Genomic DNA, 72,089 nt, shown 5'->3' on the forward strand with positions numbered 1-72,089 from the left:
TCGTCATCTATCAGCTCGCTAAGCTACGTATCCTTCAATTATATTATGATTGCATGAGACCCCATTCCCATCACTCATCGAACCCGACCCCAATTGATCATTTCAACGAGCATAAGTAGGAATGGCTCCCGAGGGATGATAGCGAGAAGAATGCGGATTTCGATCGAAGAACCCCTGGTTTGTTCAAGGAGGAGTATTGTGGTAATGCTATGATTAGTTTATCGAGCAAAACCGACGTCTGCTACGTCCCTGGTAATGAGTGTAAGGTTGAAAAGGATAAGTGGGTCATCGATGGAAAGGTATATTTCAAACTATCCGCTAAGGGCATTCAAAGATCGCAAAATATTAAGGAACTAACCCCTGATAAGTTTAAATCCGTTATGAAGGACCGCATATCGATTCAAGGAACCAACACTCAATGATGACGTATAGTCAAACGAAAACAGCTATGAACTATTATTACGATAAGCTACAGGTAGGCCCTGATGGCATATCTACGTCGCCTCTTTCGATTTAAGATCAGCTTAGGAGAACGTTGAGATCTTTTCATATTGAGCAAAACTATGGAAGATCTACTGAAAGAACTATATTGTGATCCTGAAACAGGTTTCATCTCACCTAAGGCCCTCTTATAAGAAAGAAGGCTAAGGAAAAGACTCGTCGATTCGATTAAAAGACATTCAGGAGTGGTATAATGATAAACAGGACATACAGGTCATGTACATACCGAGTCATGTAGCTCAAAGGGATAACTACGATAATTTAGAATGGCTTCTCACGATCCAAACTCATGGCAAATGGGTCTTACCTTCTGGAAGAAGGCGACTATCTAAGCAGCTATCAATATCAACGCTCGCTTATGTTTCGCGAAGATCCTTCAAAACAAGGAGACAGTCGCTGTTTTAGGTGGAATCAAACAATTCGTCAAAGATGACACAGGAGACCACGATACGATGGGTAAGATTGAGCGTTTCGACTGAACGATGAAAATGCGACTACTTCGCATGAATCGACCCTTGACAGAAAGGGTTTTCGCAAGCTTAATATCTAACTACAACAACATTTATCACACCGCCATCAAGATGACACTTATTCAAGTCAAAAGTACAGTCAGATGCAAAGATCTGGACCATGATCGAGAATTAGCCGAACGTATGGAGAATGATAGAAGAGTAGGTACTACAGTACTATATCGTCTCTCTAAAGGTGTATTTGATAAGATAACACGCGATGGAGCGAAACCGGCTATGAGATCGTCGGTCTCGATGGTTATAGAATCAGAATCGATGGAAAACGGCCATGCGCTCTACAAGAGTCCGAATGAGATCAAACTATTCAATACTCAGAAGACTGACGCACCATTCGAAAGCGGACAGACCTGTGATGCTGAGCGAATCTTAGAGCACAATAAAATATCATCACGCAAGCTGAAATATCGTGCGTGTCAAGTGGACGTGATACGACGAGCCTACATGGGAGAGTCAAGACAATCTCAGATTCAGATTCGATGGAAAACGGCCATGCGCTCTACAAGAGTCCGAATGAGATCAAACTATTCAATACTCAGAAGACTGACGCACCATTCGAAAGCGGACAGACCTGTGATGCTGAGCGAATCTTAGAGCACAATAAAATATCATCACGCAAGCTGAAATATCGTGCGTGTCAAGTGGACGTGATACGACGAGCCTACATGGGAGAGTCAAGACAATCTCAGATTCATCAACAAGGCCTACATGGGAGTCAAGACAATCTAATGTTGAGCGCAGCCAGCTTGAGGAAGACTATTTCTCAGAGGGTAATAGAATCAGCCAAGCTTACCACCTGCCTTGGCTTAGGCAGTTCAAATAACTCTATGGTCTATTTTTCTTGGACTGCTGTTTTCTAAGCTTATCAGCCTCTTCATCGACCTTGCTATTGTCATATACGTGAGCGAACATGTTTCGACGATCAATTCAGCTGGAATACGCTTTGTAGCACACACAAAACATGAAAATAGGGATATTGCGAAATTCTTGTCCACTTCCTCTGCCCAGTTCATCATGGCGGCCACGCTTTCTACTGCAAACTTCGTAAGCAGCATATCAAGGATGAAGCGTATGCTCGCGTACGAGGTTTTCGGCAGCGCTATGGAATGAAGTCAATCAAGGACCTGTTCATTTGGTACAATAACCTAGACGTCGTTCCATTCACCAAGGCGGGCTATCAAGGCACAACGTGAGCTATTCGAGCGTTTCGATCTCGATATGTTCCTTGACGGTGTGTGTGTCTACCAGGTTTGAGTGAAAAGGTTATGTATGAGATGATCAAGCTCATTTTCCAGGCTAAGAAGCCAGCTGAAGCATTCAACCTCCTGAACATCGATACTTAGGCTATATCAAGCAAGACGAGGAAAAGGAACGTGAAGGCTTTCATATACAAGAAGCTGATCGAATTCAATGCAATCGATTAGTATTCTCAATGAGCAGTCCGATATCTATCGTAAGATGAAAGTCCATATCGCCAGTGGTCCATCAGTCATCTTCAATGGCTACGCGAAGCGCAACAAGACGGCCATTCGCGATGGCAAGCTTTGTAAGAAAATCACCGGCTACGATGTTAATGCCCTCTGTCTGTCGTGTCTTGGCAATGAGATGCCTTGTGGGCGACTAACCACTATCGAAGTTTATGATGGTATCATAGATGACATCAATAACGATAAGATCTTTGGTTTCCTCGAAGGTAGTATCGAGACTCCAAAGCACCTGAAAGAGTATTTCAGTGAAATGACCCCATTTCAAGAATGTTGAGATCAAACCCACAGCTGAGATAATTGGTCAGAATATGTAAGACCTCGATGGGTCGCGTGGGAAATACAAGGCTAAGGTTGGGCGAAAGCTCATTGGAAGCTACTTTGGTGAGAAACTTTTAATCTAACCACCTCTACTCAAGTGGTATCTAAATCATGGCTTACAAAATGTATATAGCTTCATCAAGGCTCATAGTCATCGTCCGTTCAAATGATTCATGGAGCAAGTTTCTGATGTGCGTAGAGGGATGATGGTGATAAAAGCAACGCTATGATCGCTGATATGATGAAGTTGGTTGGAAAACGCAGCTTTCGTCCTCTGGAATCGATATGAGTAAACATATGGAAGTAAGCTATGAATCTGATCCAAAAGTTATTAACAAGGCGATCGAGCACTTCACTCATAACAACCTGACTGAGTTCACGGATGGAACGGTTGGACTCAGCGAGGACAAACGTCGCCTTAAGCTCAAAAGGCCGATACATCTATCTATCGTCATCTATCAGCTCGCTAAGCTACGTATCCTTCAATTATATTATGATTGCATGAGACCCCATTCCCATCACTCATCGAACCCGACCCCATTGATCATTTCAACGAGCATAAGTAGGAATGGCTCCCGAGGGATGATAGCGAGAAGAATGCGGATTTCGATCGAAGAACCCCTGGTTTGTTCAAGGAGGAGTATTGTGGTAATGCTATGATTAGTTTATCGAGCAAAACCGACGTCTGCTACGTCCCTGGTAATGAGTGTAAGGTTGAAAAGGATAAGTGGGTCATCGATGGAAAGGTATATTTCAAACTATCCGCTAAGGGCATTCAAAGATCGCAAAATATTAAGGAACTAACCCTGATAAGTTTAAATCCGTTATGAAGGACCGCATATCGATTCAAGGAACTAACACTCAATGATGACGTATAGTCAAACGAAAACAGCTATGAACTATTATTACGATAAGCTACAGGTAGGCCCTGATGGCATATCTACGTCGCCTCTTTCGATTTAAGATCAGCTTAGGAGAACGTTGAGATCTTTTCATATTGAGCAAAACTATGGAAGATCTACTGAAAGAACTATATTGTGATCCTGAAACAGGTTTCATCTCACCTAAGGCCCTCTTATAAGAAAGAAGGCTAAGGAAAAGACTCGTCGATTCGATTAAAAGACATTCACGAGTGGTATAATGATAAACAGGACATACAGGTCATGTACATACCGAGTCATGTAGCTCAAAGGGATAACTACGATAATTTAGAATGGCTTCTCACGATCCAAACTCATGGCAAATGGGTCTTACCTTCTGGAAGAAGGCGACTATCTAAGCAGCTATCAATATCAACGCTCGCTTATGTTTCGCGAAGATCCTTCAAAACAAGGAGACAGTCGCTGTTTTAGGTGGAATCAAACAATTCGTCAAAGATGACACAGGAGACCACGATACGATGGGTAAGATTGAGCGTTTCGACTGAACGATGAAAATGCGACTACTTCGCATGAATCGACCCTTGACAGAAAGGGTTTTCGCAAGCTTAATATCTAACTACAACAACATTTATCACACCGCCATCAAGATGACACTTATTCAAGTCAAAAGTACAGTCAGATGCAAAGATCTGGACCATGATCGAGAATTAGCCGAACGTATGGAGAATGATAGAAGAGTAGGTAACAGTACTATATCGTCTCTCTAAAGGTGTATTTGATAAGATAACACGCGATGGAGCGAAACCGGCTATGAGATCGTCGGTCTCGATGGTTATAGAATTCAGATTCGATGGAAAACGGCCATGCGCTCTACAAGAGTCCGAATGAGATCAAACTATTCAATACTCAGAAGACTGACGCACCATTCGAAAGCGGACAGACCTGTGATGCTGAGCGAATCTTAGAGCACAATAAAATATCATCACGCAAGCTGAAATATCGTGCGTGTCAAGTGGACGTGATACGACGAGCCTACATGGGAGAGTCAAGACAATCTCAGATTCATCAACAAGGCCTACATGGGAGTCAAGACAATCTAATGTTGAGCGCAGCCAGCTTGAGGAAGACTATTTCAGAGGGTAATAGAATCAGCCAAGCTTACCACCTGCCTTGGCTTAGGCAGTTCAAATAACTCTATGGTCTATTTTTCTTGGACTGCTGTTTTCTAAGCTTATCAGCCTCTTCATCGACCTTGCTATTGTCATATACGTGAGCGAACATGTTTCGACGATCAATTCAGCTGGAATACGCTTTGTAGCACACACAAACATGAAAATAGGGATATTGCGAAATTCTTGTCCACTTCCTCTGCCCAGTTCATCATGGCGGCCACGCTTTCTACTGCAAACTTCGTAAGCAGCATATCAAGGATGAAGCGTATGCTCGCGTACGAGGTTTTCGGCAGCGCTATGGAATGAAGTCAATCAAGGACCTGTTCATTTGGTACAATAACCTAGACGTCGTTCCATTCACCAAGGCGGGCTATCAAGGCACAACGTGAGCTATTCGAGCGTTTCGATCTCGATATGTTCCTTGACGGTGTGTGTGTCTACCAGGTTTGAGTGAAAAGGTTATGTATGAGATGATCAAGCTCATTTTCCAGGCTAAGAAGCCAGCTGAAGCATTCAACCTCCCTGAACATCGATACTTAGGCTATATCAAGCAAGACGAGGAAAAGGAACGTGAAGGCTTTCATATACAAGAAGCTGATCGAATTCAATGCAATCGATTAGTATTCTCAATGAGCAGTCCGATATCTATCGTAAGATGAAAGTCCATATCGCCAGTGGTCCATCAGTCATCTTCAATGGCTACGCGAAGCGCAACAAGACGGCCATTCGCGATGGCAAGCTTTGTAAGAAAATCACCGGCTACGATGTTAATGCCCTCTGTCTGTCGTGTCTTGGCAATGAGATGCCTTGTGGGCGACTAACCACTATCGAAGTTTATGATGGTATCATAGATGACATCAATAACGATAAGATCTTTGGTTTCCTCGAAGGTAGTATCGAGACTCCAAAGCACCTGAAAGAGTATTTCAGTGAAATGACCCCCATTTCAAGAATGTTGAGATCAAACCCACAGCTGAGATAATTGGTCAGAATATGTAAGACCTCGATGGGTCGCGTGGGAAATACAAGGCTAAGGTTGGGCGAAAGCTCATTGGAAGCTACTTTGGTGAGAAACTTTTAATCTAACCACCTCTACTCAAGTGGTATCTAAATCATGGCTTACAAAATGTATATAGCTTCATCAAGGCTCATAGTCATCGTCCGTTCAAATGATTCATGGAGCAAGTTTCTGATGTGCGTAGAGGGGATGATGGTGATAAAAGCAACGCTATGATCGCTGATATGATGAAGTTGGTTGGAAAACGCAGCTTTCGTCCTCTGGAATCGATATGAGTAAACATATGGAAGTAAGCTATGAATCTGATCCAAAAGTTATTAACAAGGCGATCGAGCACTTCACTCATAACAACCTGACTGAGTTCACGGATGGAACGGTTGGACTCAGCGAGGACAAACGTCGCCTTAAGCTCAAAAGGCCGATACATCTATCTATCGTCATCTATCAGCTCGCTAAGCTACGTATCCTTCAATTATATTATGATTGCATGAGACCCCATTCCCATCACTCATCGAACCCGACCCCATTGATCATTTCAACGAGCATAAGTAGGAATGGCTCCCGAGGGATGATAGCGAGAAGAATGCGGATTTCGATCGAAGAACCCCTGGTTTGTTCAAGGAGGAGTATTGTGGTAATGCTATGATTAGTTTATCGAGCAAAACCGACGTCTGCTACGTCCCTGGTAATGAGTGTAAGGTTGAAAAGGATAAGTGGGTCATCGATGGAAAGGTATATTTCAAACTATCCGCTAAGGGCATTCAAAGATCGCAAAATATTAAGGAACTAACCCCTGATAAGTTTAAATCCGTTATGAAGGACCGCATATCGATTCAAGGAACCAACACTCAATGATGACGTATAGTCAAACGAAAACAGCTATGAACTATTATTACGATAAGCTACAGGTAGGCCCTGATGGCATATCTACGTCGCCTCTTTCGATTTAAGATCAGCTTAGGAGAACGTTGAGATCTTTTCATATTGAGCAAAACTATGGAAGATCTACTGAAAGAACTATATTGTGATCCTGAAACAGGTTTCATCTCACCTAAGGCCCTCTTATAAGAAAGAAGGCTAAGGAAAAGACTCGTCGATTCGATTAAAAGACATTCACGAGTGGTATAATGATAAACAGGACATACAGGTCATGTACATACCGAGTCATGTAGCTCAAAGGGATAACTACGATAATTTAGAATGGCTTCTCACGATCCAAACTCATGGCAAATGGGTCTTACCTTCTGGAAGAAGGCGACTATCTAAGCAGCTATCAATATCAACGCTCGCTTATGTTTCGCGAAGATCCTTCAAAACAAGGAGACAGTCGCTGTTTTAGGTGGAATCAAACAATTCGTCAAAGATGACACAGGAGACCACGATACGATGGGTAAGATTGAGCGTTTCGACTGAACGATGAAAATGCGACTACTTCGCATGAATCGACCCTTGACAGAAAGGGTTTTCGCAAGCTTAATATCTAACTACAACAACATTTATCACACCGCCATCAAGATGACACTTATTCAAGTCAAAAGTACAGTCAGATGCAAAGATCTGGACCATGATCGAGAATTAGCCGAACGTATGGAGAATGATAGAAGAGTAGGTACTACAGTACTATATCGTCTCTCTAAAGGTGTATTTGATAAGATAACACGCGATGGAGCGAAACCGGCTATGAGATCGTCGGTCTCGATGGTTATAGAATTCAGATTCGATGGAAAACGGCCATGCGCTCTACAAGAGTCCGAATGAGATCAAACTATTCAATACTCAGAAGACTGACGCACCATTCGAAAGCGGACAGACCTGTGATGCTGAGCGAATCTTAGAGCACAATAAAATATCATCACGCAAGCTGAAATATCGTGCGTGTCAAGTGGACGTGATACGACGAGCCTACATGGGAGAGTCAAGACAATCTCAGATTCATCAACAAGGCCTACATGGGAGTCAAGACAATCTAATGTTGAGCGCAGCCAGCTTGAGGAAGACTATTTCTCAGAGGGTAATAGAATCAGCCAAGCTTACCACCTGCCTTGGCTTAGGCAGTTCAAATAACTCTATGGTCTATTTTTCTTGGACTGCTGTTTTCGAAGCTTATCAGCCTCTTCATCGACCTTGCTATTGTCATATACGTGAGCGAACATGTTTCGACGATCAATTCAGCTGGAATACGCTTTGTAGCACACACAAAACATGAAAATAGGGATATTGCGAAATTCTTGTCCACTTCCTCTGCCCAGTTCATCATGGCGGCCACGCTTTCTACTGCAAACTTCGTAAGCAGCATATCAAGGATGAAGCGTATGCTCGCGTACGAGGTTTTCGGCAGCGCTATGGAATGAAGTCAATCAAGGACCTGTTCATTTGGTACAATAACCTAGACGTCGTTCCATTCACCAAGGCGGGCTATCAAGGCACAACGTGAGCTATTCGAGCGTTTCGATCTCGATATGTTCCTTGACGGTGTGTGTGTCTACCAGGTTTGAGTGAAAAGGTTATGTATGAGATGATCAAGCTCATTTTCCAGGCTAAGAAGCCAGCTGAAGCATTCAACCTCCCTGAACATCGATACTTAGGCTATATCAAGCAAGACGAGGAAAAGGAACGTGAAGGCTTTCATATACAAGAAGCTGATCGAATTCAATGCAATCGATTAGTATTCTCAATGAGCAGTCCGATATCTATCGTAAGATGAAAGTCCATATCGCCAGTGGTCCATCAGTCATCTTCAATGGCTACGCGAAGCGCAACAAGACGGCCATTCGCGATGGCAAGCTTTGTAAGAAAATCACCGGCTACGATGTTAATGCCCTCTGTCTGTCGTGTCTTGGCAATGAGATGCCTTGTGGGCGACTAACCACTATCGAAGTTTATGATGGTATCATAGATGACATCAATAACGATAAGATCTTTGGTTTCCTCGAAGGTAGTATCGAGACTCCAAAGCACCTGAAAGAGTATTTCAGTGAAATGACCCCCATTTCAAGAATGTTGAGATCAAACCCACAGCTGAGATAATTGGTCAGAATATGTAAGACCTCGATGGGTCGCGTGGGAAATACAAGGCTAAGGTTGGGCGAAAGCTCATTGGAAGCTACTTTGGTGAGAAACTTTTAATCTAACCACCTCTACTCAAGTGGTATCTAAATCATGGCTTACAAAATGTATATAGCTTCATCAAGGCTCATAGTCATCGTCCGTTCAAATGATTCATGGAGCAAGTTTCTGATGTGCGTAGAGGGGATGATGGTGATAAAAGCAACGCTATGATCGCTGATATGATGAAGTTGGTTGGAAAACGCAGCTTTCGTCCTCTGGAATCGATATGAGTAAACATATGGAAGTAAGCTATGAATCTGATCCAAAAGTTATTAACAAGGCGATCGAGCACTTCACTCATAACAACCTGACTGAGTTCACGGATGGAACGGTTGGACTCAGCGAGGACAAACGTCGCCTTAAGCTCAAAAGGCCGATACATCTATCTATCGTCATCTATCAGCTCGCTAAGCTACGTATCCTTCAATTATATTATGATTGCATGAGACCCCATTCCCATCACTCATCGAACCCGACCCCATTGATCATTTCAACGAGCATAAGTAGGAATGGCTCCCGAGGGATGATAGCGAGAAGAATGCGGATTTCGATCGAAGAACCCCTGGTTTGTTCAAGGAGGAGTATTGTGGTAATGCTATGATTAGTTTATCGAGCAAAACCGACGTCTGCTACGTCCCTGGTAATGAGTGTAAGGTTGAAAAGGATAAGTGGGTCATCGATGGAAAGGTATATTTCAAACTATCCGCTAAGGGCATTCAAAGATCGCAAAATATTAAGGAACTAACCCCTGATAAGTTTAAATCCGTTATGAAGGACCGCATATCGATTCAAGGAACCAACACTCAATGATGACGTGTAGTCAAACGAAAACAGCTATGAACTATTATTACGATAAGCTACAGGTAGGCCCTGATGGCATATCTACGTCGCCTCTTTCGATTTAAGATCAGCTTAGGAGAACGTTGAGATCTTTTCATATTGAGCAAAACTATGGAAGATCTACTGAAAGAACTATATTGTGATCCTGAAACAGGTTTCATCTCACCTAAGGCCCTCTTATAAGAAAGAAGGCTAAGGAAAAGACTCGTCGATTCGATTAAAAGACATTCACGAGTGGTATAATGATAAACAGGACATACAGGTCATGTACATACCGAGTCATGTAGCTCAAAGGGATAACTACGATAATTTAGAATGGCTTCTCACGATCCAAACTCATGGCAAATGGGTCTTACCTTCTGGAAGAAGGCGACTATCTAAGCAGCTATCAATATCAACGCTCGCTTATGTTTCGCGAAGATCCTTCAAAACAAGGAGACAGTCGCTGTTTTAGGTGGAATCAAACAATTCGTCAAAGATGACACAGGAGACCACGATACGATGGGTAAGATTGAGCGTTTCGACTGAACGATGAAAATGCGACTACTTCGCATGAATCGACCCTTGACAGAAAGGGTTTTCGCAAGCTTAATATCTAACTACAACAACATTTATCACACCGCCATCAAGATGACACTTATTCAAGTCAAAAGTACAGTCAGATGCAAAGATCTGGACCATGATCGAGAATTAGCCGAACGTATGGAGAATGATAGAAGAGTAGGTACTACAGTACTATATCGTCTCTCTAAAGGTGTATTTGATAAGATAACACGCGATGGAGCGAAACCGGCTATGAGATCGTCGGTCTCGATGGTTATAGAATTCAGATTCGATGGAAAACGGCCATGCGCTCTACAAGAGTCCGAATGAGATCAAACTATTCAATACTCAGAAGACTGACGCACCATTCGAAAGCGGACAGACCTGTGATGCTGAGCGAATCTTAGAGCACAATAAAATATCATCACGCAAGCTGAAATATCGTGCGTGTCAAGTGGACGTGATACGACGAGCCTACATGGGAGAGTCAAGACAATCTCAGATTCATCAACAAGGCCTACATGGGAGTCAAGACAATCTAATGTTGAGCGCAGCCAGCTTGAGGAAGACTATTTCTCAGAGGGTAATAGAATCAGCCAAGCTTACCACCTGCCTTGGCTTAGGCAGTTCAAATAACTCTATGGTCTATTTTTCTTGGACTGCTGTTTTCTAAGCTTATCAGCCTCTTCATCGACCTTGCTATTGTCATATACGTGAGCGAACATGTTTCGACGATCAATTCAGCTGGAATACGCTTTGTAGCACACACAAAACATGAAAATAGGGATATTGCGAAATTCTTGTCCACTTCCTCTGCCCAGTTCATCATGGCGGCCACGCTTTCTACTGCAAACTTCGTAAGCAGCATATCAAGGATGAAGCGTATGCTCGCGTACGAGGTTTTCGGCAGCGCTATGGAATGAAGTCAATCAAGGACCTGTTCATTTGGTACAATAACCTAGACGTCGTTCCATTCACCAAGGCGGGCTATCAAGGCACAACGTGAGCTATTCGAGCGTTTCGATCTCGATATGTTCCTTGACGGTGTGTGTGTCTACCAGGTTTGAGTGAAAAGGTTATGTATGAGATGATCAAGCTCATTTTCCAGGCTAAGAAGCCAGCTGAAGCATTCAACCTCCCTGAACATCGATACTTAGGCTATATCAAGCAAGACGAGGAAAAGGAACGTGAAGGCTTTCATATACAAGAAGCTGATCGAATTCAATGCAATCGATTAGTATTCTCAATGAGCAGTCCGATATCTATCGTAAGATGAAAGTCCATATCGCCAGTGGTCCATCAGTCATCTTCAATGGCTACGCGAAGCGCAACAAGACGGCCATTCGCGATGGCAAGCTTTGTAAGAAAATCACCGGCTACGATGTTAATGCCCTCTGTCTGTCGTGTCTTGGCAATGAGATGCCTTGTGGGCGACTAACCACTATCGAAGTTTATGATGGTATCATAGATGACATCAATAACGATAAGATCTTTGGTTTCCTCGAAGGTAGTATCGAGACTCCAAAGCACCTGAAAGAGTATTTCAGTGAAATGACCCCCATTTCAAGAATGTTGAGATCAAACCCACAGCTGAGATAATTGGTCAGAATATGTAAGACCTCGATGGGTCGCGTGGGAAATACAAGGCTAAGGTTGGGCGAAAGCTCATTGGAAGCTACTTTGGTGAGAAACTTTTAATCTAACCACCTCTACTCAAGTGGTATCTAAATCATGGCTTACAAAATGTATATAGCTTCATCAAGGCTCATAGTCATCGTCCGTTCAAATGATTCATGGAGCAAGTTTCTGATGTGCGTAGAGGGGATGATGGTGATAAAAGCAACGCTATGATCGCTGATATGATGAAGTTGGTTGGAAAACGCAGCTTTCGTCCTCTGGAATCGATATGAGTAAACATATGGAAGTAAGCTATGAATCTGATCCAAAAGTTATTAACAAGGCGATCGAGCACTTCACTCATAACAACCTGACTGAGTTCACGGATGGAACGGTTGGACTCAGCGAGGACAAACGTCGCCTTAAGCTCAAAAGGCCGATACATCTATCTATCGTCATCTATCAGCTCGCTAAGCTACGTATCCTTCAATTATATTATGATTGCATGAGACCCCATTCCCATCACTCATCGAACCCGACCCCATTGATCATTTCAACGAGCATAAGTAGGAATGGCTCCCGAGGGATGATAGCGAGAAGAATGCGGATTTCGATCGAAGAACCCTGGTTTGTTCAAGGAGGAGTATTGTGGTAATGCTATGATTAGTTTATCGAGCAAAACCGACGTCTGCTACGTCCCTGGTAATGAGTGTAAGGTTGAGAAGGATAAGTGGATCATCGATGGAAAGGTATATTTCAAACTATCCGCTAAGGGCATTCAAAGATCGCAAAATATTAAGGAACTAACCCCTGATAAGTTTAAATCCGTTATGAAGGACCGCATATCGATTCAAGGAACCAACACTCAATGATGACGTATAGTCAAACGAAAACAGCTATGAACTATTATTACGATAAGCTACAGGTAGGCCCTGATGGCATATCTACGTCGCCTCTTTCGATTTAAGATCAGCTTAGGAGAACGTTGAGATCTTTTCATATTGAGCAAAACTATGGAAGATCTACTGAAAGAACTATATTGTGATCCTGAAACAGGTTTCATCTCACCTAAGGCCCTCTTATAAGAAAGAAGGCTAAGGAAAAGACTCGTCGATTCGATTAAAAGACATTCACGAGTGGTATAATGATAAACAGGACATACAGGTCATGTACATACCGAGTCATGTAGCTCAAAGGGATAACTACGATAATTTAGAATGGCTTCTCACGATCCAAACTCATGGCAAATGGGTCTTACCTTCTGGAAGAAGGCGACTATCTAAGCAGCTATCAATATCAACGCTCGCTTATGTTTCGCGAAGATCCTTCAAAACAAGGAGACAGTCGCTGTTTTAGGTGGAATCAAACAATTCGTCAAAGATGACACAGGAGACCACGATACGATGGGTAAGATTGAGCGTTTCGACTGAACGATGAAAATGCGACTACTTCGCATGAATCGACCCTTGACAGAAAGGGTTTTCGCAAGCTTAATATCTAACTACAACAACATTTATCACACCGCCATCAAGATGACACTTATTCAAGTCAAAAGTACAGTCAGATGCAAAGATCTGGACCATGATCGAGAATTAGCCGAACGTATGGAGAATGATAGAAGAGTAGGTACTACAGTACTATATCGTCTCTAAAGGTGTATTTGATAAGATAACACGCGATGGAGCGAAACCGGCTATGAGATCGTCGGTCTCGATGGTTATAGAATTCAGATTCGATGGAAAACGGCCATGCGCTCTACAAGAGTCCGAATGAGATCAAACTATTCAATACTCAGAAGACTGACGCACCATTCGAAAGCGGACAGACCTGTGATGCTGAGCGAATCTTAGAGCACAATAAAATATCATCACGCAAGCTGAAATATCGTGCGTGTCAAGTGGACGTGATACGACGAGCCTACATGGGAGAGTCAAGACAATCTCAGATTCATCAACAAGGCCTACATGGGAGTCAAGACAATCTAATGTTGAGCGCAGCCAGCTTGAGGAAGACTATTTCTCAGAGGGTAATAGAATCAGCCAAGCTTACCACCTGCCTTGGCTTAGGCAGTTCAAATAACTCTATGGTCTATTTTTCTTGGACTGCTGTTTTCTAAGCTTATCAGCCTCTTCATCGACCTTGCTATTGTCATATACGTGAGCGAACATGTTTCGACGATCAATTCAGCTGGAATACGCTTTGTAGCACACACAAAACATGAAAATAGGGATATTGCGAAATTCTTGTCCACTTCCTCTGCCCAGTTCATCATGGCGGCCACGCTTTCTACTGCAAACTTCGTAAGCAGCATATCAAGGATGAAGCGTATGCTCGCGTACGAGGTTTTCGGCAGCGCTATGGAATGAAGTCAATCAAGGACCTGTTCATTTGGTACAATAACCTAGACGTCGTTCCATTCACCAAGGCGGGCTATCAAGGCACAACGTGAGCTATTCGAGCGTTTCGATCTCGATATGTTCCTTGACGGTGTGTGTGTCTACCAGGTTTGAGTGAAAAGGTTATGTATGAGATGATCAAGCTCATTTTCCAGGCTAAGAAGCCAGCTGAAGCATTCAACCTCCCTGAACATCGATACTTAGGCTATATCAAGCAAGACGAGGAAAAGGAACGTGAAGGCTTTCATATACAAGAAGCTGATCGAATTCAATGCAATCGATTAGTATTCTCAATGAGCAGTCCGATATCTATCGTAAGATGAAAGTCCATATCGCCAGTGGTCCATCAGTCATCTTCAATGGCTACGCGAAGCGCAACAAGACGGCCATTCGCGATGGCAAGCTTTGTAAGAAAATCACCGGCTACGATGTTAATGCCCTCTGTCTGTCGTGTCTTGGCAATGAGATGCCTTGTGGGCGACTAACCACTATCGAAGTTTATGATGGTATCATAGATGACATCAATAACGATAAGATCTTTGGTTTCCTCGAAGGTAGTATCGAGACTCCAAAGCACCTGAAAGAGTATTTCAGTGAAATGACCCCCATTTCAAGAATGTTGAGATCAAACCCACAGCTGAGATAATTGGTCAGAATATGTAAGACCTCGATGGGTCGCGTGGGAAATACAAGGCTAAGGTTGGGCGAAAGCTCATTGGAAGCTACTTTGGTGAGAAACTTTTAATCTAACCACCTCTACTCAAGTGGTATCTAAATCATGGCTTACAAAATGTATATAGCTTCATCAAGGCTCATAGTCATCGTCCGTTCAAATGATTCATGGAGCAAGTTTCTGATGTGCGTAGAGGGATGATGGTGATAAAAGCAACGCTATGATCGCTGATATGATGAAGTTGGTTGGAAAACGCAGCTTTCGTCCTCTGGAATCGATATGAGTAAACATATGGAAGTAAGCTATGAATCTGATCCAAAAGTTATTAACAAGGCGATCGAGCACTTCACTCATAACAACCTGACTGAGTTCACGGATGGACTCAGCGAGGACAAACGTCGCCTTAAGCTCAAAAGGCCGATACATCTATCTATCGTCATCTATCAGCTCGCTAAGCTACGTATCCTTCAATTATATTATGATTGCATGAGACCCCATTCCCATCACTCATCGAACCCGACCCCATTGATCATTTCAACGAGCATAAGTAGGAATGGCTCCCGAGGGATGATAGCGAGAAGAATGCGGATTTCGATCGAAGAACCCCTGGTTTGTTCAAGGAGGAGTATTGTGGTAATGCTATGATTAGTTTATCGAGCAAAACCGACGTCTGCTACGTCCCTGGTAATGAGTGTAAGGTTGAAAAGGATAAGTGGGTCATCGATGGAAAGGTATATTTCAAACTATCCGCTAAGGGCATTCAAAGATCGCAAAATATTAAGGAACTAACCCCTGATAAGTTTAAATCCGTTATGAAGGACCGCATATCGATTCAAGGAACCAACACTCAATGATGACGTATAGTCAAACGAAAACAGCTATGAACTATTATTACGATAAGCTACAGGTAGGCCCTGATGGCATATCTACGTCGCCTCTTTCGATTTAAGATCAGCTTAGGAGAACGTTGAGATCTTTTCATATTGAGCAAAACTATGGAAGATCTACTGAAAGAACTATATTGTGATCCTGAAACAGGTTTCATCTCACCTAAGGCCCTCTTATAAGAAAGAAGGCTAAGGAAAAGACTCGTCGATTCGATTAAAAGACATTCACGAGTGGTATAATGATAAACAGGACATACAGGTCATGTACATACCGAGTCATGTAGCTCAAAGGGATAACTACGATAATTTAGAATGGCTTCTCACGATCCAAACTCATGGCAAATGGGTCTTACCTTCTGGAAGAAGGCGACTATCTAAGCAGCTATCAATATCAACGCTCGCTTATGTTTCGCGAAGATCCTTCAAAACAAGGAGACAGTCGCTGTTTTAGGTGGAATCAAACAATTCGTCAAAGATGACACAGGAGACCACGATACGATGGGTAAGATTGAGCGTTTCGACTGAACGATGAAAATGCGACTACTTCGCATGAATCGACCCTTGACAGAAAGGGTTTTCGCAAGCTTAATATCTAACTACAACAACATTTATCACACCGCCATCAAGATGACACTTATTCAAGTCAAAAGTACAGTCAGATGCAAAGATCTGGACCATGATCGAGAATTAGCCGAACGTATGGAGAATGATAGAAGAGTAGGTACTACAGTACTATATCGTCTCTCTAAAGGTGTATTTGATAAGATAACACGCGATGGAGCGAAACCGGCTATGAGATCGTCGGTCTCGATGGTTATAGAATTCAGATTCGATGGAAAACGGCCATGCGCTCTACAAGAGTCCGAATGAGATCAAACTATTCAATACTCAGAAGACTGACGCACCATTCGAAAGCGGACAGACCTGTGATGCTGAGCGAATCTTAGAGCACAATAAAATATCATCACGCAAGCTGAAATATCGTGCGTGTCAAGTGGACGTGATACGACGAGCCTACATGGGAGAGTCAAGACAATCTCAGATTCATCAACAAGGCCTACATGGGAGTCAAGACAATCTAATGTTGAGCGCAGCCAGCTTGAGGAAGACTATTTCTCAGAGGGTAATAGAATCAGCCAAGCTTACCACCTGCCTTGGCTTAGGCAGTTCAAATAACTCTATGGTCTATTTTTCTTGGACTGCTGTTTTCGAAGCTTATCAGCCTCTTCATCGACCTTGCTATTGTCATATACGTGAGCGAACATGTTTCGACGATCAATTCAGCTGGAATACGCTTTGTAGCACACACAAAACATGAAAATAGGGATATTGCGAAATTCTTGTCCACTTCCTCTGCCCAGTTCATCATGGCGGCCACGCTTTCTACTGCAAACTTCGTAAGCAGCATATCAAGGATGAAGCGTATGCTCGCGTACGAGGTTTTCGGCAGCGCTATGGAATGAAGTCAATCAAGGACCTGTTCATTTGGTACAATAACCTAGACGTCGTTCCATTCACCAAGGCGGGCTATCAAGGCACAACGTGAGCTATTCGAGCGTTTCGATCTCGATATGTTCCTTGACGGTGTGTGTGTCTACCAGGTTTGAGTGAAAAGGTTATGTATGAGATGATCAAGCTCATTTTCCAGGCTAAGAAGCCAGCTGAAGCATTCAACCTCCTGAACATCGATACTTAGGCTATATCAAGCAAGACGAGGAAAAGGAACGTGAAGGCTTTCATATACAAGAAGCTGATCGAATTCAATGCAATCGATTAGTATTCTCAATGAGCAGTCCGATATCTATCGTAAGATGAAAGTCCATATCGCCAGTGGTCCATCAGTCATCTTCAATGGCTACGCGAAGCGCAACAAGACGGCCATTCGCGATGGCAAGCTTTGTAAGAAAATCACCGGCTACGATGTTAATGCCCTCTGTCTGTCGTGTCTTGGCAATGAGATGCCTTGTGGGCGACTAACCACTATCGAAGTTTATGATGGTATCATAGATGACATCAATAACGATAAGATCTTTGGTTTCCTCGAAGGTAGTATCGAGACTCCAAAGCACCTGAAAGAGTATTTCAGTGAAATGACCCCCATTTCAAGAATGTTGAGATCAAACCCACAGCTGAGATAATTGGTCAGAATATGTAAGACCTCGATGGGTCGCGTGGGAAATACAAGGCTAAGGTTGGGCGAAAGCTCATTGGAAGCTACTTTGGTGAGAAACTTTTAATCTAACCACCTCTACTCAAGTGGTATCTAAATCATGGCTTACAAAATGTATATAGCTTCATCAAGGCTCATAGTCATCGTCCGTTCAAATGATTCATGGAGCAAGTTTCTGATGTGCGTAGAGGGGATGATGGTGATAAAAGCAACGCTATGATCGCTGATATGATGAAGTTGGTTGGAAAACGCAGCTTTCGTCCTCTGGAATCGATATGAGTAAACATATGGAAGTAAGCTATGAATCTGATCCAAAAGTTATTAACAAGGCGATCGAGCACTTCACTCATAACAACCTGACTGAGTTCACGGATGGACTCAGCGAGGACAAACGTCGCCTTAAGCTCAAAAGGCCGATACATCTATCTATCGTCATCTATCAGCTCGCTAAGCTACGTATCCTTCAATTATATTATGATTGCATGAGACCCCATTCCCATCACTCATCGAACCCGACCCCATTGATCATTTCAACGAGCATAAGTAGGAATGGCTCCCGAGGGATGATAGCGAGAAGAATGCGGATTTCGATCGAAGAACCCCTGGTTTGTTCAAGGAAGAGTATTGTGGTAATGCTATGATTAGTTTATCGAGCAAAACCGACGTCTGCTACGTCCCTGGTAATGAGTGTAAGGTTGAAAAGGATAAGTGGGTCATCGATGGAAAGGTATATTTCAAACTATCCGCTAAGGGCATTCAAAGATCGCAAAATATTAAGGAACTAACCCTGATAATTTTAAATCCGTTATGAAGGACCGCATATCGATTCAAGGAACCAACACTCAATGATGACGCATAGTCAAACGAAAACAGCTATGAACTATTATTACGATAAGCTACAGGTAGGCCCTGATGGCATATCTACGTCGCCTCTTTCGATTTAAGATCAGCTTAGGAGAACGTTGAGATCTTTTCATATTGAGCAAAACTATGGAAGATCTACTGAAAGAACTATATTGTGATCCTGAAACAGGTTTCATCTCACCTAAGGCCCTCTTATAAGAAAGAAGGCTAAGGAAAAGACTCGTCGATTCGATTAAAAGACATTCACGAGTGGTATAATGATAAACAGGACATACAGGTCATGTACATACCGAGTCATGTAGCTCAAAGGGATAACTACGATAATTTAGAATGGCTTCTCACGATCCAAACTCATGGCAAATGGGTCTTACCTTCTGGAAGAAGGCGACTATCTAAGCAGCTATCAATATCAACGCTCGCTTATGTTTCGCGAAGATCCTTCAAAACAAGGAGACAGTCGCTGTTTTAGGTGGAATCAAACAATTCGTCAAAGATGACACAGGAGACCACGATACGATGGGTAAGATTGAGCGTTTCGACTGAACGATGAAAATGCGACTACTTCGCATGAATCGACCCTTGATAGAAAGGGTTTTCGCAAGCTTAATATCTAACTACAACAACATTTATCACACCGCCATCAAGATGACACTTATTCAAGTCAAAAGTACAGTCAGATGCAAAGATCTGGACCATGATCGAGAATTAGCCGAACGTATGGAGAATGATAGAAGAGTAGGTACTACAGTACTATATCGTCTCTCTAAAGGTGTATTTGATAAGATAACACGCGATGGAGCGAAACCGGCTATGAGATCGTCGGTCTCGATGGTTATAGAATTCAGATTCGATGGAAAACGGCCATGCGCTCTACAAGAGTCCGAATGAGATCAAACTATTCAATACTCAGAAGACTGACGCACCATTCGAAAGCGGACAGACCTGTGATGCTGAGCGAATCTTAGAGCACAATAAAATATCATCACGCAAGCTGAAATATCGTGCGTGTCAAGTGGACGTGATACGACGAGCCTACATGGGAGAGTCAAGACAATCTCAGATTCATCAACAAGGCCTACATGGGAGTCAAGACAATCTAATGTTGAGCGCAGCCAGCTTGAGGAAGACTATTTCTCAGAGGGTAATAGAATCAGCCAAGCTTACCACCTGCCTTGGCTTAGGCAGTTCAAATAACTCTATGGTCTATTTTTCTTGGACTGCTGTTTTCGAAGCTTATCAGCCTCTTCATCGACCTTGCTATTGTCATATACGTGAGCGAACATGTTTCGACGATCAATTCAGCTGGAATACGCTTTGTAGCACACACAAAACATGAAAATAGGGATATTGCGAAATTCTTGTCCACTTCCTCTGCCCAGTTCATCATGGCGGCCACGCTTTCTACTGCAAACTTCGTAAGCAGCATATCAAGGATGAAGCGTATGCTCGCGTACGAGGTTTTCGGCAGCGCTATGGAATGAAGTCAATCAAGGACCTGTTCATTTGGTACAATAACCTAGACGTCGTTCCATTCACCAAGGCGGGCTATCAAGGCACAACGTGAGCTATTCGAGCGTTTCGATCTCGATATGTTCCTTGACGGTGTGTGTGTCTACCAGGTTTGAGTGAAAAGGTTATGTATGAGATGATCAAGCTCATTTTCCAGGCTAAGAAGCCAGCTGAAGCATTCAACCTCCCTGAACATCGATGCTTAGGCTATATCTGTTGTCAAGGGATCGCCTCGACCAGCTGCGGTGTACCAGTAAGGTACCGGTGTGACCTTCACTCAGTGGTGCCGCCATCATTCGTGTGATGATGGGACGAGGATTACGGGACGCTGATCATGGGACGAGGATTACGGGACGCTGATGATGGGACGCGTGGGTACAAGATTGTGGGTACAGGATGGGCATCTACGTGGCACTCGCTGATTGGCTGAAGGACCTTCTATCCAGTTAGGAATCCAGTAGAGTGTATCCAGCAGGAATATCCAGTAGGCTTAGAGGTAGCAAGCAGTTCGCGAACTAAGGACCTAAATCAATCACTTTGCATTCTGACATCAAGTGCTCAAACGACCTTCCTTTTGGTTATGAGCCCAAGCCCCGTTTTCCCTGCTGAAGACTCCGACTACGCTTTCGCCATGGACGCCGCCTCGACCACGACCTCTCGCATCAACAAGTTCGACGGAACCAACTTCCACACGTGGAAGTTCAAGATGGCGATGGTGCTCGAGGAACGAGACCTGTGGGAAGTGACAAGTGGAGAGATCAAGCTGGAGCACTGCGCCACTACGCTGGACCAAACGACGTTCAAGAGGAAGTCTCGCAAGGCGCTGGCGATCATCTGTCTCGCGATGGAGGACTCGCAGCTGCCGCTGGTCCGGTCGGCGAAGGATGCGTACGATGCATGGTCAAGACTGGAAGGACACTTCGAGAAGAAGAGTTTGGCCAACAAGCTCTTCCTTCGTCGACGTTTCTTCACGACGATGATGGCGGAAGGTGATGATGTGCTGGAGCACATCAACAAGATCAAGACTCTGGCGGAGCAGCTCGACGCAGTGGGCGCTCCGGTCAGCGAGGATGACTTGGTGATCACGCTTCTTGGGAGTCTCAGCGAGTCGTACCAGTTCCTCATCACGGCGTTGGAGTCGAGAGCCGACTCGCTGTCGTGGGAACTCGTGACGGCTCGGCTGCTGCATGAGGACATGAAGCGCAAGGAGCAAGGTGGCGGCGTCGACGGAGCCGCGCACGGTCAAGGCCAAGCGTTCATGACAAGCGACAACGGCAAGCGCAAGGGACGGCAGGCGACCGCCAACAAGGCCAGCGCCTGCCACTACTGTGGGGAGCAAGGACATTGGATCGCCAAGTGTCCTGTGCGAATCCGCGAGAACGCGGAGCGGCAGAGGCCGCAGCGAGCGAACGTCGCGCAGAGTGAGGACGACTCTGGCGACTTCCTCTTCTCGGTTGGTGGTGGGAGCAACACCACCAAGTCGAATGAGGTGTGGCTGGTCGACTCGGGTGCGACGCAGCACATGACCAGTTCCAAGAAGTTCATGAGGAACTACAAGAAGATCTCGCCGGTGGACGTGCATCTCGCGGACGACGGTGTGGTGCAAGCGATCGGGAGAGGCGACATCGTGATGAAGATGCAGACCCCGCGCGGCGTCAAGAAGGGTGTGCTCACGAATGTGTGGCACATTCCCAAGTTGTCGCGCAACCTGTTCTCCGTCGGCAGATTCACCAAGGACGTCGGGCCTGTGACGTTCGAGAGCGACGGGTGCTTCACGGAGACGAAGGGTCTCAAGTGGAAGCTCGGCGCTCGCGAAGGCAAAGGGCTGTTCAAGCTGAGCATGACACCGGTGATGCCTGACGAGGCCAATGTGGCAAGCTCGAAGGATCGCAAAGGGGACACCACGTCGTACCTCTGGCACCTTCGACTTGGTCACATTGGCCATGGCGGTCTAGACGCCATCGTCAAGAAGGGCTACGGCTCTGGCATCAACATGACGTCGGTAAAGCAGTGGGAGCTGTGCGACGGATGCTCACTCGGCAAACAAACGCGAGTGAGCTACATGAAGTCGTCTCCAAACCGTGCGAAGCAAGTGCTGGAAGTGGTTCACAGCGATGTGTGCGGCCCCATGCAGACGTCTACGTTTGGTGGCAAGCGCTACTTCGTCACGTTCATCGACGACAAGTCGCACTTCTGTGTGGTGTACTTGATGCGGAACAAGTCGGAGGTGGCCGCCAAGTTCGCTGAGTTCGTTGCGTTGGCTGAAACGCAGACCGGCAAGCGTGTGAAAACGCTCCGGAGCGACAACGGTGGCGAGTACACTTCGCGCGAGATGGCCAAGTTCTGCAGCGACCGTGGTATCGTGCAGAAGTTCACGCCGCCGTACACGCCACAGCTGAACGGCGTGGCGGAACGGATGAACCGGACGTTGGTGGAGTGTGCGCGCTGCATGTTGGAGCATGCCGGGTTGTCGAAGGGTTACTGGGGTGAAGCGGTGGTGACAGCCACGTTCCTCCGGAACCGGTGTCCGACACGCGCCATTAGCCACGACAAGTCGCCGCACCAAGTTTGGACGGGAAAGAAGCCACTGCTGGCGAACCTCAAGGTGTTTGGTTGCCACGCGTACGTGCTGGTCCCGAAGGCGAAGCGGTCCAAGTTTGACGCCCGGTCGGTGCGTTGCCGGTTCCTGGGGTACTCGGAGCACGAGAAAGCGTATCGGTTTGAAGAGATCGAGAGCGGTCGCGTGTTGGTGAGTCGCGACGCGCAGTTCATGGAAGACGTCTTCGACGGTGGGAGACGCAAGTATGCTACGAAGGAGGTGGTAATTGGTCTTCCAGATGAAGATAATGAAGATGCCACGGATGAAGAGACTCCGTCCGAATCGGATGAGGACGGCAGTGAGGATGAGGCTGCGCGGAATGAAGACTTCGAACCCGGCAGCAAGCGACACCCGCGGACGCAGTCACTAGAAGAAGCCGTGGAGGTGCCGAGGGCCAAGCGATATGCGCCGCAGAATGGACGTTCGACGCTGGATGAGATGTCTGCGGCGGCCCAAGAGAGTCAAGATTTTGAGGCTGCGTACGTCGTGGATTCAGTGGGAGAGATGCCGACTACGTTCAAGTCGGCGATGGAATCCAGCGACGCAGCCAAGTGGAAGGAAGCATGCGACTCGGAGTACGACTCGCTGCTCAAGAACAAGACGTGGGAAGTGGTGCCACTGCCTGTTGCAGGGTACTGAACCTTGGTACACTGTACCAGGTCCGAGGTACCCGAACCGGTTAACCGAACCGGTCCAATACGACCACACGTTGATTAGACGAGTAGGTTGATTGGACGAACAGTGTAGAATGATGGTTGATTAGACGCACTAGTTGATAGGACGCACGGCCGCGTGTCTTTAGCACTAGCCTAGGGTGTAAGCTCCAACAATCCAATCACTTCTGAATTTCGATTCAACCCCCCCAAGTGACCTTCCTCGCCTCGCCCCAAGCCTCGGCGGTGTCAACGACCAAGACCAACAAGTGCAAGTTCCCAGTACGACCTTCTTCAGGTTATGAGCCCAAGCACCATGTCCTCTGTCCAAGACACCAAGATCTCCATCGACAAGTTCAACGGCGATAACTACGCCACGTGGAACCGCTACATGCGTGGCGTGTTCCTGACCAAGTCGGTGTGGAGCGTCGTGAACCGCGAGACGAAACCAAGCTTCGCGGACACGAGGGCCAAGGACGACTACGTCAAGTCGAGCAACATCGCGTTCGGCCTGATGTTGCTCCACATGGATGCTGACTACCATCATGTGGTCGACGACTGCGAGGAAGCGTGGGTGGCCTGGACGCGACTGCGTTCGCTCTACGGGGGGTCGCAGAAGGCTGGACGCATCTACCTGAAGCGCCAGCTCTTCAGCATGGAGATGGCAGAAGGCGGCAATGTGCTTCATCATTGCAATGAAGTCCTCAACATCAGCGCCAAGCTCAGCAACATCGGCGCCAAGATGGAGGATGAAGACGTGGCGATCTGCTTGCTCAGGAGTCTGCCCAAGAGTTTCGAGAACGTCGTTCTCAACTTGGAGATGAGCAACGCAGAGCTGCGCACTCAAGATGTGATCAAGGTGCTCACGAATGAGCACATCAAGCGGCAGGGCGAGAAGACGGCTCAGGTGAAGATTGAAGACGCTGCGAGGGCCTTCAATGCCGAGCGTGAAAGTCGCCACTGCACGTACTGCGGAAAATCGGGGCACGTCGTGGAAAAGTGCTGGACCAAGCAGAAGGAAGAGAATCGAGGTGCACGACGTGGCCGGTCTGGTCGCGGTGCGAACAACGTCCAGTGGCGTGACGACAGCGATGACGACTGCGTCGCGTTCGCGGTCTCTATGGAGTGTGGAGTCTCCAGGACCAACAAGTTTCAAGGCTCATGGGCGATCGACAGTGGTGCCACGCACCACATCTGCAACGACAAGGCCAAGTTTGTCGACATCAAGGTGTGCGACGAAGGTGAACTCACGGTCGCCAACGGCAACACGGCCAAGATCATGGGAGTCGGGACGGTGGTGCAGCGGGTCACTTTGCCCAACGGCAAGGAGCGCGACATCCGCATTCAAGATGCACTTTACGTGCCAAGCATGAACAAGAACCTGCTTTCGGTGCCGCAGATCAACCGAAGCGGACTGTTCAAGGTGGTGTTTGATGGTGCTGAAATGCACATCGCACAGAAGAAGTCGAAGAAAATCGTGGCTTCCGCGGACCTGATCGACGGCCTCTACTGGCTCCGAGTCCCAAGCTGCGCTGCGAATTCGGTGTCCAAGGCGTCGGTCAACGCGGTGGATCTTCATGCGCGTTTGGGTCACGCGCCGAATGACGTTCTTCGGAAGATGGTCTCAAGTGGCATGGTGACGGGTGCGAAAATGCCGACATCGTCGAAGAAGTCAAGCCAATGTCGTGGGTGCCAACAAGGGAAAATGGTGCAAAAGCCCTTCCCAAGCAACCCGAACAAGCGCAAGTACATGCCGTTCGAGTTCCTCCACTTCGACATCTGCGGGCCCATGGAGGAAGAGTCGCTGGGTGGCAGCCGCTACCTGTTGCTGATCACGGACGAAGCCAGTGGCTGCATGTCGGGATTCTGTCTGCGAGCCAGGTCGGAGAGCGAAGGCTGCTTGCGCCGATTCATCACCAAGGTGGAGAAGCAATTCGATGCCAGGGTGAAGTTCGTGCGCCATGACGGAGCCAAGGAGTTCGCGACCAATTCGCTCTTGGCGTACTACGAAGACCACGGCATCGAAGTGCAGCCCACGGTTCGGTATGCGCACCAAACGAACGCGACGGCTGAACGCGCCAACCGAACCATCGTGACCATCGGCCGCAGCATGCTGCACTACGCTGGGTTGGACAAGACGTTCTGGGCGGAAGCAGCGATGACGGCGATCTACATCAAGAATCGTCTGCCGTCACCCAAGTCGCCCGACAAAACTCCGTTCGAGATCGTCTACAAGTCCAAGCCCAACGTCAAGCACATGCGGATCTTCGGGTGCAAGGCCTACGTTTTGACGCCGAAGGAGAAGCGACTCAAGTGGGACCCGAAAGCTCGTGAAGGAATTTTCATGGGTTACGAGGAGCGTTCCAAGGCGTATCGAGTTTATGACATCGAGGCGGGGCAGGTGGTCATCTCTCGCGATGTCACATTCGATGAGTCAAGCTTCGACGACTCCAAGGCTGCTGAGGGTGAAGAAGTCAACCGACTTACCGACGTTTTCGACGACATGCAAGTCTCCGACGACTCCGGCACAAGGGTGTTCACGCAGGCGGGGAAGCGCAAATCGCGTCCGGACAACCAAGATCGCGACAATGTTCGGCGTCCTCGTCGCAGTGCTGGACTCGAAGAAGCAAGTGCGCCTGGACGCTCGGAAGATGAAGACCAACGTGAATCTACGGCGACGCAAGAAGAAAAATCGGAAGAAGACGATGAAGACGGCTCGACCCCACCCATGTTCTGGCGTGCAAGTGCGAATGCTGTGGAAGCAAGTGACAGCGCGGAGCCGAAGACGTTTCAAGAAGCTGTGAACGGACCAGACCAAGTCCAGTGGCGCAAGGCAATTCGCGCCGAACTCAAGTCGATGCGGCTGCGAGGTGTTTTCCGCGCCGCCAAACTGCCCAACAACCAGCGCGCAGTCGGTACCAAGTGGGTGTTCAAGATCAAGCGCAACGCGGACGGATCGATCGAGAAGTTCAAGGCTCGGCTCGTCGCGAAAGGCTTCGTGCAGAAGTACGGCATCGACTACACCGAGACGTTTTCGCCCGTGGTCAAGTACGTCACACTGCGAATGATCATTGCGGTGGCCAAGTACTTCGGATGGCCGATGGACCAGCTCGACGTGGTGACTGCGTTCCTGTACGGCTTGATGAAGGAGAAGGTGTTCTGCAGCGTGCCTGAAGGCGTGGAACTGGACGACGGTTTCGACTGCGTGGAACTGCTCAAGGCGATTTACGGGCTCAAGCAAGCTTCGCGCGTATGGAACGAGACCTTCGATGAGTACGTGCGCTCCATTGGTTTTCGCGTCTCAAGCTACGACCCATGTCTCTACATCAAGGTCGTCGACGGCGAATGCGTTCTGCTGCTGGTCTACGTGGACGACGTCTTGGTGACCGGAAGTTCAGCTGATCTGATCGCGGAAGCCAAGCGCCAACTCAAGTCGCGGTTCGAGATGACCGACAGTGGCAAGTGTTCCTTCATCCTCGGGATCGAGGTGGTCGACAACGCGGATGGCAGTGTTACGCTCAGCCAAGCTCGCTACATCAACGACATCCTGGAGCGCTTCGGCATGCAAGACTGCAAACCCGCTGCAAGTCCGGTCGACATCAGCATGAAGCTGGTCTCAAGCGACGCCATGACCAAGTTGGACGCGCCATTTCGCGAGGCTGTCGGTGCACTCATGCACTTGATGACATCGACTCGCCCGGACATTGCGTTCGCTGTCGGCTACGTGTCACGCTTCATGGAGAACCCGCAAGTCGAGCACTGGATTGCGGTCAAGCGCATCTTCCGCTACCTTCAAGGGACCAAGTCGCACGGACTCCGCTTCTCGCCGGGCAAGGACATCGACTTTCAAGGTTACTCGGATGCCGACTGGGCTGGTGATCTTAGTGATCGCAAGTCTACGTCGGGCTACCTGTTCCAAGTCGCCGGTGGACCGATCTCGTGGGGTTCGAAGAAGCAGTCAAGTGTGTCACTCTCGACAAGCGAGGCCGAGTACATCGCACTGAGTTTGGCGATTCAAGAAGGCAAGTGGGTGCACAAGCTGCTGTGCGAGATCCTGGTTGCTGCAGGCGGAGTCACGCCCGAATTGAAGTTTTTCGAAGACAACCAGTCGTGCATCAAGATGACCAAGAACCCCGTCAACCATGGTCGCGCCAAGCACATCGACATCAAGTACCATCACATTCGCGACGAAGTCAAGCGCGGCGAAGTGATCGTCGAGTACTGCGAGACTGCCACCATGCTGGCCGACATCATGACCAAGGGACTTGCCGGACCACGCCACAAGGACTTGACGGCTGCGCTCGGCGTTCACGCGTGTTCGCATTGAGGGGGCGTGTTGCAGGGTACTGAACCTTGGTACACTGTACCAGTTCCGAGGTACCCGAACCGGTTAACCGAACCGGTCCAATACGACCACACGTTGATTAGACGAGTAGGTTGATTGGACGAGTAGTGTAGAATGATGGTTGATTAGACGCACTAGTTGATAGGACGCACGGCCGCGTGTCTTTAGCACTAGCCTAGGGTGTAAGCTCCAACAATCCAATCACTTCTGAATTTCGATTCAACCCCCCAAGTGACCTTCCTCGCCTCGCCCCAAGCCTCGGCGGTGTCAACGACCAAGACCAACAAGTGCAAGTTCCCAGTACGACCTTCTTCACTGCCGAAGGGACGCAAGGCCATCGGCAACAGATGGGTGTTTCGCGTGAAGGAGAACCAGGCTGGAGAGGTCGAACGGTTCAAGGCGCGTCTGGTGGCCAAGGGGTTCTCGCAGAAGTACGGCATCGACTACGACGAGACCTTCGCTCCAGTGGCCAAGTTCACGTCGATCCGGGCCGTGCTGAGTTTGGCCGCCAAGTATGGTCTCAAGCTGCATCAGATGGATGTGAAGACGGCGTTCCTGAATGGCGGCTTGGACGAAGAGATCTACATGGTGCAACCGGACGGCTACGTCGATGAAGACCACCCGGACTACGTGTGCAAGCTGAAGCAGTCATTGTACGGGTTGAAGCAGTCGCCGCGCATGTGGAACAAGACCATCGACGAGTTCATGCTGAAGCTGGGGTTCACCAAGTGCGAGTCCGACCATTGCGTCTACGTGAAACGCGACGGACACAGCATGATCTTCGTGGTCATCTACGTGGACGACCTGATCCTGGCCAGCAACGACGACGAGCTGATGGAGTCGACCAAGCGCGCACTCAGCAAACGGTTCGAAATGACAGACCTCGGCGAGCTTACGTACTTCCTCGGCATGGAGATCAAGAACGACTTGGAGTCCGGCAAGGTGACGATGCGGCAGACCAAGTTTCTCAAGTCGATCCTGAGCAAGTTCGGCATGCAGGACAGCAAACCCGTGAAGACGCCGCAGGATCCAGGACTTAAGTTGACCAAGAACATGTGCGAGGGTGGCTGCAAGCATGAAGACACGATGAAGAACGTGCCGTATCGGAGTGCTGTCGGCGCGTTGATGTACCTGATGGTGGCGACGCGTCCGGACCTGGCTGCTGCAGTAGGCGTGCTAAGTCAGTTCGCCGCCGACCCGTGTCCCACGCACTGGCAAGCCCTCAAGCGTGTGCTCCGGTATCTGCAAGCCACGCCCACGCATGGCATCGAGTTCTCGAAGGGTGACGGCTGCGGAGTTGTGTGTGGCTACTCGGACGCAGACTGGGCTGGTGACATCGAATCGAGAAGAAGTACAAGCGGCTACGCGTTCATGATGAACGGCGGGTGCATCAGCTGGAGGAGCAAGAAGCAGCGGACGGTGGCGCTGTCATCTACAGAGGCGGAGTACATGGCGCTGTCAGAGGCGACGCAGGAGGCGGTGTGGCTCAAGGTGTTTCTGCGCGAGCTCGGCGAAATGGCAAGCGATGAAGCAATCAAGATCTACGAGGACAACCAAGGCTCCATCGCGTTGGCCAAGAACCCGGAGTTCCACAAGCGCACCAAGCACATCGACATTCGCTACCACTTCGTGCGTGAGAAGGTGGAAGACGGTCAGGTGGTGTTGAAGTACTGCTCGACGAAGGACATGCTGGCCGACATCATGACGAAGGCAATCACTTCTGTGCAGTTCGAAGTTCTGCGACACCAGCTGGGGATCCAAGGCGCAGCCGACGTCGAGTCGCGTGGGAATGTTGTCAAGGGATCGCCTCGACCAGCTGCGGTGTACCAGTAAGGTACCGGTGTGACCTTCACTCAGTGGTGCCGCCATCATTCGTGTGATGATGGGACGAGGATTACAGGACGCTGATGATGGGACGCGTGGGTACAAGATTGTGGGTACAGGATGGGCATCTACGTGGCACTCGCTGATTGGCTGAAGACCTTCTATCCAGTTAGGAATCCAGTAGAGTGTATTCAACAGGAATATCCAGTAGGCTTAGAGGTAGCAAGCAGTTCGCGAACTAAGGACCTAAATCAATCACTTTGCATTCTGACATCAAGTGCTCAAACGACCTTTACTTTTAAAAGTACAGTCAGATGCAAAGATCTGGATCGAGAATTAGCCGAACGTATGGAGAATGATAGAAGAGTAGGTACTACAGTACTATATCGTCTCTCTAAAGGTGTATTTGATAAGATAACACGCGATGGAGCAAAACCGGCTATGAGGTCGTCGGTCTCGATGGTTATAGAATTCAGATTCGATGGAAAACGGCCATGCGCTCTACAAGAGTCCGAATGAGATCAAACTATTCAATACTCAGAAGACTGACGCACCATTCGAAAGCGGACAGACCTGTGATGCTGAGCGAATCTTAGAGCACAATAAAATATCATCACGCAAGCTGAAATATCGTGCGTGTCAAGTGGACGTGATACGACGAGCCTACATGGGAGAGTCAAGACAATCTCAGATTCATCAACAAGGGCTACATGGGAGTCAAGACAATCTAATGTTAAGCGCAGCCAGCTTGAGGAAGACTATTTCTCAGAGGGTGATAGAATCAGCCAAGCTTACCACCTGCCTTGGCTTAGGCAGTTCAAATAACTCTATGGTCTATTTTTCTTGGACTGCTGTTTTCTAAGCTTATCAGCCTCTTCATCGACCTTGCTATTGTCATATACGTGAGCGAACATGTTTCGACGATCAATTCAGCTGGAATACGCTTTGTAGCACACACAAAACATGAAAATAGGGATATTGCGAAATTCTTGTCCACTTCCTCTGCCCAGTTCATCATGGCGGCCACGCTTTCTACTGCAAACTTCGTAAGCAGCATATCAAGGATGAAGCGTATGCTCGCGTACGAGGTTTTCGGCAGCGCTATGGAATGAAGTCAATCAAGGACCTGTTCATTTGGTACAATAACCTAGACGTCGTTCCATTCACCAAGGCGGGCTATCAAGGCACAACGTGAGCTATTCGAGCGTTTCGATCTCGATATGTTCCTTGACGGTGTGTGTGTCTACCAGGTTTGAGTGAAAAGGTTATGTATGAGATGATCAAGCTCATTTTCCAGGCTAAGGAGCCAGCTGAAGCATTCAACCTCCCTGAACATCGATACTTAGGCTATGTCAAGCAAGACGAGGAAACGGAACGTGAAGGCTTTCATATACAAGAAGCTGATCGAATTCAATGCAATCGATTAGTATTCTCAATGAGCAGTCCGATATCTATCGTAAGATGAAAGTCCATATCGCCAGTGGTCCATCAGTCATCTTCAATGGCTACGCGAAGCGCAACAAGACGGCCATTCGCGATGGCAAGCTTTGTAAGAAAATCACCGGCTACGATGTTAATGCCCTCTGTCTGTCGTGTCTTGGCAATGAGATGCCTTGTGGGCGACTAACCACTATCGAAGTTTATGATGGTATCATAGATGACATCAATAACGATAAGATCTTTGGTTTCCTCGAAGGTAGTATCGAGACTCCAAAGCACCTGAAAGAGTATTTCAGTGAAATGACCCCCATTTCAAGAATGTTGAGATCAAACCCACAGCTGAGATAATTGGTCAGAATATGTAAGACCTCGATGGGTCGCGTGGGAAATACAAGGCTAAGGTTGGGCGAAAGCTCATTGGAAGCTACTTTGGTGAGAAACTTTTAATCTAACCACCTCTACTCAAGTGGTATCTAAATCATGGCTTACAAAATGTATATAGCTTCATCAAGGCTCATAGTCATCGTCCGTTCAAATGATTCATGGAGCAAGTTTCTGATGTGCGTAGAGGGGATGATGGTGATAAAAGCAACGCTATGATCGCTGATATGATGAAGTTGGTTGGAAAACGCAGCTTTCGTCCTCTGGAATCGATATGAGTAAACATATGGAAGTAAGCTATGAATCTGATCCAAAAGTTATTAACAAGGCGATCGAGCACTTCACTCATAACAACCTGACTGAGTTCACGGATGGAACGGTTGGACTCAGCGAGGACAAACGTCGCCTTAAGCTCAAAAGGCCGATACATCTATCTATCGTCATCTATCAGCTCGCTAAGCTACGTATCCTTCAATTATATTATGATTGCATGAGACCCCATTCCCATCACTCATCGAACCCGACCCCATTGATCATTTCAACGAGCATAAGTAGGAATGGCTCCCGAGGGATGATAGCGAGAAGAATGCGGATTTCGATCGAAGAACCCCTGGTTTGTTCAAGGAGGAGTATTGTGGTAATGCTATGATTAGTTTATCGAGCAAAACCGACGTCTGCTACGTCCCTGGTAATGAGTGTAAGGTTGAAAGGATAAGTGGGTCATCGATGGAAAGGTATATTTCAAACTATCCGCTAAGGGCATTCAAAGATCGCAAAATATTAAGGAACTAACCCCTGATAAGTTTAAATCCGTTATGAAGGACCGCATATCGATTCAAGGAACTAACACTCAATGATGACGTGTAGTCAAACGAAAACAGCTATGAACTATTATTACGATAAGCTACAGGTAGGCCCTGATGGCATATCTACGTCGCCTCTTTCGATTTAAGATCAGCTTAGGAGAACGTTGAGATCTTTTCATATTGAGCAAAACTATGGAAGATCTACTGAAAGAACTATATTGTGATCCTGAAACAGGTTTCATCTCACCTAAGGCCCTCTTATAAGAAAGAAGGCTAAGGAAAAGACTCGTCGATTCGATTAAAAGACATTCACGAGTGGTATAATGATAAACAGGACATACAAGTCATGTACATACCGAGTCATGTAGCTCAAAGGGATAACTACGATAATTTAGAATGGCTTCTCACGATCCAAACTCATGGCAAATGGGTCTTACCTTCTGGAAGAAGGCGACTATCTAAGCAGCTATCAATATCAACGCTCGCTTATGTTTCGCGAAGATCCTTCAAAACAAGGAGACAGTCGCTGTTTTAGGTGGAATCAAACAATTCGTCAAAGATGACACAGGAGACCACGATACGATGGGTAAGATTGAGCGTTTCGACTGAACGATGAAAATGCGACTACTTCGTGAAGAAGGTCGTAGTTGGATCTTGCACTGGTTGACTTGGTCGTTGACACCGCCGAGGCTTGGGGCGAGGCGAGGAAGGTCACTTGGGGGGTTGAATCGAAATTCAGAAGTGATTGGATTGTTGGAGCTTACACCCTAGGCTAGTGCTAAAGACACGCGGCCATGCGTCCTATCAACTAGTGCGTCTAATCAACCATCATTCTACACTGCTCGTCCAATCAACCTACTCGTCTAATCAACGTGTGGTCGTATTGGACCGGTTCGGTTAAACGGTTCGGGTACCTCGGAACTGGTACAGTGTACCAAGGTTCAGTACCCTGCAACACGCCCCCTCAATGCGAACACGCGTGGACGCCGAGCGCAGCCGTCAAGTCCTTGTGGCGTGGTCCGGCAAGTCCCTTGGTCATGATGTCGGCCAGCATGGTGGCAGTCTCGCAGTACTCGACGATCACTTCGCCGCGCTTGACTTCGTCGCGGATGGGATGGTACTTGATGTCGATGTGCTTGGCGCGGCCATGCTTGACGGGGTTCTTGGTCATCTTGATGCACGACTGGTTGTCTTCGAAAAACTTCAATTCGGGCGTGACTCCGCCTGCAGCAACCAGGATCTCGCACAGCAGCTTGTGCACCCACTTGCCTTCTTGAATCGCCAAACTCAGTGCGATGTACTCAGCCTCGCTTGTCGAGAGCGACACACTTGACTGCTTCTTGGAACCCCACGAGATCGGTCCGCCGGCGACTTGGAACAGGTAGCCCGACATAGACTTGCGATCACTAAGATCACCAGCCCAGTCGGCATCCGAGTAACCTTGAAAGTCGATGTCCTTGCCCGGCGAAAAGCAGATTCCGTGCGACTTGGTCCCTTGAAGGTAGCGGAAGATGCGCTTGACCGCGATCCAGTGCTCGACTTGCGGGTTCTCCATGAAGCGTGACACGTAGCCAACTGCGAACGCAATGTCCGGGCGAGTCGATGTCATCAAGTGCATGAGTGCACCGACAGCCTCGCGAAATGGCGCGTCCAACTTGGTCATGGCGTCGCTTGAAACTAGCTTCATGCTGATGTCGACTGGACTTGCAGCGGGTTTGCAGTCTTGCATGCCGAAGCGCTCCAGGATGTCGTTGATGTAGCGAGCTTGGCTCAGCGTAACACTGCCATCCACGTTGTCGACCACCTCGATCCCAAGGATGAAGGAACACTTGCCACTGTCGGTCATCTCGAACCGCGACTTGAGTTGGCGCTTGGCTTCCGCGATCATATCAGCTGAACTTCCGGTCACCAAGACGTCGTCCACGTAAACCAGCAGCAGAACGCATTCGCCGTCGACGACCTTGATGTAGAGGCATGGGTCGTAGCTTGACACGCGAAAACCGATGGAGCGCACGTACTCGTCGAAGGTCTCGTTCCAAACCCGCGAAGCTTGCTTGAGTCCGTAAATCGCCTTGAGCAGTTCCACGCAGTCGAAACCGTCGTCCAGTTCCACGCCTTCAGGCACGCTGCAGAACACCTTCTCCTTCATCAAGCCGTACAGGAACGCAGTCACCACGTCGAGCTGGTCCATCGGCCATCCGAAGTACTTGGCAACCGCAATGATCATTCGCAGCGTGACGTACTTGACCACGGGCGAAAACGTCTCGGTGTAGTCGATGCCATACTTCTGCACGAAGCCTTTCGCGACGAGCCGAGCCTTGAACTTCTCGATCGATCCGTCCGCGTTGCGCTTGATCTTGAACACCCACTTGGTACCGACTGCGCGCTGGTTGTTGGGCAGTTTGGCGGCGCGGAAAACACCTCGCAGCCGCATTGACTTGAGTTCGGCGCGAATTGCCTTGCGCCACTGGACTTGGTCTGGTCCGTTCACAGCTTCTTGAAACGTCTTCGGCTCCGCGCTGTCACTTGCTTCCACAGCATTCGCACTTGCACGCCCGAACATGGGTGGGGTCGAGCCGTCTTCATCGTTTTCTTCCGATTTTCTTCTTGTGCCGCCGTAGATTCACGTTGCTCTTCTTCTTCCGTGCGTCCAGGCGCACTTGCTTCTTCGAGTCCAGCACTGCGACGAGGACGCCGAACATTGTCGCGATCTTGGTTGTCCGGACGCGATTTGCGCTTCCCCGCCTGCGTGAATACTCTTGTGCCGGAGTCGTCGGAGACTTGCATGTCGTCGAAAACGTCGGTGAGTCGGTTGACTTCTTCACCATCCGCAGCCTTGGAGTCGTCGAAGCTGGACTCATCGAATGTGACATCGCGAGAAATCACCACCTGCCCCGCCTCGATGTCATAAACTCGATACGCCTTGGAACGCTCCTCGTAACCCATGAAAATTCCTTCACGAGCTTTCGGGTCCCACTTGAGTCGCTTCTCCTTCGGCGTCAAAACGTAGGCCTTGCACCCGAAGATCCGCATGTGCTTGACGTTGGGCTTGGACTTGTAGACGATCTCGAACGGCGTTTTGTCGGGCGACTTGGGTGACGGCAGACGATTCTTGATGTAGATCGCCGTCATCGCTGCTTCCGCCCAGAAGGTCTTGTCCAATCCAGCGTAGTGCAGCATGCTGCGGCCGATGGTCACGATGGTTCGGTTGGCACGTTCAGCCGTCGCGTTCGTTTGGTGCGCATACCGAACCGTGGGCTGCACTTCGATGCCGTGGTCTTCGTAGTACGCCAAGAGCGAATTGGTCGCGAACTCCTTGGCCCCATCATGGCGCACGAACTCCACCCTGGCATCGAATTGCTTCTCCACCTTGGTGATGAATCGACGCAAGCAGCCTTCGCTCTCCGACCTGGCTCGCAGACAGAATCCCGACATGCAGCCGCTGGCTTCGTCCGTGATGAGCAGCAGGTAACGGCTGCCACCCAGCGACTCTTCTTCCATGGGCCCGCAGATGTCGAAGTGGAGGAACTCGAACGGCTTGTACTTGCGCTTGTTCGGGTTGCTTGGGAAGGGCTTTTGCACCATTTTCCCTTGTTGGCACCCACGACATTGGCTTGACTTCTTCGACGACGTCGGCATTTTCGCACCCGTCACCATGCCACTTGAGACCATCTTCCGAAGAACGTCATTCGGCGCGTGACCCAAACGCGCATGAAGATCCACCGCGTTGACCGACGCCTTGGACACCGAATTCGCAGCGCAGCTTGGGACTCGGAGCCAGAAGAGCCCGTCGATCAGGTCCGCGGAAGCCACGATTTTCTTCGACTTCTTCTGTGCGGTGTGCATTTCAGCACCATCAAACACCACCTTGAACTGTCCGCTTCGGTTGATCTGCGGTACCGAGAGCAGGTTCTTGTTCATGCTTGGCACGTACAGTGCATCTTGAATGCGGATGTCACGCTCCTTGCCGTTGGGCAAAGTGACCCGCTGCATGACCGTCCCGACTCCCATGATCTTGGCCGTGTTGCCGTTGGCGACCGTGAGTTCACCTTCGTCGCACACCTTGATGTCGACAAACTTGGCCTTGTCGTTGCAGATGTGGTGCGTGGCACCACTGTCGATCGCCCATGAGCCTTGAAACTTGTTGGTCCTGGAGACTCCACACTCCATAGAGACCGCGAACGCGACGCAGTCGTCATCGCTGTCGTCACGCCACTGGACGTTGTTCGCACCGCGACCAGACCGGCCACGTCGTGCACCTCGATTCTCCTCCTTCTGCTTGGTCCAGCACTTTTCCATGACGTGCCCCGATTTTCCGCAGTACGTGCAGTGGCGACTTTCACGCTCGGCATTGAAGGCCCTCGCAGCATCTTCAATCTTCACCTGAGCCGTCTTCTCGCCCTGCCGCTTGATGTGCTCATTCGTGAGCACCTTGATCACATCTTGAGTGCGCAGCTCTGCGTTGCTCATCTCCAAGTTGAGAACGACGTTCTCGAAACTCTTGGGCAGACTCCTGAGCAAGCAGATCGCCACGTCTTCATCCTCCATCTTGGCGCCGATGTTGCTGAGCTTGGCGCTGATGTTGAGGACTTCATTGCAATGATGAAGCACATTGCCGCCTTCTGCCATCTCCATGCTGAAGAGCTGGCGCTTCGGGTAGATGCGTCCAGCCTTCTGCGACCCCCCGGACAGCGAACGCAGTCGCGTCCAGGCCACCCACGCTTCCTCGCAGTCGTCGACCACATGATGATAGTCAGCATCCATGTGGAGCAACATCAGGCCGAACGCGATGTTGCTCGACTTGACGTAGTCGTCCTTGGCCCTCGTGTCCACGAAGCTTGGTTTCGTCTCGCGGTTCACGACGCTCCACACCGACTTGGTCAGGAACACGCCACGCATGTAGCGGTTCCACGTGGCGTAGTTGTCGCCGTTGAACTTGTCGATGGAGATCTTGGTGTCTTGGACAGACGACATGGTGCTTGGGCTCATAACCTGAAGAAGGTCGTAGTTGGGTCTTACACTTGGAGACTTGGTCGTTGACACCGCCGAGGCTTGGGGCGAGGCGAGGAAGGTCACTTGGGGGGTTGAATCGAAATTCAGAAGTGATTGGATTGGTGGAGCTTACACCCTAGGCTAGTGCTAAAGACACGCGGCCATGCGTCCTATCAACTAGTGCGTCTAATCAACCATCATTCTACACTACTCGTTCAATCAATCTACTCGTCTAATCAACGTGTGGTCGTATTAGACCGGTTCGGTTAAACGGTTCGGGTACCTCGGAACTGGTACAGTGTACCAAGGTTCAGTACCCTGCAACATCTTTTAATGCAAATAACCCAGCTCCAGAGGAGGGCGCCGGTCACTACTATACAAGGCGGGCGATCGATCCTTATCTGAGAACTATCGGTCGTTAACGCCCCCCCGAGAAGCCACGCCAAGACGCCGCTCTCCACAGCGCCATCTGCGACTTGTTCCTGATGATCTTCGCGCCTGGAGTGTACATCGACCCGGTCAAAATCCAAGTCGTGTTGCCTCAACGTTTTTCTCCGAAACGCGTCCGCCACACGCCGTTCCTGCTCTGGAGCGATCCCACCTTGATGTGTGTCGCGCGAAGTGCGGTCTGCAGTCCGTCAGCATGGCTATTGCATCGCAGCTCGTTCGTTTCATTCGCATCGACCGCCATGGATCCGACACCCCGAGACCATGCGCCTCCTAGGCAGGCCCCGCAGCATCCCGCTAACCGCAGGAAGCCGCTGTAACGAGGTTACACACACAAGTGACAACAGTCACTTGTGCATGACAACGGTCACAAGTGACAACTGTCACTTGTGCATGGCAATTGCCGCTTATGGTTTAACAGACATATCTGTTAAAGGTTTTAGATACTTCCTCACATTGGTGTAAGACACGCCAATGGATACATTGAAGTGGGCCACCACAATGAGTGGTCCACACATACCAAAAGATCCTATTGGTAGAAAGCAGCATCTTTCTACCAATCAGGTATACATATTAGCGGGGCTCTGACAGCCAGCCGCTGCCAACCCTTTCATAGATGATAAACAGTTTTTAGCAGATTTTAGAGGAAGATCAATTTACAAACAATACAGTTCTCATTTTACCTAATCTAAGTCACTTGGTGTAGTGGGTCTAACTTGACTCACTACTTTAGCTTACACGTTGCGCAACGTGTATGAGGAAGCGTAAGTACTTAGTAATTACTTAGGTTAATTATATTTGAATACACAAATATAAGTTAACTTAGACAAGACTCCAAGTAGCTAGTTTAAGGTAAAATGAGAACTGTATTGTTTGTAAATTGATCTTCCTCTGTTTATCATCTATAAGGTTGAACAGCTATATCATGTCTGATGAAAGATGCTGCTTTCTACCAATAGGATCTTTAGTATGTGTGGACCACTCACTGTGATGGTCCACTTCAATATCCATCGGTATGTCTTACACCAATGTGATATCCAAAACGTTTAACAGATAACCTATCTGTTAAATTCACAAGTGGCTTGCAGCCACTTGTACGTGTAACCCCGTTACACCATCCCCCCATAAGGTTAGACGCGCGGGGTCCCCGCACGTCAATCTTTGGAATTGACCATTCGTCAATTCTCCGCGTTTGGAGAAGAAATCCGCGCTCATTCAACGATGAGCGCGCCTCGAAAGTCCGCAAAGTCGATGGGAGTCATCTCTCCATCGACGACTACTCGAACGCCAGAAGGCGAAGTACGGTGACGTCGTCGACTTCGACGACGACGATGAAGACATGGAGGGCGAGGAGGACTCGCCCTCAAAGCGTAAAGACTCAGTGTCGAGCGAATCGCTCGACCCTCACGCCAAGAACGTTCGCCCGCGTGAAGGGGACGAATCGGACGCTTCGAGTTCGAAGCGTTCGCGTACTGAGAGCGATACCCCTACTCGCTTCCGCTGGGGCTCTCAGTACTCCGCGCGCTGCTGCTGCAGCGCGTGATGTCAAAGCTCAAGGCTCTCCGCGCGCTGCGCCTGCAGCGCGTGATCCATGGATGCCGTCCGCGTCCGAGATCGCGGGCCGGTTTGGGAACTCGGTACCTCCGAATGAGGTGCCGCTGTACGTGTGCAGCGCCATCAAAGATGACGCTGTGGCTGCCGAGCTGCACTTTGATGCGGAAACGCATCAAAGGCGCGATTACTACATCGGACTCTTTCATGAGCTCCGATGGTTTCAAAGCAGACATCTTCTCGCAGCAAAGTGCCCGAATGGCAGGCACTTTGTCAAAGCTGGAACGCCTTTGTTGAGAACTTCAACAAGAGGCCGAGTGCTTACCGTGATCGGATTAAGCAAGCGCGTGATCGCTTCGAGATGTACTCGAAGCGTGGAAAGTTGGAGCAACTCCACATTGCTGCAGAGGAGGCTAACGTGCCGTGCGCTGTGCCCGAGGGTTTTCAGTGCACGAAGTGCTTCCCAGGCGCGGTTCGCTTGAGCGACCGCGACCTGAACGGGTACACGTCGTTCCGTGTGCCCGAGAGTCTCAAAGAGCTCCGTGCTAAGTTCTTAGCACGTGAGGGTTCGGGCGCTGGCGATGATCGCAGCGCTCGTGTTACTCCGCTGCGCCAGCGCGTACTGCTCTCGTACGCCCTCACCATTTCCGGAACGTCCTCCAGCAAGACGTTCCGCGGCTCTATGTATCTCGATAGGAGGAAATCCTCTCCAACGAATACGAAAACGAGCCCCTTGAGGGTTCGTTTTCGGGATACTATAGTCAACAATCCGCTCAACAATCCAGCGGGTTGAGCCGCGGGCGTCACGGATCGGCGGTGGCGGGGGTGGGAACACGCCCCGGGTATGATCAGCCCCGGGCTGATCAGTATGCGCCTCTCCACGACCAGGTGACCGCCGTGGAGCGTCTGCAGGGCGCTGAGTTCGCCGCCCTGAAACAGGAGCTGGCGAACCAGAAGGCCCAAGTCGCGGCGGTCTCGCAGACCGCCTCGAATATCCAGGTCGAGCTGGGGACCCAGATGAAGGGGTTGCTCCAGCGCGTCCGCGCGCTGGAGGAGAGGTTGCTCGTCGCCGAGGCCAAGTCTTCGCTTCTGCCTCGGCTCCTGCCGAGCTTCGGGTCAGCCGAGCTAGATGGCTCGTGCTGCAGGTATGGCTTCAGCCGTCCGACGTAAAAGGTCGGATGGAGGCGCATGCTAGACGGTATGTCTAGCGTGTATGCGTTGCCGTGCCGTGCCAACACAGTGAACGGCCCGATGAAGCGCGGAGCAAGCTTGCTTGCTCCGAAATCAAACTGCATGTCTAGGCAGGTTTTGTGTAGCTAACAAAACTAATGAACCAACTTTAAATTCATTTGTGTTGCCTCTGCCCGCATTGTCTGCGTTCAGCTTCTGTTGATCAACAGAAGCTGCTATATGTCTTGGACAAACCGAATCACGGCTTGTCTTTTGGTGATGAAACTGATTGCATCCGAGCTGAAGTCATTCAGCTCGCTCTCCATAGAGGCCCGGCCTCTGCGTGGTTCTTGCGGTGTCTGCGCCCTGCGCAGACCCGTGGTCGTTAACCATGTTGTTGGGGAGTCTGCGCCCTGCGCAACTCGTAATGTTGTCCATTGTTGCAGCTGACACTGTGCAAGTGTCAGCGGTTTCTACGGCTGCTGTATTGCAGTCGTAGATCCTCCAGCAAAGTGGGAGCCATCACTCCGAGTAAACTCGGTAGGCGTGGATGCCGCATGGCATTCACGTAGAACGGTGTATGCCCGGTCGAGGCATGCACTGAGTTATTGATGGCAAACTCTGCCATCGGTAAGCACTCGCTCCAGTATTGGAACGAGTGAGCGTAGCTCTTCAGCATATCGACGAGCACGCGATTCACGCGCTCGGTTTGACCGTCCGTCTGCGGATGATCCGCAGTCGACATGGAAAGCTGGCTCCCAAGAAGTGTAAACACTTCTTGCCACAGGTGCGCTGTGAAGCGCGGGTCTCTGTCCGACACGATGTCGGACGGCATGCCATGGTGTTTGAACACCATGTCGACGAGCAGACGGGCCGTCTGCTTCGCGGTCACCTCTGCTGGCACCGCAGCAAGATGTACCATCTTGCTGAAACGGTCTACAAAGACCACAACACCGGTGTTCCCTCCGCTGTCCGGGGAAGACCAAAGATGAAGTCCAAGACATGGACTTCCAACACTCCGACAGGTCGGTAGTGATTATAACGGAGCCTGCGCGAATGGCGCAGGCTTTACGCGTTAGCATACCTCGCAAGCACGGATGTACTTGCGCACCCACTATACTGGTGGTGCCGGTAGAAGTCGCGCGTGAAGGACGTAAGTCTTCTCACGTCCGAGATATCCCGCAGTCGGGGCATCATGATACTCGTACATGATCCTGAGTCGCAGGTCATGGTCATTTGGCACGACAACGCGATCCGCGTTGTCGTCGACTACATTGAGTAGCAGTCCGTCGTGCACACGAAAGCGGTGTGCACGCGCTCGAAGTGCTTGGGCAGCTTCTGACGGGACTTGTCAGAAGGCGCTGTGCCATAGGCCAGCAAGAGCTTCGCGTCCGCGTCGTGCGCGTACGCGGCCTTCACATCATCCAACAGAGATGATGTGGGTTTGCTCGATCGCATGGCGTCAATGGCATTGACGTCAACAGCTTCTGCATAGTCCGGCCGACGTGATAACGCGTCGGCCACCACGTTCAATCTTCCGGGTTTGTATTCGACCCGGAAGTTATACTCCGCAAAGAATGAGAGCCATCTCGCCATTCTTTGTGAAATGTGGCGACTTCACTGCGGTGCGCAGTGAAGCATGGTCGGTGTAGACCACAAATGGTCTACTCCAAGCAAATACACTCGGAACTTTGCGAGTGCATACTTCATGGCAAGGAGTTCCTTGTCATGCACGGATAGTTGCGCTCAGCTGGCTTCAGCTGACGCGATTAGTAGACGACACGATCACGGCCCTCGTGATCGTGCTGCATAACGCGCATCCGATCGCGAAATCGGATGCGTCACACTACGTGAAATGGGCGATCTTGGTCGGCCACTGCCAAGATCGGCGCCTCAGTCAAGCCCGCTTGACTGCATCAGCTCTGCTGGCAATCGGGTGTCCAATTCCACACAGCTTCTTTCTTAAGAAGCTGTGACAGCGAGCGGATCTTGCCCGCATAGTCTCCACGTACTTGCACAAGTACGTGGCCAAGCTCAAGGAACTGCCTCAGTTCCTTGACATGAAGGCGTTGGCCATTCATTGATCACTCTGACCTTTTCCGGGTCAGGGCGAACACCATTCTTCCCTACGAGACACCCGAGGACGGGTATCTCGCTCGCCCCGAAGATACACTTCTTCAGGTTCGCGTAGAGCTTATGCTTTCGCATAAGCTCAAGTAACTCGGAGATGCACCCTGTGCATCTCTACGTCGTCTTCCGTCCACAGCCCGGCTGTGGATGAATACATCATCGAAGTAGCTCGGTGCGAAGTCGCGCACCGAGCGCAACAAGCGTCACGCACCTGTTGAAAGTCGCAGGGGCATTCTTAAGCCCCTGTGGCATTACTAGCCATTCCAGAGCATGCCGCTTGGCGTGCTCACTGCCGTGAGAGGATATCGCTCTCACGCATTAGAATTTGATAAAATCCATCTCGCAAGTCGAGAGCACTGTAAACGGTGCTCCCGGCCATCGAATCGATGATAACATCTTTTCGCGGTATCGGCGTCTGCGCCGGTACCGTCGCATCATTCAGCTTGTTGTAGGCATGAACGATGCGCCATCCTGTGGCTTCTTGACACAGAACGTCGGAGCACTGTGCGGGGACTTTGATTCCCGCACTTGTCCTACTTTACGACGACTTTCAAAGAAGTCGTCGATCGCTTTCACTTGCTCTCGCGGCGGTGGCCACTGCCGCGTGACACAATACTTCGTGCCCGGCACGAGATCAATCTCGTGCTGAATGCCCTTATCCTGCGGAAGCTCCGCGAAATCTCTTCCAGGGTACGTCTTTGTACTCCCTCAACAATTCGTAATAGGGACTCGACTTCAGCGAGTCCCAACCTTATTCCTCGAAGCGCTCTCGCTTCGTCTTCGCACTGAGAGTGTCTTCACTCTCAGTGGTACTTATGAAGAGCTGCCTCAGCTCTTCGCTCTCACTCGCCGTTCTTTCGCTGTCCGAAGAACGCAGACTTCTCGATGCGTCCATCGTGCAAGTCGCGCGTAACGCTTCAGCTCATGGCTGGAAGCGAAGTCAACACCGACGCCGTCGTCGGAGGACTAGCGAGTTCCATGTCACGATACTGGAATCCAGTATCGGTGCGCGTCAAGACGCTTAGCGTCTTGACATTCGGCGTCACCGCCGCAGTCTGCCAACAGACTGCTCTTATTACGTCGGTCCCGGACCGAGACTTGCGCAACGTTTTCCGCTTGCGCCGTCTTCTTGTTGTGCGGGCCCGGCTCCGCACAGTTATTCTTCTGTCCAGGCCCGGCCGTGGACGGTCGTTCGCCGGCGGACCCTGTCCGCGGGCGTATCAAGCCCGGCTTGACCGCATTTCCTTCGTGCAGCCCGGCTGCACGGTAATGTCCCTTCGCCGGCAGACCCTGTCTGCGGGCGCGCGATATCAAGCCCGGCTTGATCGCATGGCGCTGTCGGCAGCCCGCTGCGACAGCTCTAAATTGCGTCAGTGCGCTACGTTTGCAACCGTCCGCACTGTTTGCAGCGTCAACTCCCGGTGTTGACACGCCGTCATCACCTCGACGCCATTCATTGGCGGAGCCCCTCATGACCGAGGGTGCGGCGGCTCCCGGAGCCGACGCGTCGTTATCGACCTGACCGCTTCGGGTCGGGGACTGTCCACCACGCTTGAACGTGGGTGTTGGTTCCCGGAACCAACACATCTTTCTTCCGACGTCGGCAGCATTGCCGACGTGGTCCTCGCAATGCGCGCCCTCGCGCACTAGCTCCGGGACAGCGGCATAAAGCGCTGTCTCGACTGGTGAAACCGCGCGCACCTGCTGGTGCGTGCGCTGCGTGGGGCCATCGCTCTCTGTTCCGCTGTCGTCCGAAGCGCACGAGCGTGCGCTTCTTGATCTATCACCGGATCATGCCGTGCAAGCCGGCATGCCCATACGTCGAACTTATCGTCCAGGTCCAGGACGATAAAGTGTTCGACAAACACTCGTTGTTTGTACGAGAAGCGCACGTTCACGACGCGCTTCTCGGTCTTCTGATGGCACCTGTTGCCAGTCGTACCTCAAGACTTCGAGGTGTATCTACCTCCTCGAAGTCAAGTCTCGGCTGAGCTTCGTAGTCGAACAAAGTTGTTCGACGCGCCTGAATCTACCAAAGCTCGAAGAGTCACTCGCTCTCTTCGAGTAAACCTCAAGATGACTAGGTTCGGCCTGTCATCTTGTTTCTTGAGCTGAGTCTCACTGGGGCTGCAGTCCTCAGTGTCGCGTGCCCGATGTCGGCACGCGCGACTGCAATACCAGTAGGGCGCCCGCGCCTACTGGATATTCGCGTTTTGTTGGTCCGCGGTAGCATCGCCACGACCACCTCCAGGGGGCATGGGGCTGTGCACTCCCGTGCAAAGTGACCGATCCTTCCGCAACGGAAGCATCGCACGTTACCTCCCTGCTGCTGGTAACCAGCAGTTGTTGCATTCGAGAGGTCCATTGGTTCTGGACCTCCCGGCCTCGCTACCGGGCGCGGTTGCGGCCTCGGCACGTTCATGAGTTTAGCCTGCCGCAGGCTAAACTCTTCTTGCATGGCAAGAGTGATCGCAGCTTCGAGTACTCGGGTACTCTCGGAAGAATAGGTCTTCACAGGCCCATCTCTAAGCCCTTTCATGAACGTGACGACCTTGGTCGCCTCGTCAATCGGGTTAGTCACGATATTTGATGCCAAATATCGTGCGCGCTGCGTAGCATGGACGTCATGCTTACCCTGCTGAAGGTCGAGAACTCCGCCCTCGACCGGAACTCGTTTGCGGGGGCTCAAACGCTTGTTTGAGCTCCTCTTTAACACTTCGTGCTGAAGCACGTAGGATCGGAGAGTCGGCGTCCATACGCCCAACTCCTTGCGCGTCCGCCAAGGCGGGACATGGCGAACGCGACCTTCGACAGCGGGTCGACGATGCGTCGAGCCGCTATGGCTGTGTCGAGTTCGACAAGCCATCGGAGAGCTCGCCCTCTCTTCCCACGTAATTGCTTACGCTCAACTTTAATGGTTGAGCACGCGGTGTCGTCCCTGACGACGCCGTCACTGAAGCAGCATCACGCTGCTCCTTCATGATGAACCCAGAGCAACACCATGTTGCTCCGTCGGCGATAGCGTACGCAGCATTGTAGCTATCGCCGCTATAATGACTGTTGACGGTCGTTGGAGGCCTCCATCTGGGTCAGACAGGTGGGGGCAGTCAGCGCGTGCAACATGCGTTGCAGGCGTGTTGGAACTCTCCATGGGCACCTCCGTGCTCATGTGGTTCTCAGCTCCGCGTTCGTACACCGCGTACGAACGTCAAGCAATCGGTCGTTGGACGGACTACAAAGTGCTACCAGGTGTAGTGGGTCTAACTTGACTCACTACTTTAGCTTACGTTGCGCAACGTGTATGAGGAAGCGTAAGTACTTAGTAATTACTTGGGTTAATTATATTTGAATACACAAATATAAGTTAACTTAGACAAGACTCAAGTAGCTAGTTTAAGGTAAAATGAGAACTGTATTGTTTGTAAATTGATCTTCCTCTAAAATCTGCTAAAAACTGTTTATCATCTATGAAGGGTTGGCGGCGGCTGGCTGTCAGAGCCCATAATATGCATGTCTGATTGGTGAAAGATGCTGCTTTCTACCAATAGGATCTTTAGTGTGTGGACCACTCACTGTGGTGGTCCACTTCAATGTATCCATCGGTGTGTCTTACACCAATGTGAGGAAGTATCCAAAACGTTTAACAGATAACCTATCTGTTAAATTCACAAGTGGCTTGCAGCCACTTGTACGTGTAACCGTTACACCATCCCCATAAGGTTAGACGCGCGGGGTCCCCGCGTCAATCTTTGGAATTGACCATTCGTCAATTCTCCGCGTTTGGAGAAGAAATCCGCGCTCATTCAACGATGAGCGCGCCTCAAGAAGTCCGCAAAGTCGGTGGGAGTCATCTCTCCATCGACGACTACCGAACGCCAGAAGGCGAAGTACGGTGACGTCGTCGACTTCGACGACGACGATGAAGACATGGAGGGCGAGGAGGACTCGCCCTCAAAGCGTAAAGACTCAGTGTCGAGCAGATCGCTCGACCCTCACATAAGAACGTTCGCCCGCGTGAAGGGGACGAATCGGACGCTTCGAGTTCGAAGCGTTCGCGTACTGAGCGATACCCACTCGCTTCGCTGGGGCTCTCAGTACTCCGCGCGCTGCTGCAGCGCGTGATGTCAAAACTCAAGGCTCTCCGCGCTGCGCCTGCAGCGCACGATGCCGTCCGCGTCCGAGATCGCGGACCGGTTTGGGAACTCGGTACCTCCGAATGAGGTGCCGCTGTACGTATGCAGCGCCATCAAGATGACGCTGTGGCTGCCGAGCTGCACTTTGATGCGGAAACGCATCAAAGGCGCGATACTACATCGGACTCTTTCATGAGCTCCGATGGTTTCCAAAACAAAGACCTCTTCTCGCAGCAAAGTGCCCGAATGGCAGGCACTTTGTCAAAGCTGGAACGCCTTTGTTGAGAACTTCAACAAGAGGCCGAGTGCTTACCGTGATCGGATTAAGCAAGCGCGTGATCGCTTCGAGACGTACTCGAAGCGTGGAAAGCTGGAGCAACTTCATGTTGCTGCTGAGAGCAAATGTGCCGTGCGCTGTGCCCGAGGGCTTTCAGTGCGAAGTGCTTCCAGGCGCGGTCCGCTTGAGCGACCGCGACCTGAACAGGTACACGTCGTTCCGTGTGCCCGAGAGTCTCAAAAACTCCGTGCTAAGTTCTTAGCACGTGAGGGTTCGGGCGCTAGCGATGATCGCAGCGCTCGTGTTACCCGCTGCGCCAGCGCGTACTGCTCTCGTACGCCCTCACCATTTCCGGAACGTCCTCCAGCAAGACGTTCCGCGGCTCTATGTATCTCGATGGGAGGAAATCCTCTCCAACGAATACGAAAACGAGCCCCTTGAGGGTTCGTTTTCGGGATACTATAGTCAACAATCCGCTCAACAATCCAGCGGGTTGGGCCGCGGGCGTCACGGATCGGCGGTGGCGGGGTGGGAACACGCCCGGGTATGATCAGCCCGGGCTGATCGGTATGCCTCTCCACGACCGGGTGACCGTCGTGGAGCGTCTACAGGGCGCTGAGTTCGCCGCCCTGAAACAGGAGCTGGCGAACCAGAAGGCCCAAGTCGCGGCGGTCTCGCAGACCGCCTCGAATATCCAGGTCGAGCTGGGGACCCAGATGAAGGGGTTGCTCCAGCGCGTCCGCGCGCTGGAGGAGAGGTTGCTCGTCGCCGAGGCCAAGTCCTCCGCTTCTGCCTCGGCTCCTGCCGAGCTTCGGGTCAACCGAGCTAGATGGCTCGTGCTGCAGGTATGGCTTCAGCCGTCCGACGTAAAGGTCGGATGGGCGCATGCTAGACGGTATGTCTAGCGTGTATGCGTGCCGTGCCGTGCCAACACAGTGAACGGCCCGATGAAGCGCGGAGCAAGCTTGCTTGCTCCGAAATCCAAAACTGCATGTCTAGGCGGGTTTTGTGTAGCTAACAAAACTAATGAACCAACTTTAAATTCATTTGTGTTGCCTCTGCCCGCATTGTCTGCGTTCAGCTTCTGTTGATCAGCAGAAGCTGCTATGTCTTGGACAAACCGAATCACGGCTTGTCTTTTGGTGATGAAACTGATTGCATCCGAGCTGAAGTCATTCAGCTCGCTCTCCATAGAGGCCCGGCCTCTGCGTGGTTCTTGCGGTGTCTGCGCCCTGCGCAGACCGTGATCGTTAGCCATGTTGTTGGGGAGTCTGCGCCCTGCGCTCATGTGTTGTCCATTGTTGCAGCTGACACTGTGCAAGTGTCAGCGGTTTCTACGGCTGCTGTATTGCAGTCGTAGATCCTCCAACAAAGTGGGAGCCATCACTCGAGTAAACTCGGTAGACGTGGATGCCGCATGGCATTCACGTAGAACGGTGTATGCCCGGTCGAGGCATGCACTGAGTTATTGATGGCAAACTCTGCCATCGATAAGCACTCGCTCCAGTATTGGAACGAGTGAGCGTAGCTCTTCAACATATCGACGAGCACGCGATTCACGCGCTCGGTTTGACCGTCCGTCTGCGGATGATCCGCAGTCGACATGGAAAGCTGGCTCCCAAAAGTGTAAACACTTCTTGCCACAGATGCGCTGTGAAGCGCGGGTCTCTGTCCGACACAATGTCGGACGGCATGCCATAGTGTTTGAACACCATGTCGACGAACAGACGGGCCGTCTGCTTCGCGGTCACCTCTGCTGGCACCGCAGCAAGATGTACCATCTTGCTGAAACGGTCTAAAGACCACAACACCGGTGTTCCCTCCGCTATCCGGGGAAGACCAAGATGAGATCCAAAGACATGGACTTCCAACACTCCGACAGGTCGGTAGTGATTGGTGGAGCCTGCGCGAATGGCGCAGGCTTTACGCGTGGCATACCTCGCAAGCACGGATGTACTTGCGCACCCACTATACTGGTGGTGCCGGTAGAAGTCGCGCGTGAAGGACGTAAGTCTTCTCACGTCCGAAATCCCGCAGTCGGGGCATCATGATACTCGTACATGATCCTGAGTCGCAGGTCATGGTCATTTGGCACGACAACGCGATCCGCGTTGTCGTCGACTACGTTAGTAGCAGTCCGTCGTGCACAAGCGGTGCACGCGCTCGAATGCTTGGGCAGCTTCTGACGGGACTTGTCGAAGGCGCTGTGCCATAGGCCAGCAAGAGCTTCGCGTCCGCGTCGTGCGCGTACGCGGCCTTCACATCATCCACAGAGATGATGTGGGTTTGCTCGATCGCATGGCGTCAATGGCATTGACGTCAACAGCTTCTGCATAGTCCGGCCGACGTGATAACGCTTCGGCCACCACATTCAATCTTCCGGGTTTATATTCGACCCGGAAGTTATACTCCGCAAAGAATGAGAGCCATCTCGCCATTCTTTGTGAAGTAATGGCGACTTCACTGCGGTGCGCGGTGAAGCATAGTCGTGTAGACCACAAATGGTCTACTCCAAGCAAATACACTCGGAACTTTGCGAGTGCATACTTCATGGCAAGGAGTTCCTTGTCATGCACCGGATAATTGCGCTCAGCTGGCTTCAGCTGACGCGATTGGTAATGAACGACACGATCACGGCCCTCGTGATCGTGCTGCATAGCATCCGATCGCGAAATCGGATGCGTCACACTACGTGAAATGGGCGATCTTGGTCGGCCACTGCCAAGATCGGCGCCTCAATCAAGCCCGCTTGACTGCATCAGCTCTGCTGGCAATCGGGTGTCCAATTCCACACAGCTTCTTTCTTGAAGCTGTGACAGCGAGCGGATCTTGCCCGCATAATCCTCCACGTACTTGCACAAGTACGTGGCCAAATAAGGAACTGCCTCAGTTCCTTGACATGAGCGTTGGCCATTCATTGTCACTCTGACCTTTTCCGGGTCGGGGCGAACACCATTCTTCCTACGAGACACCCGAGGACGGGTATCTCGCTCGCCCGAAGATACACTTCTTCAGGTTCGCGTAGAGCTTATGCTTTCGCATAGCTCAAGTAGCTTCGGAGATGCACCCTGTGCATCTCTACGTCGTCTTCCGTCCACAGCCCGGCTGTGGATGAATACATCATCGAAGTAGCTCGGTGCGAAGTCGCGCACCGAGCGCAACAAATACGTCACGCACCTGTTGAAAGTCGCAGGGGCATTCTTAAGCCCCTGTGGCATTACTAGCCATTCCAGAGCATGCCGCTTGGCGTGCTCACTGCCGTGAGAGGATATCGCTCTCACGCATTGGGAACTGATAAAATCCATCTCGCAAGTCGAGCACTGTAAACGGTGCTCCCGGCCATCGAATCGATGATAACATCTTTTCGCGGTATCGGCGTCTGCGCCGGTACCGTCGCATCATTCAGCTTGTTGTAGGCATGAACGATGCGCCATCCTATGGCTTCTTGACACAGAACGTCGGAGCACTGTGCGGGGACTTTGATTCCCGCACTTGTCCTGCTACGACGACTTTCAAAGTCGTCGATCGCTTTCACTTGCTCTCGCGGCAGTGGCCACTGCCGCGTGACTGGCTACTTCGTGCCCGGCACGAGATCAATCTCGTGCTGAATGCCCTTATCCTGCGGAAGCTCCGCGAAATCTCTTCCGGGAGTACGTCTTTGCTCCCTCAACAGTCGTAATAGGGACTCGACTGGCGAGTCCCAACCTTATTCCTCGAAGCGCTCTCGCTTCGTCTTCGCACTAGTGTCTTCACTCTCAGTGGTACTTATGAAGAGCTGCCTCAGCTCTTCGCTCTCCTCGCCGTTCTTTCGCTGTCCGAAGAACGCAGACTTCTCGATGCGTCCATCGTGCAAGTCGCGCGTAAGCACTTCAGCTCATGGCTGGAAGCGAAGTCAACTCCGACGCCGTCGTCGGAGGACTAGCGAGTTCCATGTCACGATACTGGAATCCAGTATCGGTGCGCGTCAAGACGCTTAGCGTCTTGACATTCGGCGTCACCGCCGCAGTCTGCCAACAGACTGCTCTTGTTACGTCTCGGTCCCGGACCGAGACTTGCGCAACGTTTTCCGCTTGCGCCGTCTTCTTGTTGTGCGGAGCCCGGCTCCGCACAGTTGTCTTCTGGTCAGGCCCGGCCGTGGACGGTCGTTCGCCGGCGGACCCTGTCCGCGGGCGCGCAGTATCAAGCCGGCTTGACCGCATTTCCTTCGTGCAGCCCGGCTGCACGGTATCCTTCGCCGGCAGACCCTGTCTGCGGGCGCGCGATATCAAGCCCGGCTTGATCGCATGGCGCTTCGTCGTGCAGCCCGGCTGCGACAGCATGAAATGCGTCAGTGCGGTACGTTTGCAACCGTCCGCACTGTTTGCAGCGTCAACTCCCGGAGTTGACACGCCTTCATCACCTCGACGCCATTCATTGGCGGAACCCCTCATGACCGAGGGTGCGTCGGCTCCCGGAGCCGACGCGTCGTCGACCTGACCGCTTCGGGTCAGGGACTGTCACCACGCTTGAACGTGGGTGTTGGTTCCCGGAACCAACACATCTTTTCTTCCGACGTCGGCAGCATTGCCGACGTGGTCTCCTGTGCGCGCCCTCGCGCACTTCTTGAGCACTCGGGACAGCAGCATAAAGCGCTGTCTCGACTGGTAACCGCGCACCTGCTGGTGCGCGCTGCGGTAACTGGGGCCATCGCTCTCTGTTCCGCTGTCGCGTCCGAAGCGCACGAGCGTGCGCTTCTTCCAGTCTATCACCGGATCATGCCGTGCAAGCCACGGCATGCCATTACGTCGAACTTATCGTCCAGGTCAGGACGATAAAGTGTTCGACAAACACTCGTTGTTTGTACGAAGCGCACGTTCGACGCGCTTCTCGGTCTTCGATGGCACCTGTTGCCAGTCGTACCTCAGAAGACTTCGAGGTGTATCTACCTCCTCGAAGTCAAGTCTCGGTAAACTGCAGTCGAACAAAGTTGTTCGACGCGCCTGAATCTACCAAAGCTCGAAGAGTCACTCGCTCTCTTCGGTAAACCTCAAGATGACTAGGTTCGGCCTGTCATCTTGTTTCTTACAGTGAGCTGGTCTCACTGGGGCTGCAGTCCTCAGTGTCGCGTGCCCGATGTCGGCACGCGCGACTGCAATACCAGTAGGGCGCCCGCGCCTACTGGATATTCGCGTTTTGTTGGTCCGCGGCGTGCTAGCATCGCCGGCAACCACCTCCAGGGGCATGGGGCTGTGCACTCCCGTGCAAAGTGACCGATCCTTCCGCAACGGAAGCATCGCACGTTACCTCCCTGCTGCTGGTAACCAGCAGTTGTTGCATTCGAGAGGTCCATTGGTTTGGACCTCCCGTCCTCATACCGGGCGCGGTTGCGGCCTCGGCACGTTCATGAGTTTAGCCTGCCGCAGGCTAAACTCTTCTTGCATGGCAAGAGTGATCGCAGCTTCGAGTACTCGGGTACTCTCGGAAGAATAGGTCTTCACAGGCCCATCTCTAAGCCCTTTCATGAACGTGACGACCTTGGTCGCCTCGTCAATCGGGTTAGTCACGATATTTGATACCAAATATCGTGCGCGCTGCGTAAGCATGGACGTCATGCTTACCCTGCTGAAGGTCGAGAACTCCGCCCTCGACCGGAACTCGTTTGCGGGGCTCAAACGCTTGTTTGAGCTCCTCTGGTACTTCGTACGTGCTGAAGCACGTAGGATCGGAGAGTCGGCGTCCATACGCCCAACTCCTTGCGCGTCCGCCAAGGCAGGACATGGCGAACGCGACCTTCGACAGCGGGTCGACGATGCGTCGAGCCGCTATGTATGTCGAGTTCGACAAGCCATCGGAGAGCTCGCCCTCTCTTCCCACGTAATTGCTTACGCTCAACTTTAATGGTTGAGCACGCGGTGTCGTCCCTGACGACGCCGTCACTGAGAAGCAGCATCACGCTGCTCCTTCATGATGAACCCAGAGCAACACCATGTTGCTCCGTCGGCGATAGCGTACGCAGCATCGTAGCTATCGCCGCTATAATGACTGTTGACAGTCGTTGGAGGCCTCCATCTGGGTCAGACGGGTGGGGCAGTCAGCGCGTGCAACATGCGTTGCAGGCGTGTTGGAGCTCTCCATGGGCACCTCCGTGCTCATGTGGTTCTCGGCTCCGCGTTCGTACACCGCGTACGAACGTCAAGCAATCGGTCGTTGGACGGACTGCAAAGTGCTACCAGGTGTAGTGGGTCTAACTTGACTCACTACTTTAGCTTACGTTGCGCAACGTGTATGAGGAAGCGTAAGTACTTAATTACTTGGGTTAATTATATTTGAATACACAAATATAAGTTAACTTAGACAAGACTCAAGTAGCTAGTTTAAGGTAAAATGAGAACTGTATTGTTTGTAAATTGATCTTCCTCTAAAATCTGCTAAAACTGTTTATCATCTATGAAGGGTTGACGGCGGCTGGCTGTCAGAGCCCCATAATATGCATGTCTCTGATTGGTGAAAGATGCTGCTTTCTACCAATAGGATCTTTGGGTATGTGGACCACTCACTGTGGTGGTCCACTTCAATGTATCCATCGGTGTGTCTTACACCAATGTGAGGAAGTATCCAAAACGTTTAACAGATAACCTATCTGTTAAATTCACAAGTGGCTTGCAGCCACTTGTACGTGTAACCGTTACACCATCCCCCCATAAGGTTAGACGCGCGGGGTCCCCGCACGTCAATCTTTGGAATTGACCATTCGTCAATTCTCCGCGTTTGGAGAAGAAATCCGCGCTCATTCAACGATGAGCGCGCCTCGAAAGTCCGCAAAGTCGATGGGAGTCATCTCTCCATCGACGACTACTCGAACGCCAGAAGGCGAAGTACGGTGACGTCGTCGACTTCGACGACGACGATGAAGACATGGAGGGCGAGGAGGACTCGCCCTCAAAGCGTAAAGACTCAGTGTCGAGCGAATCGCTCGACCCTCACGCCAAGAACGTTCGCCCGCGTGAAGGGGACGAATCGGACGCTTCGAGTTCGAAGCGTTCGCGTACTGAGCGATACCCCTACTCGCTTCCGCTGGGGCTCTCAGTACTCCGCGCGCTGCTGCTGCAGCGCGTGATGTTAAAGCTCAAGGCTCTCCGCGCGCTGCGCCTGCAGCGCGTGATCCATGGATGCCGTCCGCGTCCGAGATCGCGGACCGGTTTGAACTCGGTACCTCCGAATGAGGTGCCGCTGTACGTATGCAGCGCCATCAAAGATGACGCTGTGGCTGCTGAGCTGCACTTTGATGCGGAAACGCATCAAAGGCGCGATTACTACATCGGACTCTTCCGTGAGCTCCGATGGTTCCGTCCAACGACCGACTACGTGACGTTCGTACAGGGTGTACGAACGCGGAGCCGAGAACCCCATGAGCACGGAGGTGCCCATGGAGAGCTCCAATACGCCTGCAACGCATGTTGCACGCGCGGACTGCCCCACCTGTCAGATCCAGAGTGGGAGGCCCTCCAACGACTGTCAACAGTCATTGGAGAAGCGGCGATAACTACGATGTTGCGTACGCTATCGCCGACAGAACTTTATGGTGTTGCTCTAGGGTTCATCATGAAGGAGCAGCGTGATGCTGCTTCCTCAGTTACGGCGTCGTCGGGGACGACACCGCGTGCTCAATCATTAAAGTTGAGCGTAAGCAATTACGTGGGAAGAGAGGGCGAGCCTCTCCTCCGATGGCTTGTCGAGCTCGACACAGCCATAGCGGCTCGACGCATCGTCGACCCGCTGTCGAAGGTCGCGTTCGCCATGTCCTGCCTTGGCGGACGCGCAAGGAGTTGGGCGTATGGACGCCGACTCTCCGATCCTACGTGCTTCAGCACGTACGAAGTGTTCAAGAGGAGCTCAAACAAGTGTTTGAGCCCCCGCAAACGAGTTCCGGTCGAGGGCGGAGTTCCTCGACCTTCAGCAGGGTAAGCATGACGTCCATGCTTACGCGCAGCGCGCACGATATTTGGTATCAAATATCGTGACTAACCGATGACGAGGCGACCAAGGTCGTCACGTTCATGAAAGGGCTTAGAGATGGGCCTGTGAAGACCTATCTCTTCCGACAGTACCCGAGTACTCTCGAAGCTGCGATCACTCTTGCCATGCAAGAAGAGTTTAGCCTGCGGCAGGCTAAACTCCATGTAAACGTGCCGAGGCCGCAACCGCGCCCGGTAGCGAGGCCGGGAGGTCCAGAACCAATGGACCTCTCGAATGCAACAACTGCTGGTTACCAGCAGCAGGGAGGTAACGTGCGATGCTTCCGTTGCGGAAGGATCGGTCACTTTGCACGGGAGTGCACAGCTCCCATGCTCCCTGGAGGTGGCCGTCGTGGCGATGATAGGCATCGTCGCGGACCAACAAAAAAACGCGAACATCCAGTAGGCGCGGGGCGCCCTACTGGTAATGCAGTCGCGCGTGCCGACATTGGGCACGCGACACTGAGGACTGCAGCCCCCAGTGAGACCAGATCTCGCTGCAAGAAGCAAGATGACAGGCCGAACCTAGTCATCTTGAAGGTAACATCGAAGAGAGCGAGCGACTCTCTTCGCGCTCTGGTAGATTCGGGCGCGTCGAACAACTTTGTTCGACTGCGGAGTTTACCGAGTCTTGACTTCGAGGAGGTAAAGGTACCTCGAAGTCTTCTGGAAGTACGACTGGCAACAGGTGCCATCGTGACGACCGAGAAGCGCGTCGTGAACATGCACTTCTCGTACAAACAACGAGTGTTTGTCGAACACTTTATCGTCCTGGACCTAGACGATAAGTTCGACGTAGTAATGGGCATGCCGTGGCTTGCACGGCATGATCCGGTGATAGACTGGAAGAAGCGCACGCTCGTGCGCTTCGGACGCGACAGCGGAACAGAGAGCGATGGCCCTGTTACCGCAGCGCACGCACCAGCAGGTGCGCGCGGCTCACCAGTCGAGACAGCGCTTTATGCTGCTGTCCCGGAGTGCCCAAGAAGTGCGCGAGGGCGCGCGCAAGTGAGACCAACGTCGGCAATGCTGCCGACGTCGGAAGAAAAAGATGTGTTGGTTCCGGGAACCAACACTCGCGTTCAAGCGTACAAGGGACAGTCCCTGACCCGAAGAGGTCAGGTCGACGACGACGCGTCGACTACGGGAGTCGACGAACCCTCGGTCATGAGGGGCTCCGCCAATGAATGGCGTCGAGGTGACGAAGGCGTGTCAACTCCGGGAGTTGACGCTGCAAACAGTGCGGACGGTTGCAAACGTACCGCACTGACGCAATTTGCATGCTGTCGTGCAGCCGGGCTGCCTGACGAAGCGCTATGCGATCAAGCCGGGCTTGATATCGCGCGCCCGCAGACAGGTCTGCCGGCGAAGGACACATTGCCGTGCAGCCGGGCTGCACGAAGGAAAATGCGGTCAAGCCGGGCTTGATACCGCGCGCCCGCGGACAGGGTCCGCCGGCGAACGACTGTCCACGGCCGGGCCTGGACCAGAAGAACAACTGTGCGGAGCCGGGCTCCGCACAACAAAGACGGCGCAAGCGAAAACGCTGCGCAAGTCTCGGTCCGGGACCGAGACGCAACAAGAGCAGTCTGCTGGGCAGACTGCGGCGGTGACGCCGAATGTCAAGACGCTAAGCGTCTTGACGCGCACCGATACTGGATTCCAGTATCGTGACATGGAACTCGCTAGTCCTCCGACGACGGCGTCGGAGTTGACTTCGCTTCCAGCCATGAGCTGGAAGCGCTTCACGCGACTTGCACGATGGACGCATCGAGCAAGTCTGCGTTCTCGGACAGCGAAAGAACGGCGAGCGAGAGCGAAGAGCTGAGGCAGCTCTTCATGGGAAGTACCACTGAGTGAAGACACTCTCAGTGCGAAGACAAGCGAGAGCGCTTCGAGGAACAAGGTTGGGACTCGCTGAAGTCGAGTCCCTATTACGAATTGTTGAGGGAGTACAAAGACGTACTCCCGGAAGAGATTCCTGCGGAGCTTCCGCAGGATAAGGGCATTCAGCACGAGATTGATCTCGTGCCGGGCACGAAGTACTGTGTCACGCGGCAGTGGCCACTGCCGCGAGAGCAAATGAAAGCGATCGACGACTGCTTTGAAAGTCGTCGTAAACAGACAAGTGCGGGAATCAAAGTCCCCGCACAGTGCTCCGACGTTCTGTGTCAAGAAGCCACAGGGCGGATGGCGCATCGTTCATGCCACAACAAGCTGAACGATGCGACGGTACCGGCGCAACGCCGATACCGCGAAAGATGTTATCATCGATTCGATGGCCGGGAGCACCGTTTACAGTGCTCTCGACTTGCGAGACGGATTTTATCAAATCCTAATGCGTGAGAGCGATATCCCTCTCACGGCAGTGAGCACGCCAAGCGGCATGCTCTGGGAATTGCTAGTAATGCCACAGGGGCTTAAGAATGCCCCTGCGACCTTCAACAGGTGCGTGACGCACTTGTTGCGCTCGGTGCGCGACTTCGCACCGAGCTACTTCGATGATGTATGCATCCACAGCCGGGCTGTGGACGGAAAGACCGACGTAGAGATGCACAGGGTGCATCTCCGGAAGCTACTTGAGCTTATGCGAAAGCATAAGCTCTACGCGAACCTGAAGAAGTGTATCTTCGGGGCGAGCGAGATACCCGTCCTCGGGTGTCTCGTAGGGAAGAATGGTGTTCGCCCTGACCCAGAAAAGGTCAGTGTGATCAATGAATGGCCAACACCTTCAAGTGTCAAGGAACTGAGGCAGTTCCTTGGCTTGGCCACGTACTTGTGCAAGTACGTGGAAGACTATGCGGGCAAGATTCGCCCGCTGTCACAACTTCTTAAGAAAGAAGCTGTGTGGAATTGGACACCCGATTGCCAAAAGGCATTCGATGCAGTCAAGCGGGGCTTGACTGAGGCACCGATCTTGGCAGTGGCTGACCAAGATCGCCCATTCCACGTAGTGTGTGACGCATCCGACTTCGCGATCCGATGTGCGTTGATGCAGCACGATCACGAGGGCCGTGATCGTGTCGTCTACTACCAGTCGCGTCAGCTGAAAGCAGCTGAGCGTAATTATCCGGTACATGACAAGGAACTCCTTGCCATGAAATATGCACTCGCAAAGTTCCGAGTGTATCTACTTGGAAGTAGACCATTTGTGGTCTACACCGACCATGCTTCACTGCGCACCGCAGTGAAGTCGCCACACATTTCACAAAGAATGGCGAGATGGCTCTCATTCTTTGCGGAGTATAACTTCCGGGTCGAATACAAACCCGGAAGATTGAATGTAGTGGCCGACTCGTTATCACGTCGGCCGGATTATGCAGAAGCTGCTGACATCAATGCCATTGACGTCATGCGAACGAGCACACTCACGTCGTCTCTGTTGGACGACGTGAAGGCCGCGTACGCGCACGACGCGGACGCGAAGCTCTTGCTGGCCTATGGCACAGCGCCTTCTGACAAGTCCCGTCAGAAGCTGCCCAAGCACCTTCGAGCGCGTGCACACCGATATCGGGTGCACGAAGGACTGCTTCTTTATAATGCAGTCGACGACAACGCGGATCACGTTGTCGTGCCAAATGACCATGACCTGCGACTCAGGATCATGTACGAGTATCATGATGCCCCGTCTGCGGGACATCTCGGACGTGAGAAAACATACGTCCTTCTCACGCGTGACTTCTACTGGCACCACCAGTACAAGTGGGTGCGCAAGTACGTCCGTGCTTGCGAGGTGTGCCAACGCGTAAAGCCTGCGCCGTTTGCGCAGGCTCCATTACAATCACTACCGACTCCGTCGGAGTGTTGGAAGTCCATGTCTTTGGACTTCATCTTTGGTCTTCCCCCGGATAGCGGAGGGAACACCGGTGTTGTGGTCTTTGTAGACCGTTTCAGCAAGATGGTACATCTTGCTGCGGTGCCAGCAGAGGTGACCGCGAAGCAGACGGCCCGTCTGCTCGTCGACATGGTGTTCAAACACCATGGCATGCCGTCCGACATCGTGTCGGACAGAGACCCGCGCTTCACAGCGCACCTGTGGCAAGAAGTGTTTACACTTCTTGGGAGCCAACTTTCAATGTCGACTGCGGATCATCCGCAGACGGACGGTCAAACCGAGCGCGTGAATCGCGTGCTCGTCGATATGTTGAAGAGCTACGCTCACTCGTTCCAATACTGGAGCGAGTGCTTATCGATGGCAGAGTTTGCCATCAATAACTCAGTGCATGCCTCGACCGGGCATACACCGTTTTATGTGAATGCCATGCGGCATCCCCGTCTGCCGAGTTTACTCGGAGTGGTGGCTCCCACTTTAAGTGGGGGAGGATCTACGACTGCAATACAGCAGTCGCAAAAACCATGACACCTGCACAGTGTCAGCCGCGACAACAAGGAACAAGACAACCAGGTCTGCGCGGGGCGCAGACCAGCAGGCAAGAACCAAGGGTCAGCGCACTGCGCTGACCCCAGAAAACGAGTCTGTGCAGAACACAGACTCCACAAGGAACAAGGACCACGCATCTGCGCAGGGCGCAGACACCGCGAAGAACCACGCAGAGGCCGGGCCTCTAGCGGAGAGCGAGCTGAACGAGTTCAGCTCGGATGCGATTGACTTTATCAATAAAAGACAAGCCGTAATTCGGTTTGTCCAGGACACGATTGCAGCTTCTGTGGATAAACAGAAGCTGAACGCCGATAATATTGGCAGGGGCAACACAAATGAATTCAACGTGAATTCATTGGTTTTGTTATCTACTCAAAACCTGCCCAAACATGCAGTTTCGGATTTCGGAGCAAGCAAGCTTGCCCCACGCTTCATCGGGCCATTCACGGTGATGGCACGCCACGGTAACGCATACACGCTAGACATATCGTCTAGCATGCGGCTCCACCCGACATTTTATGTCGGGCGGTTAAAGCCATACCTCCAGCACGAGCCAAGTGGCTCCTCTGACCCGAAGAGACAGACTCGACAGGGGAAACCCTCCTCTCCAGCGCGTAGTCGCGCTGGAGCAGTTAATACAGTCGGGCCTACAGCCCGACCGGCACGTTCAAGGCGGTCTGGGAGACCGCCAGAGCCGGGACACGAAGGAACAGAGCGGCAACCGCCACGCTCTGAATGTACTCCACGACCGTCACTTGGTCGTGGAGCAACACGAGAGAAAGGTCAACACGGCGTTGACCATCGGGGCGTGTTTCCACCACCTCCGCCACCGCTGCGAGACGCACGCGGAGAAATTCGCTGGATAGTCCAGCGAATTGTTGATCATAGGAAAACAATCCGAGGTCCGGATTGTTTTCGCATTCGTTGGAGAGGTTTCCCTCCCCAACACGACACGTGGGAACCACGGAACGTCCTGATGGAAGACGTTCCGGACATGGTGAAGGAGTACGAAACCCAACACGCACTTCCAGCAAGAAGGTAGTGCGAGCGCTGTAGTAATCTACAACGCCTGACGACTCGCGTGCTAGACAATTAGCACGGAGACCATTGAAGCTTTCAGGTATACATATAGTATACATGTTGTGGTCGCGGTTGCTAATATGCACCGCCACCTGGACGGACAGTGCGCACGGCGCACGGACACCAGCCTCCACCGCAACAGCGTGGAGTTGCTAATACTTGCCACATCGAGAAGGACTCGAAGTGCTTTGGCGCTTGCTTACCCGATCACGGTAAGCAACAGAAATTCGCTTAGAGATGTCGACGCATAGACGTGGTCGACATCGAAGAATCATACACAGACACTGTGTTGTCTGTCCCCGTGGTAGCGGCGCACCTCGCGCTACCGCGCATTGTACTCAGCAACAGAGAGTTTACACTCTGTTGCAATGGTGGTCTTCAACTTGATCGTGCTCATTGCAGATGAGCACGGAAATCCCCAGCACAAACGATTGACAAGCAGTCAATATTAATTGACGTGTCGAGACCGACACGTCTAAGCTTAACGGGGGATGGTGTAACGGGGTTACACACACAAGTGACAACAGTCACTTGTGCATGACAACGGTCACAAGTGACAACTGTCACTTGTGCATGGCAATTGCCGCTTATGGTTTAACAGATAAGTATCTGTTAAAGGTTTTAGATACTTCCTCACATTGGTGTAAGACACACCAATGGATACATTGAAGTGGGCCACCACAATGAGTGGTCCACACATACCAAAAGATCCTATTGGTAGAAAGCAGCATCTTTCTACCAATCAGAGACATGCATATTAGCGGGGCTCTGACAGCCAGCCGCTGCCAACCCTTTCATAGATGATAAACAGTTTTTAGCAGATTTTAGAGGAAGATCAATTTACAAACAATACAGTTCTCATTTTACCTAATCTAAGTCACTTGGAATCCTTTCTTATTTTTCATATTTATGTATTCAAATATAATTAACCTAAGTAATTACTAAGTATTTACGCTTCTTCATACACGTTGCGCAACGTGTAAGCTAAAGTAGTGAGTCAAGTTAGACCCACTACAGCCGCCGCCGCCACGCCTCATGCCCGACGGCTCCTTGTTTCGAGCCAGTTTACAACGGCTCGACGATGATCAGACGACCGATATCGACCGCCGATTTGCTGCGCTTGCGCCTCTCCCTACGCCTGTAGCGGCAAAGCAATGTACGCAAATGTGGATTCCAGCAGGACGTGTGGAGGTTGGCCACAGCCTGGACGACGTCCTCGCGTCGCTGGACTCCGACAGCCAACCCCAGGTATGGCGCGACGCCAAGTCTCATCTCCACGACTTCTATACCACTCCACGCGGCATCTCCTTCGTGTGTACCTCGGACCAGACGCTTCAACGCCTTGGTGGCGTCGAGCTCACGATCTGCGGAACCAAGGCTACGATCCGGCGCTACTCCAGCTACGAAAAGCTGGATTACGTCGATTTGAAACGTCTCCCAATTGACACTGCGGACCGCACGATCTACGGGTGGTTCGTTAATCACGGTGCCCGTCCAATCCTGATTAGGCCAACTCAGGGTGTCGGTCAACTGCTCACGAGTGCGCACCGTCTACTTCAATGAAGTCCAATGTCCCGCCGAGCTGTTTGAGCCCAACGGTGAACCTCTTCGGGAGATCTTCTTCACGAAAGCCTCACAGCTTAATTCCAGTTTTTGGTCCAAGACAATATGACCACTTACCCGGGACAGGCTGGTGTGGGTTTACTACTCACGCCGACCTGTCCCGTTCAAGGCCTCCAAGACGTCATGTGCCGATTTATTAACTCACCAGATTTATTATCTCGGTATTTATTGGTGCGTGGTACGGTTGACTCGGTCACTACCTACGTTCATGTGGTACATGCCCCAGTCCAGCCAAGTCAACGAGCAAATTTTTTTCTCTGGCCTCCCTCACACTTTTGAGGATGATGCAAATCACATTGTTTTGGGCGATTTTAACACTGTGTTTTCGAGCCAGTTGGATCAAGCAAGACATGAGGACCGGAACCGCGTTCAAGGGCGGGAGGAGTTACTGGGATGGACGACGACAAGCCGTGCTTCGTTCAGCACCGCCTGCATCGCTACAACCGCATGAAGCCACCATCGCTTCGTCAACAGCCTCGCAAGGCTTCGGACGCCTCGGACGCCAGTATGCGTAGTACGGAGATCGCCGCTGTTCCATCCCCATCCCGACCAGACTCGCCGAGTGTCTCGCCATCGCTTGATTCCTCGCGTGTCTCTTCGTCACGTGTCTCTTCGTCGCTTGATTCTTCGCGTGTCTCGCCACCGCCGGATTCTTCGCACATCCCAGCGAATCGCCCACGGTCGAGAGCCGTCGAGTCGCATGTCCCGCGCTTGATCTTGGGACCTGTTAGTGTGCAAGAACCGGACTGGAAGCTCGTGCAGCACTCCGATTACGGTATCGTGAACCGTGACGTTGGAAAATTCATCGAGCCGGAGGGAGCCGTTCCATGCGAACTGGCACCGGACGCAGATGATCCTCATGCTCTGGTCTATACGATCCCGATCTCTCCGAACTCCTATGAAGTCCTTCAAGATGAAGGCTTTGACACTTTGCATGCTGTCTTGAGAAGCGAAGGGCGGTATTGGCTCGTCTCTTGTTCGCGTCGGGGGTAGCCGGCAAAGTACAGGAATGGCCTACTGAGGTTAAAGCCACGCACTGAACCTATTTAGTCGTCGTGTGGCGCACAGTGTTATTGTACGTTATTGCAGTAAAATAACGTTATGTTTAAAAGTATAATACACGTCCATAAATATACAAAACATGATGGGATTGTTTTGTGCTTCCCTGTCAAGGGAGCGGCCGGAGGATGTGGAGGACAGAGAGCGTTGTGCTTCGTGGTCAGTTATGCTTTCTCCATGATCTTTAATGCAAATAACCCAGCTCCAGAGGAGGGCGCCGGTCACTACTATACAAGGCGGGCGATCGATCCTTATCTGAGAACTATCGGTCGTTAACGCCCCCCGAAGCCACGCCAAGACGCCGCTCTCCACAGCGCCATCTGCGACTTGTTCCTGATGATCTTCGCGCCTGGAGTGTACATCGACCCGGTCAAAATCCAAGTCGTGTTGCCTCAACGTTTTTCTCCGAAACGCGTCCGCCACACGCCGTTCCTGCTCTGGAGCGATCCCACCTTGATGTGTGGAGAAGCGAATTCCGAAAGGGGTGATCGGGAGCAATCGGCAAGAGATGGATCTTGACGGAGTCACTATACCGCGGAAGTGACACCCGAAGCCAGATCGAGGAGATCCGGTGATGTGGGTGGATCGAGGCTGTCAGATGTGTGTGGCGTCAAGGGAGACTACTGGAATACTACAAGATGACACAGAAGACGTCTACATTCGGCAGAGGGCCAGATCAGCACTATCGGAAGTGGTTGGATCCAGATCACATGTACCCATGTGGATCCAGACCCGGATCACCTGTACCCAGGCGGATCTGAGCTTCTAAGGGATGCCTAGGATACGCAAAGCAGTGGATGGAGCTTACGCCAGCCGAAGGACCCCAGATCAAGACAAGTTAACCCAGATCAGCGACGGTGGGATCTGGATCACATGCACCCATGCGGATCTGGGCCTCTGAGAGGTGGCAATGGCAAGCGAAGTGGAGAAAGGAGTTTGCGACGACCGAAGGACTCAAGATCAGCGAGGATCAGCGTGAATCAAGCGGATTTGGGAAGAGGTGGATCCAGATCACATGTATCCATGTGGATCTGGATCCGGATCCGGATCCCGTACGCCCGGGCGGATCCAAGCCTCTGGTAGACGGCTAAGACAAGGAAAGTGAGGAAAGGAGGTCGCAACAGCACAAGGACCCCAGATCAACGCAGACCGACCCAGATCAAGGCACTTCGGAGATCAGCGGATCTGGATCTGAGGATCTGGTGATCTGGTGATCTGGGGATCTGGCGGATCTGGGACTCAGTGGGTGATCTGGCGGCTACAGCTCAACGGAGGGAACAAGCGACGATGCAGTGAAGGTAGAGGTGGTCCGTAGAGCCGGCAGGTACAGATGGGAAGATAGTTCGGATTGGGTGATAGGATTTTGGGATAGGATTGGACCGCCATAGTCAGACTGGAAGTGCTCAAGTGGTCATACATATTGGCCCCGCTCGACGTACGCTGTGGATTGGACTACCAAGCGCCAGCAAGCGGCCCTCACCCCCAAAGAGTCGAATTTGCCTGGAAGTGCTCAAGTGGTCTACTCGCAGCGGGGAAACGCATATTGGCCCCGCTCGACGTACGCTGTGGATATTGGATTTGGCTCCACACGCACCCCAAGACTACCAAGCGCCAGCAAGCGGCCCTCACCCCCCAAAGAGTCTAATTTGCCTTGGACAACAAGTGCCTTCGCCTTCGCCTGGAATCGGGATCGACATTGGCCCACCAAGAAGCAGCAAGGTACTGGGTAGCAGATCTAGTGTTGGTTGAATAATCTGGATAATATATTGGCCAGATCAACCTTCCTAGTGAACTCCCTACAAGTGCAGATCCCAGATCACCCGGAGTTAACTACTTGGCCGGGTGATCCAAGACTCTCAACTACCCTGATCCCGCTATAGGAAGCGGCAAGTACGACAAAGGGCGACCTACCAACTCGCAACAAGGGCCTACAACACACCACAGGCAACCACTCGGCCGGATCCAGATCCAGGCCGCCAGATCCAAGTCGGGAGTCACTTGATCTGGACCAGAACCGCGAGCAGAGTGAAGATTTCCGCGCTGCTCCACCGGATCCCCGCGTCTCGCCAAGACGTTCCTACTTCAACACTTGGACTCTTCAGCAGTTACCAGAGGAGCAAGATCCAGCCCTACCGACGGGTACACAAGGTGAGGAGTTCAGCACTGATCACGGATCATCGGAGTACCCCCTCCGTTAGTCGGTGTCCGGGCGCTGTTGGGAAGTTGGATCTAGCAATCTCGCAGATTTTGCTGATCGCTACACCACAATGGTGCGTGTGCCCGGATCTTCTGGTGACTCGGGATTTCACCGTGAGTCCCAAGAAGAAATTCAAGTGAGGATGGAACAAGGGGACCAGGCGTCATCGGAGTTGGGATCGACGACGACGCCGCTGAATGAAGCAAGATCCACGGATCGACAGAGTGCTGGGAGGACCTCTGTCGACGGAAGAGAGCAGATCCGGATCCGGATCTGGAAGACAAACCTCAACCTCCTCCCCAGGTCCCTTCAGGGACCCGGTGGATCTAGACGTGAGTCTAGATCCACCAACAAAACAAACCAAGGCTGGCACAAATCGGTATACATTTGCTGATTCACCGGTCAAGCTCAAACGTGAGCAACTTCCTACACCCTCCACTGCCCAAGCCGCTCGATCACGACCAGCCGAAGACATCGGCGGCGCGGAGGAAGATGAAGGCCCCGGATCTGGACGAAGAAGACCCCAAGGATCCCGGATCCGGATGGTCGGAAGCCGCTCTGGAGTTCGCGTTCCGCCGTGCGGAGCTGCGTGACTTCATCGTCCAAGATCCAGTGATGCGGATCCTGGATCTGAAGCAGATCGGACACCTTCAAGGCCCCATCGCAGCTCCCGCGACGGCTGACAGCAAGCTGGTCGCGGCGAAGAACCTGATGCATCTGCTGAAGGAGACCGGACTTGTGGCGGGACAGTTTGATCCAAACGATCTCTTCGATCTGGATCTGGACCAGATCCAAGCCTCGACTCACGGCCTCTTCGACAAGCTGAGGGTCTTGGTGGGTGAGGTCCCGGCGACATCGTTGCCGATGGTCCCAGATCCCGGATCAGCATCCACCAAGGCCGACTCGACAAGCTGCCGGACGTCATCGCCCTTCGTGTCTGCCGCGGAAGCTGGATCCGACACTTCATCGGAACCACGACGTATGTCGCTCGGACCGTCTGGCGCATCGATGCTCCAAGCTCGATCCAAGGCCCAACGCCCAGATCACCCCGATCTGGATCCAGGAAGCAGGCGGTCAAGCAGGCAGATCAAGCCACCACGGCGACCGGATCCGGCTCCGACGAATCGACTGGCAGGCTGGAGTCCTACTTCCAAGCCGCGATGAGCCGCTTCCTGAGGAGCAACAGACGCCGGCACCCCAAGCGATCCAGAACCCTGGATCACAGGACGTCGACATGGAGTCCACCGAGTCGCCGGATCCAGATCACTCTCATTGGGAGTACGATCCCGACGAACTCGACTTCCCGACACCGAGCCGCGCCGCTGTCGCCACAACCACAGCCGGATCCACCGGATCCACCATGATTCAACGCGTCCGGATCTCGGCAATCTCGGATCTCAAGGAGTTCTCTGGTAAAGACCAAGACGAAGATCGCGCGAGAGCTTGGGTCGGCAAGGTGAAGTCGGCGTTCCTACGCGATCAAGCATCCGACGGAGAAAGTGCTTGACCTTCGCGGATCTGTTATCCGGATCAGCGAGGAACTGGTACCGGCAGCTACCCCGATCCACACGCAACAAGTGGTCGGAGCTGCTCCGCAGCTTCCAGATCCAGTACTGTGGGTTCGGGATCTCGGTAGCCCGCCAGTATTACCATGCTCGCAAGCGATCTGATGAGTCTGCGCTGGAGTACCTGCACCGGCTGAATGTCGCTGGACTACGTGCAAGACTCAAGATCAAGGATGGTGGACCCAAAGAGAAGCGCGAACATGTGGATCACTTCATTGAAACCTTGGGAGATCAGGATCTGGCCGATCGGCTGACGCTGCTACGACTTCCAGATGCAGACGAGCTCGAAGAAGTCCTGCGCGCGCTGGATCGAGCGAAGAACCGGATGAAGAAGTCTGCATTTGGATCCAGCAAATACCGGCAGAAGGCCTCAGCGACGCCTGCACCGGCAGTCCCAGCGAAACATGTGCGAGCGGTCCAGATCCAGGCCCCGACTCCGGATCCGACTCAAGTTCAGACGGATCTGACTCGGACGGGGACGATTATCGCCGGATCTACATGGCTGGGGCGGTGAACCACCTCCACAAGCCGAGGAAGTGCCGCACCCTAGATCGGGGCCAACTGGAACGCCGCTCAGCAGATCAAGTGCCTCGTGACCACAGATCCAGAGTCCATGCCGACGGATCCGATCGCAGTCGCTGCTCGCACTGCGGATCCCGGAAGCACACGGAACTTGGATGCTGGAGGCGCTTGACTTGCCAGAAGTGCGGCAAGAGAGGCCACCCGGCAGATCACTGCCTCTTTGTGTGCCGCGGGTGCGGGAACTCCACGACATGGGCAAGTGCCCAATGGAGGAGTTCTACAACTGGATCCGCCAGTGGTACAACCCGACCAAGCACGCGGGGATGCTACCAGAGAAAGCCGAGAAGATGTTAAACTAGGACGCTCGCCGGGTTGGAATCCGGTACGAGCCGAGCGTTCTAGGTATTGCATCTATGCATTCGTGAACAAGACATCGGTAGATCAAGTTAGCAAGCGACCATATCTACAAGGTAATACACGTGATCTACATGGGAAACGTACTGCTGTGGTCTCAAGTCTCTATCAAGTCGACGACTTTGCCAGATCCGACGCGACGGTGACCGTGGATCTGGATCCGGAGGTGCCGCAGGGGTACTGGAAGCAACAGGATCCAGATCTGTGGTTCCGGCCCGCGGATGGAGTAGATACCACATCCCAGACGCCCAGATCCGGCCGCGTCGAGGCCTATCGACGATCCGGTGATCCGGAGTCGCCAGCTCTCCTTCCAGGAGAGTCTCGGGGCTACTGGAAACAACATTCACCGGGTAAGTGGTTCCGACAAGCCAAGATCACCGGCAAGATCAACAATGAGAAGGCGATCTTACTCCTCGATACAGGTGCCGAGGTGTCCATCGTGGACACCGCCTTTGCTCGTAAGGTTGGGTGCTACATCGACAGGAGCCAGAGTCAAGAATGCGTTGGAATTGGTGACAATGTCTACACAACGGAAGGAAGAACTCGGATCAAGATTACCTTAGCAGGATCATTGGTGTATTTCTTCGACATCTGGGTAGGTGATCTGTCTGGCCAAGAAGCTATCCTGGGCATGGACTTCATGGTCCCGGCCGGGATCCGGCTGGATCTGGCCGATGGATCACTCTGCCTGCCCGACGAGGTCCGGATCCAGCTCAGTGGAAGGCGACAGCTCTACAATGACAAGGCTAGGCTCGTGAGGCTGGATCAGCACCTGCAGCTGGGTGCCGGAGAGTCCGTCGAGCTTCCGCTGCGCCTGCAGATATCGGATCAAGACAAGCTGTGGGTTACACGCGGAGATCTGTGGGTGCCGACCGTGACTAAAGGACCAGGCAAGACACAGTACCTTCAGATCACCTACGTCGGTGAGAAGAAGTTGGTGCTGTGTCGCGACGAGCGGATCGGCATGTGGCTCGCGGGCGACCGGATCCCGCGGCTGCAGGGCTTCGTGACCGTCGGATCCCGCCGCTACTTGGAGTGGCAGAATCTCGCCCTGCAGGCCACCACTGAAGCCGGGCCCGCGAAGGCAGATCCCCACGGACCCCGCCGCCGCCGATGGTTGAGCGTCCCAAGTACCCTGTGCCGCGCGCGATACTGCGGAGGCCGGATCTGCCACGGGCGCAGCCCGTTGAAACTAGATCGCGGGACCTGGAGAGCTGTCGGAACAAACCACAACCAGATCCACATGCGCAGGCGGTCCAGGGTGATGTGCCCCAGGTGACTGCTGAGACACTGTACCTCCAAGCCTTACAATCCGTGGAACCTTCAGATCCACAGTCGGCGAGGCTGCCCAAGACCTGCAAGAGCGTGGATCTCGACACCGAGGACGCGACGGGATCAGGCCAGGGTGATCCAGGCCTCGCCGTGGGCGACAAGACACAAGGAGTCCCAACCGCAGCGGCGTCCGGGTGCTCGACGCTCGCCATGCAGTGGGAGGTGGTCCCCGAGCCGTCGCGAGCCCAGATCACCCCAGTTGAAGCCAAATCACCCGGTGGTGGGTGTGGCCGGGGCGGTCTGGCGACAAGACGGCCAGATCCGAAGGTGGTGCCAGACAGTGTGTGCGAACCCCCCAGGATTTGGGCGCTGAAGGCGACAACGACGTCAGATGACCAAGATCATGCGCTAGCGGGCATGCCCAGGCCAGATCAGGACCCGCAGCAAGCCGCCGAGGACCTGCCATCCCCAGATCCATCGACGGGACCAGGCGAGGTGCCCACCGATCAAGGTCCGACGCTGTACGCGCAAGGTGCCGAAGACCCAGCTGGCGTGGGACAGGCGGATCAACCCGTTGTCCTATCGGAGAGTAATCAGGGTGGTAATCACCCAGAGACAGGGGCGGATCTGCAAATCTGACATATGGTGATAAGGGACAGGACGCAGATCCAGCTGGCACACGCATCAAGTGATGACCGAGCAGGAAAGGGCAAGGATCTACACGGCGGAATGAGACAGGAGGCCAACCAAGCACCGGGCTCGACGGCCGCTACAAACCCGCTTAATGCAGATCAGGCTGGCTCGGATCTGGTCGAGGACGAGCAAGTCTGCATCCATGAGAGTGGCGATTTGCATGCAGAAGACGTCGAAGCCGAGATGGCGGTGCTGCCTGAAGTCACGGTGGGGACGGCAGACGTGAAGATCGAGGACATACAAGTGGGCGATCCGGAGATCAACTCACCGGAGGAGATCGAGCGCCTACGCGGGTTGATCTGGAAGCGCCGACACCTGCTGATCGGCAAAGGCAATGCGTTGCCCCGCCGCCCGTGGCGTAGTTTGTGATATCGATGTGGGCGACGCGAGGCCCATTGCCCAGCGTGTGCGTAAGGTTGCGCCTCAGTTTCGCGAAGCTGTCAGATCTGATCAAAGGGTTGCTCGGAGCTCAGATCATCAAGGCCTCGATCTCGCCATGGGCCTCCCCAATTGTGGTGATCATCAAGAAAAACGGCGTAGATATACGTTTGTGCATTGATTATCGGCTGGTTAACAGTCTAACTAGGCTGATGATCTACCCAATGCCCCTGATCAACGACCTGCTCGAAGATCTGGACAAGGTACTTTGGTACTGTTCTCTTGACATGGCAAGCGGATTTTGGGTGGTGACCATGACAGATCGGGCTCGTGCGATCTCTGCCTTCATCACCCCGTTCGGTCTGTTCGAGTGGAATCGTATGCCGTTTGGCTTGAAGAACGCCCCCCAGATCTACCAGCGGATGCTCGATAATGCGCTATATGGGTTCACCCGGATCCCGCGATCTGACAAAAGCGGATCCGGATCCGACGACGATCGAGCAGATTTTGCCCCGGAGCATGGTGATCTGGACACGTCAAGTGGTCTTCCGCCTAGATCAACGGGAGCTGGCCGGACGGAAGCGAAGTCGATAAGCCCGGATCGGGCGGATCTGGATCTGGAGCTGTTCGGCCTGGTCGGCCCGGATCTGACGAAGTTCGAGTTGGTCGATGCCGGATGAGTGGTGATCTGGAGAGTACGACCCAGCATTTCCCCAGATCAAGTGGATCTAGGTCCGACGGACTTGGATCTGGTAAGCACGGCTTCCCGACGATTCGGATCGGGTGATCCCAGATCGGGCCGGCCCAGATCTGATATGAGTAGATCCAGATCTAGCGAACATCGAACTGATCTGCACCCGGCAATTAGTGATCGGGAGAGTTCGATCAAGCCTTCGGTGTTGGGACGTAGATCTTATATCGACGACATCTTGGTGACCGCCAGATCGTGGGATCATTTGTGTGAACGGGTGGACGATCTGCTGGAGGCGTGTGACGAATGGAATATCTCGATTAGTGTGGTGAAGAGCTTCTGGGGCAAAGCCAAGGTGGAATATCTAGGCCATAAGGTATCCAACTCAGGCCTGGAGGCGAATCCCAAGGATCTATCTGCCTTGGCGGACTTGCCGTTCCCGGGATCACTCAGATCGATGCAGTCGTTCCTCGGAAGCTTAAATTATTACAGTCGGTTTATCGAGGATTATGCCATTTACGCTGCGATCTTGTATGAGCTGCGAGAGGTGGACTTCGCCGCGATGTCAAAGGCGGAAGCTCGGGCCCAGATCAAGGCACACCTGGACCAGCCCACCCCAGATCACATCGGATCACCGAGTCAGGATCTGAGATCTGGTGATCTTGGATCCACGATTGGTGAGACTTCACAACCAAGTGATCTGCACCCCAGCGGCGTTGCGTCGACTCCACATGGAGGCGAAGCCCCAGATCAGCGCTGGAACTCCAAGCATCAGGATATCCTGATCTGGTGATACCGGATCTGGAAGCACATAATCCGGAGATACCAGATCTGAGCTCTCATAGTCTGAAGACAGACGATCTGGGCCTGGGTGGTCTGGACGAAATCGACCCCGCTGGATCCGAGCTCACCGGGCGTTTGCTAAGCTGAAGAGCAAGGTTGCCTCGACTCCGATCCTGCG

General features: G+C 51.8%; 2 protein-coding genes across 2 annotated transcripts; both read left to right on the forward strand.

The window, feature by feature from the left end:
* Positions 1-24,079: 24,079 nt before the first annotated feature.
* IUM83_19980 (Integrase catalytic core protein) lies at positions 24,080-28,090 on the forward strand (the record flags this gene model as incomplete). The annotated part of the gene is made up of 2 exons (XM_067945048.1): positions 24,080-26,811; positions 26,929-28,090. 2 exons carry the CDS (start codon positions 24,080-24,082, stop codon positions 28,088-28,090), a joined length of 3,894 nt encoding a protein of 1,297 aa, XP_067786236.1.
* A 225-nt stretch (positions 28,091-28,315) lies between these two features.
* IUM83_19981 (Gag-Pol polyprotein) lies at positions 28,316-29,941 on the forward strand (the record flags this gene model as incomplete). Its single annotated transcript, XM_067945049.1, has 1 exon — positions 28,316-29,941. One exon carries the CDS (start codon positions 28,316-28,318, stop codon positions 29,939-29,941), a length of 1,626 nt encoding a protein of 541 aa, XP_067786234.1.
* Between the last annotated feature and the right edge of the window lie 42,148 nt (positions 29,942-72,089).

The sequence above is a fragment of the Phytophthora cinnamomi genome (assembly GCF_018691715.1).
Source record: "Phytophthora cinnamomi strain GKB4 chromosome Unknown Contig69, whole genome shotgun sequence".
Taxonomy (NCBI): Eukaryota; Oomycota; class Peronosporomycetes; order Peronosporales; family Peronosporaceae; genus Phytophthora; species Phytophthora cinnamomi.